This window comes from Phodopus roborovskii, unplaced genomic scaffold (assembly GCF_943737965.1).
Source record: "Phodopus roborovskii unplaced genomic scaffold, PHOROB, whole genome shotgun sequence".
Classification (NCBI taxonomy): Eukaryota; Metazoa; Chordata; class Mammalia; order Rodentia; family Cricetidae; genus Phodopus; species Phodopus roborovskii.
Window position 1 is genome coordinate 41840 of NW_026125078.1, and position 70986 is coordinate 112825.

The window sequence follows — 70986 nt, forward strand, 5'->3', positions numbered from 1 at the left end:
GCAGAGTTTCTTGCATAGCTCTGTCTGTCCTGGAACTCACACTGTAGACCAGGCTGGCCTCAGAGATCGGCCTGCCTCTGCCTCCCAGGTGCTAGGATTAAAGGCTTGCCCAACTACCTTTGTCTCTTACTTGACTAAGGACATATATCACTTTTGCCTGGTTCCCTTTAAAAACAAACAAGAAATCAAACAAAACAAATAAAACTTATACACAGCCAATAGTTAGATCAGTTGTACATTTTGAGACTGCATTGTGTGAATGTCATAGATTTTATTTACAGGTCAAGCACACGCTGTAGTATCCAAAGCAACCAAGAGAGGCAGTAAAGATGAACAAGGTGACTACATTGCAGTTTTCCATGATTAGAAGCAGTATACTTTAAGCTAACAAAAAGTATACCATGGAGCCCGGTGTGGTAGCACACGCCTTTAATCCCAGCACTTGGGAGGCTGATCTCTGTGAGTCTGAAGCCAGCCATGTCTACACAATGAATTCCAGGTCTTCCAGGACTACACTGTAAGGATGTCTTGAAAATGATATGCATAAATAGCTATATGGTGGGTATATATCTTAAAATCCATTCCTGCTATGGCATGGAGACTTTATTCCATTATAGATAACACTCCATTTACAATTTTATATATGTATATATTTAAGAAGCTTCTACAGTTCTCATATGAGTTTTCAAAACCCATTAGTGTTAGTTTTCTCTCTGTGTGTCCTGCCTCTACCCTGCCTCCCCCATCCCGCCCCACATTTAACCCTTCGTGTTCCATTTCTCCCACTTTATCCCTTTATAACACTATACCCCTTCCATGCAAGATCTCCTCCTCCCCAAATGGTCAACGTACAGAGAATAACAGACTTTGGGATATTCTGCCCTAACTGAGATGAGATGTCTGTATCACACGTCTCCCCTCAAGACTCAAGGGCCAGAAAGATTGTAAGAGGCAGAAGTAGTGGAGGACTCCAGGCATTTTCCAGACACAGTGCAGATGCACATATGACTCTCCAGAAACTGACAGAGTGTGCAAGACCTGTGCAAGCTCAGGCCAGACAAAATCCCAGCACAGAAGAGGGGAGGTGAGCATGAAGTTCCACACCTAGCTGAAGAGCTTTGGGCAGGCATGTGATGGCTGCTGAGAGAAGGAAATCCTGACATGAGGTTGTGCTGCTGGGTTCTTCCTCGACAACCAGGTCCTCAAAATCTGAGACTGAGAAAGCTGCTGTGAAGAGACCCTGTCATTGTGCCTCAAGCTTGACTACAGCACTTAGATTCCCCCATTAACTCAGTCTAGCAGGATTTTGCAAAAGGGGAAACCAGCATGCAAGGTCACACGGCAAGTAAGCCACAGCGACACGATGAAAACCAGGTTCCTGCTCTTTCCAGCTCCTAGACCGACATCGTGGGAATCCCAGCAGGAAGAATTTGCAGCTCTTGGAAAAGTTAAGAGGAAGGCTGCTGGTCGGTCAGGGTTCCTGGACCCCTTCTGGCAATCAGAAAGGACAAGGAGGGCCAGAGACCACACCCGCAGACAGTGGCAGCAGGATCTTTGGCTAGCTTTCAAGCTGGGCAGGAGGGCAGGAAGCAATCACCAGGGATGGGCCAACCAGCTCTGACACCTCACCTGTCAACTCTCCAGAATAGCAAATATTTATCGAGTGACAATGGAACAGAAGAAACCTCTTCCTCACCTGTCTGTGGACAAATGTTCATGAGATGTGAAAGGCCGGCTTGGAAGGGAGTGGCTGGGCACCTTGGCCAAGAGATGGATTTCTCAGGCTCCCAAGACCCTTGGATCAGGACTTCTGCTAGCCCACACAATAGTTAATTATTTCACTCTGCTCCTTTGGCAACAATGTGGCACATGTCACCTTGGCTGACATAGAAGGCTAGTTCCCTGGCCACACTGATTAGTGGGGAGATGGACATGTGCTTTACAGAACCCTATCTCAGTCTTTGGGTTTGGAGTTTTTGTTGTTGCTTGCTTGCTTGTTTTGATACTTCCTGTTTGGGTTTGGTTTAGCTTGTGACTTTTTGAAACAGGGTCTCTCTGTGTGCCTAGGCTGTCCTGGAACTCTCTATGCTGACCTGGCTGTCCTAGCACTCACTGGTGAAACACTCTACACCAAGTCATCTCCCTGAGGTTGCAGTTTGCAGCCATGTCTGTCCCCCAGTGGTGTAGATTAAACCTGTCTACAGCAGGTGAGCATGATTATAGCGCCTGAGAGATGCCCTCTTTTGGTCTCCTTTCCTGTACAGGTATGAACACACATGCACTTCCCCCATGCACATGCAATCACACATACACACACAAATAATATATATTTTTTAACTATTATGTATTTATTAAGACAGATTCTTACTGTGCAGCCCTGGCTGACCTATCACTAACTATGTAGACCAGGCTAGCCTCAGAGTCACAGTGATCTTCCTGCTTTTGACTCTGGAGCACTGGGATTAAAGGTGTAAACCACCATGTCCAACTCATCTTTTAAAATTTCTTAGATGTATTATCTTTTATGTGTATGAATGTTTTGCCTACATGTATGTCTACATACCACATATGTGCTTGGTGCCCATGGAAGCCAGAAGGAGGTGTCAGATCTCCTGAAACTGGAGTTACAGGTAGTTGTGGGCCAGCATGGTCCTCTTCAAGAACAGCTCATGCTCTTAACCACGAAGCCATCTCTCCAGCCCTGCTCAGTCTATTTTTATTTTTAATTCTGTGTATATGTGTGTGTTTGTGCAGGTGAGTGAAGTGCTTGAGAAGCCCAAGAGAGGAACTGGGTCCTGGAGCTGGGGTTACAGGTAATTGTAAGCCACAAATGTGGGTGCTGGGAATTGAACTTGGGTCCTATGCAAGAGCCATATGCACTTAACTTCTGAGCTATCTCTCAGCCACCAAGTAAATCTTTTAAAATATATACAAAGATTTTCAACACTGTGGAAGGAAGGGGATGCAAACCTGTGACACTCTAGTCTAAATGCCTCTGTGTGTGTGCTCAGAGGGTCTGTTTCTCTAGCCAGCCTGAATGGAGTTGTTCACGTGGTGCATGGTCCAGAGAACCAGGCACCTCATACAGGTCCATTCCCAAGGCAAGGACTGGATGATAGTCCTTCCACCTTTGTAGCATCAAAGCAGAATTTCTCCATGTACCAGCAGAGAACAGAGGTCCCTGAAATTGCTGTCTGTGACCCCGAAGATGGTCTTGGGGTAGCTTTCAGAGAATCACATGTAGGTCTTGGGAGAGATGCTGGTCCATGCATGATGCCCAGATAATAGAAAGTATGTGGTTCTTGGAAATATAGTACAACCTCCCTGTTACCTGTGTGCCAATGCAGCATGGCCAGTGTTGGGCCCTTAGAGCCCCCTGAAGCCCAGAACCAGCAGAACAAGACTCAGGAACTAGGTCCCTTGCTGCACCGAGGTTTCACCCAATGTCAGACACATTCACAGAGAGTATATGTGTGATTGCATGTGCATGGGGGAAGTGCATGTGTGTTCATACCTGTACAGGAAAGGAGACCAAAAGAGGGCATCTCTCAGGGGCTATAATCATGCTCACCTGCTGTAGACAGGTTTAATCTACACCACTGGGGGACAGACATGGCTGCAAACTGCAACCTCAGGGAGATGACTTGGTGTAGAGTGTTTCACCAGTGAGTGCTAGGACAGCCAGGTCAGCATAGAGAGTTCCAGGACAGCCTAGGCACACAGAGAGACCCTGTTTCAAAAAGTCACAAGCTAAACCAAACCCAAACAGGAAGTATCAAAACAAGCAAGCAAGCAACAACAAAAACTCCAAACCCAAAGACTGAGATAGGGTTCTGTAAAGCACATGTCCATCTCCCCACTAATCAGTGTGGCCAGGGAACTAGCCTTCTATGTCAGCCAAGGTGACATGTGCCACATTGTTGCCAAAGGAGCAGAGTGAAATAATTAACTATTGTGTGGGCTAGCAGAAGTCCTGATCCAAGGGTCTTGGGAGCCTGAGAAATCCATCTCTTGGCCAAGGTGCCCAGCCACTCCCTTCCAAGCCGGCCTTTCACATCTCATGAACATTTGTCCACAGACAGGTGAGGAAGAGGTTTCTTCTGTTCCATTGTCACTCGATAAATATTTGCTATTCTGGAGAGTTGACAGGTGAGGTGTCAGAGCTGGTTGGCCCATCCCTGGTGATTGCTTCCTGCCCTCCTGCCCAGCTTGAAAGCTAGCCAAAGATCCTGCTGCCACTGTCTGCGGGTGTGGTCTCTGGCCCTCCTTGTCCTTTCTGATTGCCAGAAGGGGTCCAGGAACCCTGACCGACCAGCAGCCTTCCTCTTAACTTTTCCAAGAGCTGCAAATTCTTGCTATAGTCAAGCTTGAGGCACAATGACAGGGTCTCTTCAAAGCAGCTTTCTCAGTCCCAGATTTTGAGGACCTGGTCGTCAGCAAGGGAAGAACTTTTAGGTCATATTGAAAACTTTGGTTCTTATTTTTGAGTCAATGGTGATTAAGTAATTCCCTTTGGATTGGTTAATTATAATGGGACAATATTAAACACAGATATGACATGGCCACTTTTGAGTTTTAGAGTTTAGAGAGACCGCTCTGGACCTAAGGGTATAGATAAGTGGTAAAACACATACTCAGCATGTGTGAGGCCAAGATTCAACCCACTGCCTGAGGAGGAGGGAGAGGAGGAGGGAAAGGAGGAGACCGCTGTTCTAGAAGCCAGAGTTGTAAATAGATGAATTGGACCTGGAGGAGAGAAATAAGCTAAATGACAGAGATGATAGGTCCCAGAGGCGGAACTACAAGAAATGTAAAGGAGGTGATAAGTATAAGAGAGGCCCAGTTCCTGTTGGGTGGTGGTGGCGCACCTGTTAGTCCCAGCACTCAGGAGGCAGAGGCAGGCGGATCTCTGTGGGTTTGAGGCTACAAGGCAAGTTCCAAGACAGGTTCCAAAGCTACACAGAGAAACCCTGTCTCAAAATAAGAGAGAGAGAGAGAGAGAGAGAGAGAGAGAGAGAGAGAGAGAGAGAGAGAGAGAGAGAGAGAGAGAGGCCCAATTCCTTGAGTTGAGAAAGACACTCAGGGTAAAGTCCAGCTCTGCCTTGAGTACCAGGATCATGGTGGCACTGTCTCCCTGTAAGTTTGAGCAGTCTGGGTGGGTGGTTTTGGACATATTGAGTAAAGGAGTTGACGGATACCAAGGAGGAAGACATGTTCCCTATGTGAACTGTTGTTTTGGAGGGAAATGGTTTACTGTTTGAAGATTCTCCAAGGCTGGCTGACTGATTAGAACTGTGACTGTGTAGAATTGGAATGTTTGGGATCCAGAGCTAAATTATCGTTAGTTGCCTAAGTAGGTATTTATCTCCTCCCTGTTCCTGGCCTAACTTTCTTGTATCTATCTGGTGAAAACTTCAGGAATATTACTTAACAGACCATTAGTTTTCATCAACCCAAAAGCTAAGAATGTCATCAGATAGTATCTGAGACCATGGCAGAGACTCCTTCCTACCCTTTGCTGTAACCACCTACCTGATGTTCCCGCCAATCTATTTTGAAAGTACCTTGATTTTTTTTTTTTTACTTTCTTTTGTTCTGTAACCATAACAACTCATGGCAACATGTGATTTAGGCCAACGTGAGTTCATGTTCCAGGGTTATAGTCATGTGCATTTGACTCAACAATAAACACTTATTGTCTTTGTGGGGGAGAGCTGTGGTTTGCAAAACCTGTCATTCTGTCACTGTTCTGGCTACAGCTTAACTGTCCCCATCCCAATTGCCCACCACTGAGAGTGCCAGCCCCTTAAGACTGGGCTCTGAGCCTTACTTGTCTCTGTAGTTCAAGAAACTGGCATGTGATCAGTGTGCCACATAGTAGGTGCTCAGTCCTGTCTGCTGTGTGGCAGGATGGGACATGCCTATAGAGAGGTGACTTCAACCATGTTCATGGCCAAATCCTCTTTGGATGACAAAAAGATAAACAGCAGCTAGGTCTGTGGGAATGAGACTGCTAATGTTCCCTAATGGAGAAGGGATGGAGGGCCACAAGACTCCCCACTAAGATTCTAGCCACCTCTCCACTCTGCCCCGTTAGAAATGCTGACGTACATCAGAGGTCCAAACACTAACAGGGGATGGGACTTGGTGGTACTTCTGTAAATAACTCTGACTCACAAATTTGCCAAGCTAGACTTGATAGAATCTTGTTTTTTAAAAATTCCTCTACTGGAGGAGATGGCTGGAGAGATGGCTCAGTGGTTGAGAGTACTGACTGCTCTGCCAGAGGATCCAGGTTCAATTCCCAGCACCCACATGAATGCTCACAACTGTCTGAAACTCCAGTTCCAGAGGACCCAACACCCATGGCAAAACACCAGTGCACATAAAAATTTAAAAGCAAATGAATTAAAAAAAAAAAAAAAAAAAAAAAAAAAAAAACCTCCTTCAGCTGGGAATGTGGTCAGTTAGTGGAGTACTCACTGAGTTTGCTCCAGGTCCTGTGTTCTATTCCAAACTACACATAAATAAGGTGTGGTGCACGGGCTTGCAATCCCTGCTAACAACATAAGAAAAATCCTCCTTGGACTCAAACAAGTGGGTAGCATCCACCTTCCCTAATAGAGGCCCCAGGTAAGGGGCCTGCTAGTGGACGAGGCAGAATAGGAACAATGAGTTTCAGAGTTGGAAGTCTGAGGAGTCTAGGACAGCACAGACTTGAGCTGCTTGGGTTCAGACCCAACCTCTTTAGTTAGAGTGGGTGCTGACACCTAGGCTTCTCACAGCAGGACATGGGCAAGTCAAGGCACTTTAGATTTCTTGAAGGGTGGAGCAGGATATGGGCCAGGGAAAGTGGTCCAGAGACTTGCTGGCCACGTTGCCCATGCCATCTGGCAGGCCCGAAGCTGGCTTGAGTTCAGTTAATCCATCCCAAGCTAAACAAGATCCTGCTCCCTCCACCCATGAACTGGACTTATGACTCAGACCTCATGGATGAGATGCTGCTGGCATTGATGAGTAGCAGTGTTCCCAGGAGAGCTAGCTCTGTCCCAGGCTGAGCAGATAACATGAAGGCTCCTGGGAGGCTAGGAGCGCTGGCCTAGCCAAAACACCGTCCTGGCCTTTACCCCAGTAGGGCAGATGAAGAACTGTCCAGCACCCCTGTTGGTGCCCGGGTTTAGGCATCTCTGTTCTAATTGCACCAATCCCAGCACCTGCATAGGCCTTGCCCCTCTTCTTCCAGGAGTCCCTGCTCAGTTCCCTTTCCTGGTGTCTGATGGCTGCACCAGTCTCATACTCTCCTCTCCAGGGGCCTCACAGCCTTCTGGGAGTTAATCTGCTGGCCGTGTGCATTTTCAGGGCTATTTTTAAAAAGGTTGTTTTATTTTTAGTTGTGCGTATGTGTTAGGGCAGTATTTGCATGTGAGTGTAGGGCTTTTGGAGGCCAGAAGAGGGTGACATGTACCCTGTAGCTAGGGTTACAGGCAGTTCTGCAAGAGCAGGACCCACCCTTCCCCATAGAGCATCTCCCTAGCCCAAACCCATTTCTTAGATGAGGGAACACGTGCAGCCCCAAAGAGGAGCAGGCATGCGCTCAGGTTCACCAAGGAGCTGGTGGCTGGCTGGGACTTGCAGGTTATTTTCTTATTTGTCTCACCCTGGCTATAATGTACTTCCTGGTATTTGCTTTTTGAGACCACTGAACTTGTTCCCACCATCCCTCTGCTTGGAAAGTTCTTCCCTCAGATCTGCAAAGCTTGTTCATTCTCTGCTCATGTGTTCTATCTAAAAGAGCAGCCTTCACCACCACCACCCCTTCACTCGGCCTTGCACCACACAGTTTTCCTCCTCCACCTCTTTGTTGTCTGTTTACCCAATAGACACAAGTGCCTTACAACAGGGACTTTGTCCCCCTTACAGCTGAGTCCCTGTGATTAGAAAACACATAGAACATGAGAGACATTTAGCAAACGTTTGTTGAATAAGTAAACAAACCCAGTCTGCCTCATTCCTGATCCAGAGCTGTCTTCTTGGCCTTTTGTGCATCCCAGAGCAGCCAAAGGACAGCTTTGCCTACATAGTGAGTTTGAGGCTAGCCTGTGCTATAGGAGACCCTGTCTAAAACCAAAAAAAAAAAAAAAAAAAAAAAAAAAAAGAAAAGAAAAAGAAAAAAAGAAATGTCTAGGAGGCAGACATACACACTCAATGGTAAGGCAAACAAGGCTAGAGGTTAGTTTCTGAGATCCCATTCTTGGATGCTACTGGAGCATGGGGTAGGCAGCAGAGATCAAGGAGTATTTGACTCCAGGGACTATCAGAGGGTCATCACACTCTCCTCCCCAGCTAACTGACCTTACCTCCCTGCAGGGCTTTTCTATTCTTTGTTTATAACAAGCCTGCTTCAGGTCTCTCACATCATTCCCTCTGTCTACAGCACCATTCCAGAAAGGTACAGTCTGCCTTACTCCCAGGCTTTCTTGGACCATCCCCACAGACAGATCTATTTTAATTTCTCTCATATGTCTCATTTATAGGATTTACTGTGATGGTGACCATACAGTTCAACTGCTTGGTTAGATGTTGTAGAATATGTGTTTACACTGTAAAGACATGTCTTTGCCAAGGTGCCTTTGACTGATTTAATAAAGAGCTGAGTGGCCAATAACTAGGCAGGAAGATGTTAGGCAGGACTTCGAGGGACAAAGAGGACTCTGGGAAGAAGAAGGGTGGAATCACCACCCAGATGGAGAGGAAACAGAAGGTACAAGATGAAGAGAGGTAATGCCACACCACAAAACACAGATTAATAGAAATGGGTTGGTTTAAGCTATAAGAACTAGTTGAGACAAGCCTAAGCTGAAGACTGATTATAATTACATACATAATTAATGTATGTCTCCCTGTCATTATTTGTGAGCTGGCAGTCCCAATGAGAAAGTACCATTGTAGTTAGAACCTGTCACCCCACTGTACCACAAGCTTCCTAGGAGGGGAGGGAGACCATCGAGTTGTTCCCTAATGCACTGATGCTTTCAGCATTGAGCTTGGCATTTAGCTGCTCCTTAAACACATATTAATGAATGGGTTGTGCATTTATGAATGGGGCTCATGTAAATGGATTTACTGTCATAGGGTATCATGCAATGGCAAGCAGATACAGGAGTGAAGCCCATACTTGGATGGGATGACAGGTTAGGAAATTACTATGAATGAATCTAGAAAGTGTCCAGAGAATGACCTTTGTCAGGGTTGGATGGTGGAGGACTTGGCATGACTTGACTACCCCTTGTACTCTGAAGGATGCACAGTTCCAGATTCCTGCTTCCTTACAGCAAGTAGAGCCATTGGTAGTGTCTTAGTTAGGGTTTCTATTATTATAAAGAAACACTATCACCACAGAAACTTTTATAGAAGAAAGCATTTAATTGAGGTGGCAGATTATAGTTCAGAGGGTCAGTCCATTATCATCATGGCAGACAGCATGGTTGTGTGCAGGCAGACTTGATGCTGGAGAAGTCCTATATCTTGACCAGAAGGCAACCAGAAGTGGACTGTGACAACTGGGCAGTATCTTTTAATTTTCTTTTTCTTATTTTACATATCGATCCTTCCCTCCTTCCCTCTCTCCTACCCTCCCATGTCCCTCAACCACCCTCCCATCCCACCCCACCCCCACTCCACAGGGAGGGTGATACCTTCTAGGAGGGGTCAACAACATCTGTCAAATCATTTTGAGTAGGGCCTAGGCCCTCCCTCCTGCCTCTAGGCTAAGGGAGTATCCCTCCATGGGGAATGTGTTCCCAAAGTCCTTTTGTGCACCAGGGACTGGGCAGTATCTTGAGCATATACAAAACCTTAAAGCCCACCTCCACAGTAACACACTTCTTCCAACAAGACCACTCATACTCCACAAGGCCACACCTCCTAATAGTGCCACTCCCTTTGAGAGCCAGTTTCTTTCAAGCCACCACATTCCACTCCTGGCCCCCAAAGGCTTGTGACCATATCATAATACAAAAATGGCAGTATCTTGCCATATTGATAAGATCTGGAGTTCAAAATGAGGGAGGAGACAAATTCCTATGTCCCTTCTGTCCCTTTCTTACTCTGAGGTGGGACAGGCCAGGAGATCAGCTAGGCAACGAAGAGATTTCCAGAAACCTCACTGTGTGCAGGAGGGGTGGGGAGCAGGCAAGGGGGAGGTCTGTTCACTGGTATTTCTGCAGGCTCAGGAGGCCAGAATCAAACCTGAGACACCCCCCCAAAGAGCTTCAGGGCAGCAGATCTGCCCCTTGGGTCAAGGGCTGTGTTCAAAGTCTTCCAATGATGAAAGTGGTAGGTAGTGAGCCCTCCCCATCACTGCAGGATCAGCGTCTTCCTGGTTGGAGCTGCTGGGGGAAGCCTGAGTGGAAGATGGGTAACCAGACTTTGAGGACCTTGCTTGATGACAGGAAATCATCATTAAGTATTTGCTTAGCTTAGCAGGGGAAGGGCTCTGCCACCTGCCTCGGGCATTCACAGACTATGCAGGTCCCTTCAGAGGGGCAGGATTTTGAACAAGAATCAAAGACCAGGGGGGGACTACAGGCAGGGCTCTACCATAGTCTGGTCTGTAGAAATGCCTGTTCACTGCCTGCTGACATCCAATGAATCTCCCTGCAACTTCTCTGAGGCCTGGAATCTTTCACAATGAAATAACTCTTTCACAATAAGCTCAGAAAAGGCAGTGCTTTGTTTTTATTTGTGTGTGTGTGTGTGTGTGTGTGTGTTTTAGTGGTGAGGGGATCAAACCCAGGGAATCAATCATTCATGCTAGACAGGTACTCTACCAAAAACCCAGCCTTAAAAAAAAAATTCACTAGGTAGTGGTGGCACACAGTTTTGATCCCAGCACTCAGGAGGCAGAGGGAAGCAGATCTCTGTGAGTTCTAGGCCTGGTCTACAGAGTGAGTTCCAGGACAGCCAGGATTATAACACAAAGAAGGCCTGTCTCAAAAAATGAAATAATGACAATAGTAATAATTCTTGTGACAGAGTTTCACCTGGCTGGTGCAGACTCCCTGTGAGGCTCAGGATGATGCTGAACTCCCGATTCTCCTGCCTCTGCCTCCCCAGTGCTGGGACTAAAGGGTGCACCACCACCGCCCGGCTTCAACACTCACTTCTGATCTCCCAGGGCAACAAACATACACATGGTGCACATATACACACACAGGCAAAACACTCATATGTGCAAAATATAAATAAATCTTTTTTAAAAATCTCTTTTAAAAGTTTTGAAAATCAGTTCTATCTACACTTGCTTACTCCATTCCTCACATTCCTGTGTGCTGTCCCCACCACTGTCCTCCGTGCAGCACTAGGATGTAGGTAGAGCCAGAACTATCATCTTTGTCTCGTGTATGGGTAAACTGAGACCCTGTTGGGCAGGCCTGGTGTTACTACTTGGAAGGATGAGGCAGAAAACTCAAGTTCAAGACTTGCCTGGTCTACAGAGCAGGCTCAAGGCCAGACTAAGCAACTAAGTGGGACCCTGTCTCAAAGAGGGAAAAGAGGGCTGGGGATGCATGGGCAGAAAGCATTTGCCCAGCACTCTCGAGACACAAGACCACACAAACACACAACAGAGGTCAAATAAGGAAAGTGGTCTTTCTGAAGTCACAGATTCGCCAGAGGTGGCATTGGCAAAGCCACCGTGACTCTCTTCCCTATCCCTTGCCTCCTGTTGCCTTCTGCTCTGTTCGACGTTTCTCTCTGCTTCCATTCCTCCCCACTTGTTTAATCGATAATTGAGTCAGCTTCGCAAACTGTCCAAACCTTGTTCACTCTGGAAATCTGCCCAGCCCTAGCCCTAGCCCCAGTCCTGGCCCCCGGATGGCCCCAGCACCATACTACCAGAAAGTGGGCATCATGCCTGGAGCAATCCTTTTCCAGGTGCCAGGATAAAGAGATTAACTTGGGGTGACACTCTGGCTGCCAACTGGCTCCAGATAAGATAAGGGTGGATATCAATGCAATAAATAGACCCCAACCTCACTCTTGGCCCAGGCCACCTCACAAGCAGCATGGCTATGCACCTGTGGATGGTCACCCTGACCTTGGCTGCCCTCCTTGCCATGGACAGTGGTGAGTGAGCAGAACCTAGTTTCTTTGAAGCTTGATCTTGGGAGGTGAGCTTGGGAGTGAGGGCTTAGGCAAGGTCTGGAGCTTCCTGTGAGGGCTGGGCTTGCTGTATAGTTCTACCTTCTTCATTCATTGGTATAGTAGGCAAGACAGGGACTAAGAGAAAATAAACGGGTTCAGTCCTGACTCCGGACCAAAACTGCCAAGCCCTTGCCCCTTGGCACTGTGAAGTGGGGTGGACTTCCAGTTCGAAGCTTCCCTGAGCGTTATGGACTGGAGGCTGGGGAAACAAAAGGAGCAGTCAGGCCTCAGGTTGGCTGTGGGGTGGCAGGTGCTAAGAGAGACTTGGCCTGGGCCTCAGGTTCGTGTTCTGCTTTCACAGGGTGTAGTATGCAAGCTAGGACAACCAGTTAAGCAGATGGCGGGGGCCCTTGGGTGGCCAGAGGTGAACTTCCTCAGGCCTGGAGCACCTAAGCAGACTCACAGCTACTTTTCTGGCCCCTTAACATATAAGGGACCAAAACAAGAAAAAGTGTCATCCCAACAGAGCTTAAACCTAGTGGGATCGAGGAGAAGAACAGACAATAAAGAGTATGCAAGAACACAAAAAAGGCTAAGAAAAATATAGGCTGGTTGTTGGGGGTTGGGAGGGAGCTGCAGGTTTGGGTGTGAGGAAAGTTTGAAGAAGGTGAGGGAGCAAAGATATTTTTTGGCAAGAATGTTCTGGTGGAGGGAACAGCCAATGCAAGGGCCCTGATGTAGAAGCATGTCTGGAATGTTTGAGGTACTATGTGGATGGAGGGAGCGAAGAGCATGGTACAGACTGAGCGAGTGTGGGGAGGGGAGGGAAAGAGGGGAAGGAGGGGGGGAGAAGGGAAGAGGAAGGAAGGAGAAGGGAGTGGAGGAGGGGAGAGGGGAGGAAGGGAGGGGAGGAGAGGGGAGGGACAGCTGGTTTAGGCAGTCTTAGTTAATGTGAGAACCTTTTCCTCTGAGTGGAGTGGGAGCCAGTGCCATATTTGGAGTGGTCAGACCTTGAAAGAATGCTCTAGTTTGTATGTTGAGAATAAAAAGAACAGAGAAACAGACAGACCCACTGGGATTCACTGGACAAGAGCCATAACATTATAAAGCAGAAACCTGGCAAAACCTCAGGGCCATTGACTCCATGCCCATTACCTCATGTTAGTCACAGACCTGGCAGCTGAGTTGGTGAGGAAGAGGCCTGCAGGCTCTGGTCAGACAGAGGCGACTTGCTTTCCCACCTCTGTTCTCCAAGCAGCTCCTCCATTGGGAACATTAAGCAGCCTGCTTGAAGGTCCACCAATACATTAGATTCCAGCCTTGATTGAATGAAGAAGGGCTCACCCCGGGAAAGCACAAAGGATGTCTGGGATTAAATGCAACTTTTTCACAACCCCAGGAAGAAATTCTGACCCCAAAAGGGTTCTGTACTCTCCCGCAACACACTTCAGTGCTCAATTCCTGAATAATCCCTGGGCGGGGCACTGATGGGGTGTCACAGGAACCCCAAGAGGCTTGGGCTCACAGGGAGGCAGGGTGACCCAGTGGGACAGCACTTGGCTTTGTGACACAGCTCAAATCCAGGTCTGCTTAGTGAACTGTGGGGTGGGGAGGATAGCGCCTGAGCCTTGGAAGGATGATGTGACTTCAGTGGAGGAGAGTGGGGGTGGGGACATCTCAGGCAGCAGATCCGCATGAGTCAAAGAAGCCCCTGTTCCAGGACCAAGAGCAGTGAGCAATCTCTGGGTCATGGGACATGGACGATAGAAAGCCCAAGGAGCAAGGCTGGGGTCAGTTCAAACATGTGACTGTGGAGTGCTGGTCCAGACACTCAGGGATGGGAGCCAGGGAAGGTCCTTGTGCCTTTGAAATGTTTGAAGTTTTTGTTTTGTTTTATAGTTCACTCTGAGCTTGATTTTTTTTTTTTAATCTTTTTGCTTCAACTTCCAAAATGCTGGGATTATAGGCCTCTCCCATCACATTCACTCAGCCTTTGTAAACGCCTTTCTCTTAATAGTTACAAGGCTGAAACACACCATTTTTACTCAGTAAAGCTTATGCATGAGCTGTAACAATGCACACACCTATGTGTCCCAGACCTCTATCAATCAAGACAGAATTTGATTGGCAGTAGTGACATGTACTTTTAATCCCAGTGCTTGGGAGGCAGAGGCAAGAGGATCTCTGTGAATCTGAGACCAGCCTGATCAGAGCAACTTCCAGGACATCTAGGGCTGTTACATGAGGAAAACCTGTCTCAGCTGGGATTGCACTTCTGTAATCCCAGGATTTGAGGCAGAAGCACATGAATGAGTTTGAGGCCAGCCTGATCTACATAGCAAGTTCCAGGCCAGCCAAGGCCACACAGCAAGACTTTGTCTCCACAAGCAAACAAAGACACAGAAATTTCTCTCCTGCTAGTCCATCCTGGTCCTTCCTTGACTCAGAGGGGGCAATACTGCTCAGTGCTCAGAGGCAACCGCACACACATACCTCCAGGTCACCCTGATCTGCCGCCTCCATTGTATCACACACTAGCAGATCTGCTCTAGATGTGACACGAATGGCATCCCACGATAGAGACTTTTGTGCCTGTTTCCTTTGCTCAGCTAAATATTTTTGCAGTTTAGTCTCAAGTGTGTATATCAGGTACCTTCATTGTTGCTGTTATTGTGTTTTAGCTTTTAAAAGATTTACTTTTTAAAATTATGCATATGTGTGTGTTCCTCGTGGGATATGTAAATGAGTGTGGGTAGCCGGGGAGGCCAGGAAAGGGCATTGGGCACCCTGGAGCTGGAGTTAAGGGCAGCTGTGAGATGTTCAGTATGGGTGCTGGGATCAGAACTCCATTCTTTGCTAGAGTAGTATGTGCTTTGAGCCATCTCTCCAGCCGTTTTCTGATTTTTTTTTTTTGTTTGTTTGTTTGTTTGTTTTCAGACAGGGTCTCTTTTTGTAGTCTAGGCTGCTCTCAAATCCCTGATCCCCATGCCTCGGCCCCTTTGAGTAATGAATGGGATTGCAGGCATTCTCACTAGAGGTTTGGAAGGGAATGTCTTCCACAGGCTCAGGCATCTGAACACTTGTACCCAGTGGGGTGCTGTTTGGGAAGGTGTGGAGCCTTTGTGAGACTAAACCTTGGTGAAGAAACTACTGGGGGTCAGTTCTGCAAGCTTACAGTCTTTGCACCTGTGGTTGAGGATGGGGAGCTCCAGCCGCCATGCCTACAGATGGCTGCCATGCTTCCTTGCCATGATGGACTCTTAGCCCACTAGAACCACAAGATAAAAATAAATTTCTCCTTTCAGAAGTTGCTTTTGGTCATGATGTTTTATCACAGCAACATAAAGTAATTAATACACACGCCACGGCCATTAGTTGCTTTTTTTTGCTGTTTATTTGTGTGTTAAGACAGGCTTAACTCTGCAGCCAGGATGCCCGGAACTCACTCTGTAGTCCTGGCTGGCCTCAGACTTGTCTAACTCCTCATGACCTGCTTCTTGGCTGTGATTGTTTCCTTGCCAAGTAGTACTTCCACTGTATACAAGTTTCACACTTTCACTGTTCTCCTGTAGGAGGACATTTAGGTCATCCTTAGTTATGGCAGGCATGACAGAGAAGACTCTGAGCAGTGTGGTGGCAAGGTTAGATTTACAATTCGATCCTCCATTGCCAGACTGACAAAGGACACTAGAGATGACTTAGCTTTAGTTCCTTTTTCTCTGTGCCTGGGAATTCATCAAGAAAAGGTCAAATCGGCTAACCGTGCAGTAGATGTGGAACTCTGGTGCTGGAGACAGCTTCCTTTATGATAACACAGTTTTTCTGTGCCATACCGAATCATAGTCCACCTCCCTGAAGCTTCCTGCACTGATGGATTCCCTTGTGTAAGGGTGAGAAGAGCCCATCTCTCCATTGGACCCTAGACAGCCCTTCAGAGGCATCTGGAACCATCCATCCCTTCTCCAACTCTCAGAGCCACTCTTCCTCCTACCTGGGCCTTAAACGTGGCTCAAGTTCTCTTGCCCATTGGCCATGCCCATGGTCACACCACTTTGCTCATGACCTCAGTCAAACCTTGAGGGCTATGACTGTTTGTGTAGGGAATCTGTCTTATCCAACCATGTCATTTGCGTTCTCTGAGCCTTTCATAGGTCAGTCAAGTGTTCCAGCAGACTTCATGCATTTGCTGGGAAGTGTGGGAACAAGAAAGTTGGCTGAGTGTAACCTATGTGTCAGGTGGCCCTGCAGGAAGCTTTGGAGCAGGGTGACTTTGGAGCAGTCACACTATTGTTGAGGGATGCCCATGACATAGGAGGCAAGGTTGGGTGAAGCAGCTTCATCCCATGAGGCTAATTCCCAAGGGACTGGTTGTGAACAGCTAGCACTCCTGGCAGCTGGGGCTGGTACCTCAGTCCTGTACTGGACTCTGGGCAGCAGATACAGCATTTACTACCTCCACTCTTTCTTCTGTTACAGAGTGATGAGAGCTATGAAGATTACCAAAACACATGTATTCTCAATGTCCAGCACAGCTAACTGCTGATTTTTTATTATTATTTGAAAGGACCCAAAAATTCCAGTGGGATCTGAATAATTAGAAGCAGGTTGGGCCCCTAATTCTAGACTTCCATGTCTAGAACATGCCAGCTTCCTGGCAGCCCCACCATCTTCGTCTCACTACCTTTCCTCAAGAAATCCAGGCCGATGGTGCCAGGGCCAGGTGCCCCAGGCCAGGAGAAGTCCTCAGACCCTGGCCTGGCAGCCGGAGCTGACAGCATCTTGTTCTGCTCTTTTTGTCTTTCAGGGGGGCAGGTGTCAGCAGGAAAACTTGTTTTCTCGAGAATGGTAAGACCATCCCTCTGCAGGATTCTGCTCATCCACTCTACACAGCCACCCTTCCCCTGACACTCTCAAAGGTCCCAAGGCAGCCAAAGTGGCCTCTGGACTGAGCAGGTCCAAGCTCCTAGCCTGACCTCAGCTCTCAGGATTGGCCCCAAACCTGTCTCCAAGGTCCCTTCCTCGGTGGGCACTCCCCACCCAGCACAGTACGACACCCAGCTGCTGTGCTTTGTGTAGCACAAGACAGGCCACAGGTTCCAGGGCAAAGAGGTGACCCCATCACATTAAACGGCTCTGTGGAGCATGGCGGCCTTTCCGAAGCATATCTCTTCACTCACCCCTTCCCTCTAAGTGGGGAAACACCAAGTCTCCCTTCCTGACTCCACCTTAGTCTCAGACCCTCAGTGACAGGGCATCTGTAGGGTTCTCAGAGCCACCTGCCCAAGCATCCTCTTCCCTGGTCCTTAGTCCCTAGAATCGAGCTCCACTTATTTGGCTCCAAAGAGCCAAATCCTTTATATACATGACTTCAGCTAATCCCATGTTGAGATTTTCTCCCATTTTCGCTGAGGAGGAAACTGGGGCCCTGAGAATGGAACTAGCCCACCTAAGTTTACAAAGCCAGTCAGTGGCTGAACTGGGGTCTCCAGGGTGTAGACTTCAGTTGTCTTGTTCCGTTCTTTGAAACAGGGCCTTGGGTAGCACAGGCTGATTTTCACCTGGTTGCGCTGATAAGCTCAAACTTCTGATCCTCCTGCCTCCATCTTCCAACAGCTGGGATTATAGGTGTGTGCCACCATGCCCAGCTGTAGAGCATGGCCTTTCTATTGCTACCCTGCCCTGCCTCCCTCACCTCCTTCTTCCAGGCTCCAACCCAGATCTTGACTATGTTCTCTCTCAACCTGGGAACCTTTAAGTCTGACACTAATTAATCTTTCAGGCCTGAACCATTTCTTCAGCCTTCCCACAAGGGCCTAGAAGACCATGCAGGGGGGCGGGGGGGGGGGGGCCCATTCACTAACTGCTTGCCTTGCAAATTTTTGATATCCAGCATCGATATAATCCTAGGGCTTGTGGAGATAGAGATGTCCCTAGGGCTTGATAGCCTAGTCTCCCTGGTGAGTTTCAGGCCATGAGAGAACCTGTCCCAAATAAAATAAGGTGAATGGTTCCTAAGGAACAATATCCAATATTCAATGGCCTCTGCATACATGTAGCCCCCCCCCCCACACACACACAAAGACCATATTGGCCTTGGTAAGTACTGGAGACCCTAGAGTGTGAGACATTCCCTAGGAATGACAGATGGCTGTTTACTGGACTCACAATTAGAGCAGCAGCAGAATTCCTAGTTATATTTTTACTGAAGAGTGTGTGAACCAATCCCCAGGAGCTTGAGGGCACAAACTTGCTACACACACACACACACACACACACACACACACACACACACACACACACGGGGGGGGGGGGGTGAGAGAGAGAAAGTAGGTAGGATGTCACACACACCAGGCATCAAAACAGGCTCCAACTTACATGCATAACCAGAAACATGCACACACACAAGCAAACATCCCATAGTTGATTTCAGGTTCCAAGCAGAACCCCTGGGCCCTGGGCCACTGCCTCTAAATTTCCCTACTACTTCTGTTTCCCATAGCCCATCTGTGAGCACATGGCAGCATCTCCAAAGTGTCCCCAAACACCTAAACTGATCTGTGGCACAGATGGGGTGACATACAAAAATGAATGCTATCTCTGCGTGACCCGGATGTAAGTCCCCCCTCCCCATCTTGCTTGAGTGGCCCCTCTCTGGAACATGCATGTCTGAAAGGAACAGGGCTTGAGCTCACCTTCTGTCAAACACATGGACTTGGCCAGAAGAATCCTCAAACATTTGTCTAACAGAACGAGTTAAATGTAACTCACAGGAGGCACAGGGCCCAGGTCAAAAGCCAGAAACTGACAGATGCAGAGGGAGCGGCAGAAACCCTGAGATTGCCTGAGTGACTAGACAATTTCATCTGATCTGTCATCCAACTAGCCAACTGTTTTTGAGCACTTACTACGGCTAGTTCCTGAGAGCCTCTCTAGTCTCTTGGAGTCAAGCCAAGTAAGTGAGAGAAGCCACAGTCAGTCAACAGCAGCATAGCTCAGACTGAGATGGAGCACACAGGAAATGAAAAGGAGCAGGGCCAGGGAAGACTAGAGGGGGAAAACCCAAGCCCATCCTGCAACGTAAGAAGAAATCAGCTAGAAAAAAGGAAAGATAATTCCAAGTAGAAGGGGAATTTAGAAAGACCTATAAAGGAAAATTAGTTTATGCTTAAGGAAATAAAAGAAATGGGACATTCTAGAATGTGAAATGGGGGAGTAGGGATACATGAGATGAATGGGGGCTACATTACATCATGTACTTGGACTCAGTTTTCTCACCAGTAAAATTATCAATTAGACTGACGGCCCAGTGAGATCATGGAGGAGAAACTTTCGGCAATGCAAAGCTGTCTAGGCAGATGTAAAACTCTGTATTGGAAGAAATGTACAACACAGTCCTGGCTTTGAAAAAGGTCTTAATCAAGATTCATGGGTAGGAGATACACTGGGGTAAAACTGACAGGCTTAGTCTACAATTGGATTTAAAGGGTGAGGGAAAGAAGGCCGGTAAGAGCAACTGCCTTTCCTTCCTTTCCTCTTTCTGAAACAGGGTCTTGCTATGTTGCCCTGCTTGCTCTTGAACTCATGAGTTCAAGGAATCCATGGTTTTGTTGTTTCAACATTAGGAATTAGCGCTACAGTTAGCACCTTCATTCTTATCTTCTTTAATTCTAGAAAAACCAAAAAGGACATCCAGATCATGAAGGATGGCAAGTGCTGAGCTCAAAGGTGCACTCAAGCCATGAAGCTTCAAGCTGGAGAGCAGTGATACTCCAGAAGCTATGATGTGAAATAAAAGATGCAGCCCAAGCCATTGAAGTGGACCAGTCTTTGGGAACTCTAGGGAGTGGGTAGCAGCGAGGGGTGGGATCAGCCTTGACAGCCTCCCAGCTGAATCTGTTATCCTGCTACCCTTGTGGTCCTCAACCTTGTTACATGTCCCAGTTAGAGGTCCCAGTTACCTTCTGTCTGCTTGAGGTCAGACTATGAGCTCAGGGTACTGTCTGCCTCTGCTTCCTGAGTGCTAGAATTAAAGGCGTGCATTATGAAGCTCAGTGAAATTTGATTATAATATATGTATGGATGTTTTGCTTGCCCATATATATGTCTGTGTACCAGGAGGCCAGCAGAGGGCAGCAGATTCCCCTACCTGACAACTGGAGTTCCAGATGTGACCTCTGGAAAGCAGTCAATGCTTTTAACCACTGATACACTCTTCAGCTAGAAGCCTCTTGATATGATATCAGGGTAGTGGAGTGTAGGGGGCCTGGTCAGGCAATAACAATTTACTCAGATTCAGACTCCTGCTATACAGGGTGTAAAACGGACAGAAATGCTCTGAAATGATACATCTGGGGAAAGCTGGTCAAGAAAGGCAAACAATAACATCCCCTGGACTAGTGCAATGAGAAAAACCCAACAGTGAATGCTGATTTACAAATAGCAGGGGGCTTAGGTCCTTTACCAACAGGCCTTCCCACTGCTATTGATCTACTGGTTTCCCACCTGCAGGTAAACAGCATAGGATTAAATATTGGTTGTAAAACACAAACCCAAAATAGTAGCAGGCTTAAATACATACAAATTAATCTTCCTCACACAAATCTACACAGACTGACAGTCCCGTGCTCCTTTTGTATTGTTGCTCTATCACCTTCACTTCAGCCTGTCTCAAAGTATAAGGCAGCTGCTCTGACTGCAAATCATCTACATTCTAGGTCACAGACAAGGAAAGTGGTACAAAGTGTACCACTTACCTCCAAAGACACCTCATGCAACACAGGCTTATCCCAATGTCTAAAATAGCATCTCTTGATCAGGTAAGGGCAAGCAGACTGAGAAATCTAATCCTAGTCTCTGTTAAACTAAAATTTAGGAGTTAGAGTGGGAGGGGAAAGTGGGTACTGGTGGCATCTGGAAGTTTGCATTTCAAGTGGCAAGTCTCTCTTACATAACTCACATAAACCAGACAAGCCTCGCATTTCCTCAATGACACTTCCATCTCAGGATTCTATTTACCCCAGGGAATCACCAATATTAAAACTTGAACAATCTACCTGATACCCCACTGGAAGAAATGCATAATTCCCCACTTACACTTGTGGTCTGAAATGTTAAGTGTGAGCCTCTGAAGGCAATACAGTGGGGTTTTGTTTTTAGGGAAAAGGTGTTGGTGTGGGGGTGTTACTGAAGGCAGGAACTACCACTGAGCTACACCTCCACCCTTCCTAAAGACTCTGCCTATGGCACATGACCATGTTGGCCATTGCCAACCAGTCAAAAGATTCTTCTTCAGGCCTTAGAAATAGATAGAAGCAAGTTCCTCCAAGGCTATGTGGGGCACGAAGGCTAACAGCCAGCTTTCCTATCTTGGGGGAAGAACGATGCAGGGGAATGAAGAGGACACAAACTCAAGGAGTAAGGACTGAGTGTGTGCATTGTGAGTTCCTGAAGCCTAGCTGCCTTTGACCTTCCCAAAGTTGCATGCCATAACTTGGCTGGTATCTTGTTCAGTTGTTTATTTAAATTTTTTTTTTCATTTTACCAACACCAGTTCCCCCTCCCTCCCCTTCTCCCATCCTTCTCCCTTCTCCCTCTTGTCCAGTTTTTAAAAATTACTTTTATTTAATTAGATTTTGGTTTTTCAAGCAGAGTTTCCCTGTATAGGCCTGGCTTGTCCTGGAACTTAACTCTGTAGACCAGACTGGGTTGGAACTCACAGATTCACCTGCCTCTACCTCCGGGGTGCTGGCATTAAAGAAGTATACCACACTGCCTGGCTTAATACTTTTATTTTTTGAGGCAGGCTGGCTTTGAACTCAGGATCCTCCTGTCTCTGGAGAGCTGAGTCTACAAGTAGATATTTGCCTATAAAAAGATTGTGGGCTCTGCTCATTTTTCTCTTTCACTTTATCTCTTTGGAATTAAGTTCCTGGTATTGTCAAATAAAAAGTCCTGATCACCACATGGAGAAAGCCTTCTCAGAAGAGGGGGTGGGCAGTGATGGTGCTGGCTGTGACTCTAGCACAGGGAAGCCAACACAGAAGAGTTACTATTTGAAACTAGTCTGGGCCACACTGCAAAACCTTACCTTCAAAGATAAACCCAGAGAGGGGAAAGGAGGAGAATGAAGTAACATTGAAGCTGCTGTGATGGGCAAGGAGAAAACATGCCAGGAAGTGATGGGAGATGTCATTCTGTATATGTTTCTCATACTGGTTAATAATAAAGCACTGTTGGCCAATAGGAAAGGAAGATAGGAGGGACTAGGAGACAAGGAGGAAATAGGAAGTAGGAAGGAGGAGTCAAGATGGAGAGTCTGAAGAAAGCAGTATGCCACCGGCTCCCCGGTAAGAGAAATACATAGATCAGCAGAAATGGGTTAATAATTAAGGCAGAGCTAGCCGATAAGTAACAAGTAACCGGGCCAACAGTATTGTATCAAATACAGAGTCTCTGTGTGTTATTTGGGGCTGGCGGCGTGGCGGCGGGTCAAGACCAGCGGCGGCAGGCAGAAAAACCGTACCCCTTACAAATGGCGCCCAACGTGGGGCATAAGGACTTCCACTTAAAATTTAACAAAAGCTTAAAAAAGGGTTTTAGAAACAAAAGAACAGAGACAAGCAAGGTTTCTTGGTAACAGCATTTTTCCCGGTTGGACTCTGACTTGCTAGAGACAAGCAGATATTCGCGCGGCTCCTTTAAGGGAAGGTTCCTGACTCAGCTTGAATGGCAAAAAAACGCACAGCTTTCAAACAACTCTGCTAACAATTCATTGGCGTGTATGAGAGATGGCAATGGCAGTGACCACATCTCCAAGCCGGCAGCATGCTTTCTGGGTGGCAGCGCAGACCAAGGTGGTGAGCACAGCTCTCAGTGCTGGCGGTAAAAGTACCCGCCACCATCTTTGGTAAACCGCGGCAGAAACAAAGACTTTAATTTTAACAATGTTGTTGTTTAACAGATAAAGACTCATGGCCAGAAAAAAGATATAGATTTACAGTAGAGACAGATTCACATTAAAAAAAGGTGCTAAAAGTTTACAGTGTGTTAAAAAAAAAAAATACATAGGCTTGGGAGAAAAAAAATAAAATGGTTTTAAATAGACAAAGAGGAACTGGGTGTTGTAACACACGCCTTTAATCCCAGCACTCAGGAGACAGAGGCAAGCAAATCTCTGTGATTTGCAAAGTAAACCTGGTATACAGAGTAAATTCCAGGACAGATAAGAGTTACACAGTGAAACCCTATGTCAAAAAATAAAAAATAAAAGTAAAATAAAAAATATAATAATAAAGCCACGTAAAGATGAAAAGCTCAGAGAGAATCTGGTTACTGTATGCTATTGTGTTGTCTCTGCATTGTTTGACTGCTGAGAAAATAACAACTGATAAAGGAAATGCTGCTGCATTAATTCAATTTATGTATTTTAAAAATGCTTTGACTCAAAAATTTAAGTTCAAGGACAAGTTACTGGGGAAAAGGATTTCTATTTTTGTTTCCACAGAAATTGAAAAGCTGTGGATTCCTTCCAGACTAATGTGGTTTGATCAAGCCAGGCCCCCTGAAACAGAGTTCCTGATGATCCAACATTCAAAACAGCTTGGACAAAGCAGCCATGCAGACTACAGCCATCTTCTCAGGATCCCCCCATGACAGCGCCCCCTGTCAGCAGGAAGTAGTTTGGAAAGAACGACGCCCAAATTCCCAAATATTTATAAATGTTTGTTTTCATTTAAATGGACTTGGGTATAAATGGTTAATGATCACAACCAATATCTTTTTAAAGGTAAAAAGGGAATTATGGTATAGATATGAATACTTTGTATTGGAATGGATTTTCATTTATTGATACAATTTAAGGTCAATTTTGTGATGTATATATTTCTCCTTTTGTTTAGGTATTGTGTTTATATAGTTCATTCAGAAACATATTGTATAATGTAGTACAGATTATAGATAATTACCTATGATAGTCCAAGCTTAGAGTTAAGTTAGTTAGGTTTTTCAAGATACACAGAGATGTATTTGAGATAGATAGGAATTCTTCAAACCTTTCAAAGACCTACAGAATATGGCATTTAAAGTGGTTTAGGGTTTTTGTGACAGTGAGACATAATTGCTCTTGGCAATACCACCCGCACCAGAAAGGAAGATGAACATCGAAGAAATGCATTATGAAGTTTGCTTCCAATATGGCAAGACTAGCCATTTGGACAAGATACTGCTCTTGTCTGGACTGTTTGACTTTATGCTGTATAAACTGGACATGCAGGACCCACAGGAAAGTGACTCCTGATTCAAGATGGACATTGCTACAGAGATCCTGCTTCGTGGAAGAGTCTTCGAGACAGTATGCAGGACACGGAGAAAAGTGACTGACAAACTGCCAATAAAGAAGACAGTTTAAAGTTTTCTGCTTTACTGGAGAGTCTGTCAGACATACTATGGCCTATGGGCTGAAGATGGAAGATTACAGAAGAACTTCGGGTGACTGAAAAGGCAAGATGTCTCTGTCATTTCTAGAGCTTATATATTATCCTTCTGTGGTCTTTGAAGGAGTTGAAGACAGATAGTTATAGTTATAGTTTTCCTTAGTATTAAAGATAAGTTACTTTAGACACACAAAGATAGGATAGATGATGGAATAATTTCTTCAAATCTTGCTAAATGTTAATGGACTAAATAGTGTTAACTGTGATTATTTGATAACTGTTATGTGATATATTTTGCTATGTTAAGGTTAAAACCCTTCATGTTATTTTAGACAGAAAAGAGGAGATGATGGGAGATGTCATTCTGTATATGTTTCTCATACTGGTTAATAATAAAGCACTGTTGGCCAATAGGAAAGGAAGATAGGAGGGACTAGGAGACAAGGAGGAAATAGGAAGTAGGAAGGAGGAGTCAAGATGGAGAGTCTGAAGAAAGCAGTATGCCACCGGCTCCCCGGTAAGAGAAATACATAGATCAGCAGAAATGGGTTAATAATTAAGGCAGAGCTAGCCGATAAGTAACAAGTAACCGGGCCAACAGTATTGTATCAAATACAGAGTCTCTGTGTGTTATTTGGGGCTGGCGGCGTGGCGGCGGGTCAAGACCAGCGGCGGCAGGCAGAAAAACCGTACCCCTTACAAGGAAGTCCTCCAGCTCTGAGTCGGAAGGACTGGTTTGTAGAATTACATTCCTTGTTCACCCTCCCTATGTAGGACTAATTAAGTCCTAGGCAAGTGGACAAATGACAGGGCTGTCCTCTCCCTTGTGCTGAGGCAGAGCCACCTTGTGAGTGAACAGGTCTATGAGGGTAGGGCCTGTGCCCATGTGCTATATTTCTTTCTGCACTCAAGTCTTAGGGCCTTGTTTCTCAACCTTTAAATGAGACATCTGCCAATGCTATAAATCCCAATGCTGACAAGAGCACTTCTGTGGCCAATACACACCCGCTATGGATGTATACACTCAGCATTCGTTTGAAAACCTACTAACACTATGTAACATGCTTGACCTGCTGTCAACTGCAGTGCGGGGTTAGAAGCAAAAGGTAATCAAATGACCCCACAAATAAGTCACAGCCTGTGGTAAGTGCTGTGAGGGAAAAGCTACTGGGAACACAGAAGAATACCAGCTGGGCCTGAATAGTCTCAAGTAGGGGGGGATTTCCCCATTGAAGAGACACTTAATGATGTCCTGGAAGATGAGCAGGAGTCACCTAACAAAGGGGTGGTAGTAGAGGAGGCTGGTGAGAGGCTGTCCATGCAGAGAGAGCAGCAGGTGCAAAGTCCCCAGAGCAGTAAACAACACTATGGGTGGCTGACAAGTTGGAGGAGAGTGGGCTGAGATGAGCTGAGAGAAGACATACAGGAAAGGACTCTTGTTCGGACAGGGTCTCACAGGCTGGCAATCCTCCTGCATCAGCTTCTCCGGTGCTAGGAGTGTTAAGTGCAAGTTACCATGCCTGGCGAGGACTGTAGGGTCTTTATCCCTAGAGGCACTGGAGTCTTCTAAATAGAATTCTCACAGATTTTAGCATCACTTAGGCCACTCTGAGAAAAAACAGGATACATGATTTTGTATCCTGTTGCTATAATAAATATCCTGACAAATGCAACTTAAGGGGAAGGGGTTATTTGGCTCATAATTCCAGGTTAGTCCATCATGGCAGAAAGTTACAGGAACTTGAGGAAATTGGTCACACTGAATCCACAGGAAAGAAACAGAAGGAAGGATGAACGCATGCATGCTAGTGCTCGGCTCGCTGCTTCTACTTATACAGTTCAGAACCCTCCCTAGGGTACTGTGTCACCCACAGTGGACATGTCTTCCCACCTCAGTTAATATATTCAAAATATCCCCTCAAATACATGTTTACAGGCCAACCTAATCCTTCAATTAAAACTCCCTTCCCCGGTATTTCCAGATTGGGTCAGGCTGACAAACTAACCTGCAAGGGGTTGGACCTGGGTTCAATTCCCAGCAACTACATGGCAGCTCACAACTGTCCGTAACTCCAGTCCCAGGGGATCTGACACCCTCTTTCTGTTCTGGACTCTGCAGCCATCAGGCACACGCATGGTGCACAGACATGCATGCAGTCAAAACATCCACCATATACTATAAATGACATTTTTTAAAAAAGCACACAGCTTTAACAGAAAGTGTCCAGCTTTGTGTCACAGCTCTCCCATCCTTTCCCATTTCCTCCACCTCTTTACTATGTGAGGATTAGATCACTAATATATATAAAGAACAGTGCCTAGTGCTAAGTAACTTTGTGTGTTCAGATGTGTACAGGGGCTAGAAGACAACCTCAGGCTTTGTTCCTCAAGAGCCATCCACCTTGATTATTATTATTTTTTTTTTTAAACAGCGCCTCCCAGTAGCTAGACTGGCTGGCCAGTGAGCCTGCCTTTATCTCCTAGTGCTAGGATTATAAATATGTGCCACTACTCTCAGCTTTAAAAACAAACAAACGGCAACAAAAACAAGCAAACATGGGTTTTGAGCATCGAACTCAGGCCTCCTGCTTGTGTGACAAACACTTCCCCAACTGAACTCTTGTTAACTGTGACCCAGGGCCAAACAGCTGCCACAGAAAATGGACAGTGGACTGTTCCAGTAACACTGGGAATGGGCTGGGTTGGGCCCTGAGTCCTATCTATCTGTTTACCTCTACTACCACCAGGTCAGATGTCTTACCTACTGAGTCCTAAGTCCCTGGGACTTGAGTGAAGCCCTCTTGATAGATAAGCCTCAGGGGGCCTGTTGAAAGCCTGTCTCCTGAGTACAATGCTTAAAAAAAAAAAAAAAAAAAAAAAAAAAAAAAAAAAAAAGTGAGCTGACAGCAACTAACTAGCTTAAAGGGATTCTAACACATAGAATCACTCTTAGCTTCATCAAACATAAATGCTGACAAGTCACATGTATTTTATATAGTCATATATACCTATAATTCAAGAACCCAGGAGGCAAAGGATGACAAGTTCAAGACCAGCCTAGGCTATATAACAAGACTGTGTCTAAAGAAGGGACACACACAGGCGGACAGACACAAAGGAGAGAGAAAGAACATTCCAAATATTCTTGGGCTTGATGACAACATACAAACTGGTTTTGAAAGCAATGGAGGAGCCAGAGAGATGGCTTAACATGTAAAAGCATTGATTGCCCTTCTAGAGAAGCCAGCACCCACATGACAGCTGATCACTATATCTCATTCCAGTTCCAAGGGTATGCAAGTCCTCCTTGGGCCTCCATGGGCAGAGCATGCACACAGCACACAGACATACATGCAGGCAAAACACTCATATACACACACAAGATAAAAATAAATAACATAAAGCTATTAAAAAGCAACAACAAAAAAACAATGGAAGTAGAAGTCCACAGAATCAATAGGAACAGCTCAAAGGAAACCTAGAGCTCAGAGGGTATGGTTTTGAACTGGTTTCAGGCAGAGACTCAGTTGCCACTGGGTTCTTAACAGTTTGGAGACTTGTTTGGAGGCAAGATCATCCACATACTAATCAGAGGGCCCATCTCAGAATAGCACCTTGATGCCAGGTAGTGGTGGCACACACTTTTAATCCCAGCACTCGGGAGGCAGAGGCAGGCAGATCTCTGGGAGTTCAAAGCCAGCCTGGTCTACAGAGCTAGTTCCAAGACAATTAGGACTACACAGAGAAACCCAGTCTCAAAAAACAAACAAAAGAATAGCACCTTGAAGTCAGGCATGGTGGCACTTGCCCTTAACCCCAGCAATGGGAGGCAGAGGCAGGCACATCTCAGGTGTACATAGTGAATTTCAGGACAGCCAGAACTACACAGTGAGGCCCAAAAAAGGAATGTCACCTCGAAACCAAGGCCTGTGGCTGGGGAGCAGTGGGGGATGAGGACAAGGTCTTTAAACCAACAATCCAGTCAGATGTTCTGAAATTAAGTCACAGCAAGGCACTCTGTGGATTGTCCATGTGCCAAACTTCTATCCAACATTCCTACCTGGATGATTCTGGTTTTACATTTACAAACTGAGATCACAAGATCATGAATCTGAAGATCAGGGTGTTCTACAAACCAGGAACTAATGAAATGAATGCCTTTTTCCCAGCCCAGAGAATACCTGAATGTCAAGAGCTAGTAACCATTGGGCAGGAAGGCCTTTCTCCTAAAAAGGCAGCTGCTGCACAGCACGACCATACAGACCCAGAATGAGAAAGCAGGAACTCTACTTCAGGTTGCAAAGACAGTACTTTTTCATTGAGAACCGATGGAGGAGTAGGGAAATTGACATTTGGCCAGCTGCCTCTGGCAGCCCTGGAAAACAAGCCGCTTCTGTTCCAGAGAGGGCAGAGTTGTGAAGCTGCTCTTCAGAACAGCCCAGCCACTCTCTTCGGCACTTCATTCAGCAAGGGCAAAGTTTGTAGACTGCAACCGCTCTGTCTCTTGGCAGATGTATTGCTCCACCGTGTCACATTCAGCTAGGAACACCTACAAGACAGACACAGGCAGTGAAATGCAAGGCCCTCCTAGGACAAGCCAACCACTGCCCATACAAGGTTCTTTATTCAGCCATTCTGGGGAACCTGTAGATTAGACTCTGAACAGGTTGTGAAGGATGGACATGGACTCCCAGCTTGAGGAGGGCAGGGATAGTGAAACATTAAGCCATGGTTTCTGACTATGCCCTAAGCCAATGACCTCTGAAAGGGAGCACTGAACACACCATTGGTCCTTACTGGAACTTTGCCAGCCCTATCTCCTCTCTGGTGAACTTGCCCAAACTGAATATATCAATAATCAGGGACAAGAATCCCCTTCTTGGGTCCATGCTAATAAATAAACAATAACAACAGACCATGCCTTTTAGCACAGTATCTGTTTTGAGCAGATACACACACACACCAACACACTAAATACATTACAGCCTATCATGTACTACCATATACCTCACTCACCTGAACCTTTTTTACCAAATTCTTCCTTTTTAGCCTGCTGTCTTTAAAATTTTCTGGTAGGACCTATGGAAGAAACAGTTTACACCAAACAATTGACATCTGTAGTGACAATGACAAGAGACATTAAAAGTCTACACAATACATCCACAGGTCACCAGTATAAGTAAGATGTGCACTTTCAGGCATCATTTCTCCTTGTCTGCATCCTATGTGGCTCCTTTCATGGCTCCTATTTCTATGAATGCTGCCTCCCTTGGCTGCAATGTCTGAATTGTAACCTGATCAGAAACACAGATTTTGCTTTTTCGCTGTGTCCTACATATGGATACTAATATGCCAGGAAAAGTACCTTCTGTTGTTTTTTTTTTTTTTTTTTTTGGGGGGGGGGGGGGGTGTTTGTTTAATTGGTTTTGAGACAGGTTTCTCTGTATATCCCTGGTTATCCTGGAACTCACGCTGTAGACTAGGCTGGCCTCGAACTCAAAGATGCACCTGCCTGACTCCCAAGTGCTGGGATTAAAGGCCTGTGCCACTATCACCTGGCTGTTTTGTTCTTTTTTTTTAACCCCTCAGTCACAACAGAATTCCAAGCCAGAGAAATTCACTCTCAAGAATGAAGCATCAAGTACCCTTACATTAATCTGTTAAAAAAAAAAAAAAAAAAAAAAAAAAAAAACCTGGGCCAGCAATTCAACAGCCTTCCAAGATCTGGCTGTGGTTGAAGAAATGTGGTGTAGAGGAAATGAGCTTCCTTAACCACGAGATCATAAACTTCTTGGGTTCCAGGTCCATTAGTGTGCGTGCGCACGCATGCACGCACGCGACACACACACACACACACACACACACACACACACACACACACACTCACCCACCATATATATTACAAAAGCCCCTGTGTTGGTAGGCTGTGAATGCCTACAGGTCAGAAACTCCACATATGTACCCATAACTTGCATACTATCCTAGTTTCCTCTCTATTACTATGAGAAAACACCCTGATCAGTTGGGGTAGAAACTTGAAGCAAAACACAGGGATGAATGCTACTTGCTGGCTTACACTTAGCTTTCTTTTTAAGGTTTATTTATTTAAATTTTATGGGTGTTTTGCCTACAGGTATATCTATATCATATGCATGCCTGATACCTGAAGAGGCCAGAAGAGGACACTAGATCCCCTGGAACTAGAGTTAAAGATGGTCGTGAGCCGGGTGTTGGTGGCACACACCTTTAATCCCAGCACTTGAGAGGCAGAGGCAGGTGGATCTCTGTGAGTTCGAGGCCAGCCTGGTCTACAGAGCTAGTTCAAGGACAGGCTCCAAAACAATACAGAGAAACCCTGCCTCAAAAATAAATAAATCAATCAATAAATAAAAATGGTTGTGAGCCACTATGTAGGTTCTGGGAATCAAATCCAGACTGTCTAGAAGAGCAACCAGTACTTTTAACCAATGAACCATCTCTCCAGCTCAAAGCTAGCTAGCTTTCTTACACAGCGCAGAACCACCTGTCGAGAGATGATGCAACCCATAATGGGCTATATCAATTACCAAAACAGCCTCACCCCCAATATGTGCCATAGACCACCCTAATCTTGGTAATCCCTCAGCTGAGAGGCACTTCTTAGGTTTCTCCAGGCTGTGTTGACAGTTAAAGCTAACTAGAACATATAGTACCTGGCACACAATAACAATAGTAGATACTTAACATCCCCAAGTAACAGATTTTCCCAGGCAATAGAAGCATAATACTGATAGACTGAAATGCTGTCATTAAAAACTAGTATCTCTAAGCTGAATATTTACTTACCATTGTGTCGATCTCCTCCAAGATCTTCATGAACTGTTCAATTGTGGCCTTTACTTTCCTATCAAGTTTGCAAAGAGCTTCTGCTTGAAATTCCTTAGCCAGAAAACCCTGTAAAGGAATAGGCACTGTTACAAGTGTTTCTTTTTAAAGATTTATTTATTTATCATGTATATAGTGTACTGCCTGAATGTATGCCTGCAGGCCAGAAGAGGGCACCAGATTTCATTACAGATGGCTGTGAGCCACCATGTGGTTGCTGGGAATTCAATTCAGGACCTCTGAAAGAGCAGCCAGTGCTCTTAACCTCTGAGACATCTCTCCAGCCATGCAAGTGTTTCTTGAGACTCGTGGAAAACCATGCCACTATACTGATGGAAGTGACCCAGAGTTTACCATTGCTGTAATAAGCCAGGCTGAATCTCAGACCTTCATACCTTGGGAAAATTAGAAATGCTGGCCTTTGCCAGTCTAAAGAATCCAGGCTGCAGACTGCTCTTTGTCTTATGGTCCACTGGGGCTCTGAATACCTCTCAAACCTAACTATAATGTAACCTTCAGTTACAAGTGTACACATGCACATAAAAGACAGACAGACATTAAGAGCATAGACTTAAATGCTGGGCATCATGTCTTAATATTTGGATATCAAAGGTTGACATGAGTTGCATTTGTCAAACACTTCCTGTTTGGTGGTTTGAATAGGAATAGCCCCCATCAGCTCTTATACTTGGATACACAGTTGTTAGGGAGTGGCACTACTTGACAGGGGTTAGGAGGTGTGGCCTTGTGGGAAGAAGTGTATTACTTAGCTTTGGGTTTTCAAATGCTCAAGCCAGGCCCAATTTCTCTCTCTCTTCCTGCTGCCTACAGATCCAGAAGTAGAACTCTCAGCTATTTCTCCAGCACTACATCTGTCTGCATGCTGCCATGCTTCCTGCCATGATAACAATGGACTAACCCTCTTAACTGCAAACCAGCCCCCAATTAAATGCTTTTCTTTTTATGAGTTGCCATGGTCATGGTGTCTCTTCACAACAATAGAACAGTGACTAAGGTACTCTGCCTTAGCTGGGCGGTGGTGGTGCATGCCTTTGATCCCAGCATTTGGGATGCAGAGACAGGCAGATCTCTGTGAGTTCAAGGTCAGCCTGTTCTACAGAGCTAGTTCCAGGATAGCTTGGGCTGTTACACAGAAAAATCCTGTCTCCAAAAATGATAAATAAATAAATAGATAGATATTCTGTGTTATTTTTATTTTTTGAGACAGAATGTCTTACTGAATCTAGAGTCACCCAATTTGGTTAGACTGCTTGGCAAAGACAGGAGGCTCCCTGCCTCCGAGCACAGGAGTTACTGAATGTGCCATCATGTCTACCTGGATGCTGGACCCCGGTCCTGGTGCTGTTGGCATGCATTACTGAGCTATATCCCCAACTCTGGCTTAAGATCTAAAACAAGTACTTAAACTTTCCATGTCTCACTGCTCTGAGATTATGGGATGCTGATGGGAAAATATATAGATGCTGACATAATTCACAGCACAAGTAGATCCATATCGTAACAGAGGGTGACTGTGTTCATTCTAGTTTTCTTTTGAGACAGGGTTTTATGAAGTATAAGCTGCTCTCTAACTCACTGCTTAGTCAATGCTGTCCTTGAACTCCTGATCTCCCACCTCCCTCCACCTCAGAGGAGCTGGGATTACAGGTGTGCAAAACAACACCTGGCTCAAGCAGCACTTGTTTTTATTAAACCACCTCTAAGCCTAATGATCAATTATCTGGTGGCTGATTTGAAAAGCAGGCATTTCTGAGGATGACTATCAAAACAGAGTGACAAATGCACATTTTACAACACATAGCAAGAAGTTCAAAAGTTATTCAGAAATTCAAACTCAGTCCTATCAAAACCAATCACAACTGTTCCAAAATGATTCATGTCTAAGGGCATTCAAAGAACATAATATGTAACAAAAAAATTATTAGGTAAAACAGAGAATAGAAACTAGATTAGGTAAACCATGATATGCAATAAACACAACCATTTTCAATGATACAAGAAAATGTTAAATTTTTCATCAATAGAAGAACAATTTACCAAATGTACATCATATTAAAATTTTTGATAATAAGATTAACATATTTTTCAGAGTAATAGTATCTCTGGATCACAAGTACACACTTGCACATCAAAAGCAGCAGTAAGAGCGGAGTTTAGGATGTGTCAGTTCTTGCTCTGAACTGAATCTTTATCTGAATGTACATTTAAAACTCTTGTATAAACACTACAAGTTATTGTCATTTCTTTTCTTCTTCTGTTGAGTTGTTAATTATTGCGGTAAATAAGGATCAGGATAAACAAATAAGCCGAATAGATGTTTATTCAGGGAGAAATAACTTACAACCTAGACAGATGAACACCAGGAAATTCAACCCGATCCTCTCCTGTCCGAGTCACGCCAGAAAGAGAGCGCCTTCCTGGCCCCCTCCGACCTCCTTCCTCAGGTCACCTCCGCCCATAGCTCCACCCCCCAATGGGCGTGGTCAGTGCTACAGAAGGACTACCTCACTACATTCTTCCTTTTATTTTGTTTGTGTTTGGAGACAGGGTTTCTCTGTATAGCTCTGGCTGTCCTGGAACTCACTCTGTAGACCAGGCTAGCCTCCAATTCAGAAATCTGCCTGCCTCTGCCTCTCAAGTGCTGGGATAAAAGATGTGGCCACCACTGCCCAGCATAAATCAATTTTATACATAAAGCACAAAACAGGACTAGAGAGATGGCTTAATGATTAAGAGCATATATTGGTCTTCTAGAACCCTGAGTTGTGTTCCCAGCATCTACATAGAGGCTCACAACTTCATGTAACTCCAGCTCTGGGAGAATTAGAAACCTCTGGCCTCTCTGGCCACCAGCACTCACATGCATGTACTCCCACACAGACACATACACATAATACATAATTTTAAAATGAAATAAATCTTTTTTTAAAAATCCAACCAGGTAACAATACCATACCAGTAAATTCATGGAATTCTTATAGATAAGTCACCTGCTGAATTCCAGAAAGCTCTTTATTCAACTCTTGCAGGCAGTTAGCTGTCTTCTCTACAGATACTTCCAAATCTTTCAGCTTCTTTAACTCTACCTCTTCCTCTGGATTGCTCTAAGAATCAAAGAGAGGTCAGTAACCACAAATGCCAGCTGCCTATGTCAGAAGAAACCCTGACAGCACTGGGCTAAGCCACTCACTGAGGAGGGCTCACCCAACTACTGATGCTTCTTGGAAAGCATGTCAAAGGGTTAGACAACACATTTCCTGTCTGTAAAGCTGAGTCCAGAGAACAGGAAGGTGTGTGCACCCTGATGGCCTGTATTCAGAGAACAGAGTCAGTCCAAGTGTCAGGTTCAGCCTCTGCCTTGGGCTGATCCCAACAGCTAGACTAGAGTGTAATCAAGGACTAGAGAGCACTCACTATTTCAGAGGGTCTGGGTTCAGTCCTCAGCATCCACAGGGTGATTTACAATCTTTTCTAACTCTAGTTCCAGAGAAGCCAGGCATGCACATAGTACACACACATACAAATGCATGCAAAAACACTCATATACATTAAATAGGTTAAACAAATCTTTAGAAAAGAAATAAAGTGTAAGAAAATTCAAGTGGATGCCACTAAGGAGTCCAGAATGTAAAGACAGGCAGAATTCAACTAGTCCTTGGTTTTGTTTTGAGACAAGATCTCCCTATCTAGTCTTGAATTCCTTCCTCCCACCTCAGTTTCCTAAATGTTGGGATTAGATGATATACTAGCATGCCCCCTCCCCATACCCTAGGCAGTGTCTCACTTTAGCCTAGGGTGGCCTCAAACTTACTAGGTAATGAGAGGATGATCTTGAACTCCCGATCCAGCTGTCTCTATCTTCCCCATGCTAGAACTACAGGCATGTACCACCATGTTTGGTTTATGCCTACTTAACTCTACTATTAAATATGATGGCAACAATGATAATACTTTTATTAAACATTACTTATATGTCAGCTTCTATGCTTAGCATGTTACCAGTGCTATTATGGTTTTTGGTTTTTGGGTTTTATTTTTTTGAAGCCCTACCACAATCTTAAGGAACTGTAACTACAGATAACCGAAACTGGGACTTAATGTAGGAAAAGCGACCTAAGATCCCAATGCCCAAAGGGCAACGTACTAGGATCCAGATGCGGCTCCCCGCTCTTAACCAGCTCCAACAGAAACTACGAGTGCTGCCTGGTGCCCACACTATTCTCCCCCAAACCTTCAGCAAGACTTTTAGAACATTCTTTCTCTCACCCACAGCTGGCAGCCGGGGCCAGCAGCTGCCTGCTTTGGTACATTCCCCTAAACTGTTCATTCTTCTCTGTGGCCACATCTCAAACCCAGTCCTCTGGAGGCTCCGGATTGAGATTCGACTCTCATTGCTTCCACTTAGCTCATCCCTGCCTTCAGTCTACTCAGCCCTCTCACTCTAAGAAAGAAACCTTCTGAAGTGCTGTAATGCTACTGTGTCACAATGCAGGGTTGGGCACAGTATCCATCACAGCAGGAGCCACAGACAGTCCTCACCTATCACCAACTCTTTTTTTTTTTTTTTTTGGCCCCTCAGTAGTTTTCTTATAGAATAAGGGTTTTCTTATAGAATTCAGTAAGGAGGGCAGTTAAAGGAAGGTAGATTCCTAAAACCTGAACAGGAGTTCTTGCATGTAGTGTCTATAGCTCTAACAAAAGCTCTCCTGAAAAACTACTTAAAGCCTGTTGCTGGCACATTTTAACTACACTGAAGATTCACCAAAGACAAAAGCCCTGCCACTGAGGCAGCACCATGGTTCCTAACGCCTAGAGTGAAAAGGCTGATCAACAGGATAGGAATGCACAAATAAAGCTACAACCAAACTGGTAATCTTATCAGACTAAGTTTAAGGAAGCATGTCACCAATGCTGAATCTGCGTAAACAATTTGGTCTTTTTTTTTTCCCCCTCAAGACAGGGTTTTTCTGTGTAACCCTGGCTGTCCTGAAACTCAGTATGTAGACCAGGCTGGCCTCAAATGCTGAGATCCACCTGCCTCTGCCTCCCAAGTGCTGGAATTAAAGGTGTGCACCAGTACCGACCAGCCAATTTGGTCTTCTATACAGAACCATGTATGAAAGACTTTGTCATTCAATTCTGAAGAATTTTGATGGAAAAAGCAATTTACCTTTTCCCCAATTAACATGACTCGGCAACCATTTTGTATTCCAAGTGCTGACAATGGTGTCTCCATTTCCTTCAGAGATTTTCCTGGAGAGAAAAAAAAAGGCATGCAGATTGTAACATCTGAAAATAGGCTTTGGCAAATGCACATGAAAAAGAGGTGGGAGTAAAGCCCCACCACTAGCTGTGAAGCCACTGGCATTTAATGGCTGTGGGAAAGAGACAATTTTCTTTAAGTGTGTGACCCCTGATAGGTCCACCTTCCTCTAGGGCAGGCCCCTATCCAAGAGTATTTGGGCAACACAAACTGGACTCAAAAGGGGGCAAGGGATGCAAGCAAGGAAATGAATGTGATCAAACACATTGTCTGAAAATTTCATGAAACTAGTTGGGCAGTGGTGGTGCACGCCTTTAATCCCAGCACTTGGGAGGCAGAGGCAAGTGGAACTCTGTGAGTTTGAGGCCAGCCTAGTCTACAGAGTGAGTTCCAAGACAGCCAAGGTTACAAAGAGAAACCCTGTCTCGAAAAACCCAAAAAAAGAAAAAAAGAAAAGAAAAAAAAAAAAATAGAAGAAAATTTCATATAAAACGAGTAAGATATTATTTAAAAGCAGAAGCACAAATCTAATCTAAAAGGGGGTCCTGAGAGATGGTTCAATGATTAAGAGCAGTGGCTACTCTTCTAGAGAACCCAGAAAACTGGGCTTTGAGGTGCACACCTACGCTGAGCAATCAGGGGGCAAAGGCAAGCAGATTTCTGTGAGTTCAAGTCTAGAATGGGCTGTAGACCAAGATCCAGGCCAGCACAAACTATATAATGAAACTTTGTCTCAAGAATAACTAAAACCAATCAAACAAAAAGTTTTATATTTGCTAACAAAAGGATGAATTGGAAAATTTTTTGAAAATGTCTTCATCTGATAGTGTCATTTCTAGATATTTATCCTAAACAAATAACTGGAAATATGCCTATATAATACTTATTAAAATTAACATTCAGGAACAAAGGATTAATATAATTCATATAGTAGATATACTGCTTTAAATTTTATTAGTTTTATATGTATAGCTATTCTGCCTGAATGTATGCTTGTGCATCATATGTGTGACTGGTGCCAGTGGAGGTGAGATCCCCTGGAACTGGAGTTATTGACTAGTTTAGAGCCTCTATGTGGATGCTGGGAATTGAACCTAGGTCCTTTGGAAGAAGAGACAATGCTCTTAACTGCAAAGCCATCTCTCCAGCCCCTAAAGGTTTTGTTTTAAGATTTATTTATTCTTAATTTATTTGTTTATTTTTTTTAAGGATTGATTTACTTATTTATTATGTATACAGTCTTCTGTCTGCATGTGCTCTTGCAGGCCAGCAGAGGGCACCAAATCTCATTAAAGGTGGTTGTGAGCAACCATGTGGTTTCTGGAAATTGAACTCAGGACCTCTGGAAGAGCAGCCAGTACTCTTAACCAAGGAGCCATCTCTCCAGCCCCCTTGTTTGTTTGTTTGTTTTAGATACAGTTTCTCTATATAACAGCTCTGGCTGTTCTGGAACTCATAGAGATCTAACTGTCTCTGTCTTCCGAGTGCTAGGATTAAAGCCATGCACCACCATGGCCTGGAGATTTAATTTTAATTTTATTTTGATTATGTGGATTTGTGTGAGTGTGCAGGTATGTGCATGTGACTGCAGATGGCATTTCTTTAGCCCTAACAGATAATTTCTGTGTAATAAAAGGTTTTGTAGTCATGAAAGCTCTCTTCTTCTCAGGATACTTCAATGGATGCTGGTAAACTCAATGTTATAACAAAGTAAATGTGGAGAGAGCGGGGAAAGGGGAGAAGGGGGAACTGTAGTTAGTGTGTAAAATAAAAAAAAAAAACCTTTTAAATAAATAAAACATATAAAAGAAAATGTAAACTACATGGATAGGGCTTAGTGGTAAGTTTCTACTGTCTTTATAATTCAGAAATTAAGTTATTTAAGGAGAAAAAGATATGGGGCATGGTTGTACATATCATATGGCCAGTTCCAAGATGGCTTGGGTTAGAAGAAACTATCACTCTCCTATGAAGAAAAAGGCAAAGTTTTATACTATGAAATATAAATAAAAATGCTTCCTTTTACTATAGCCAAAAATTATACTCCTGCCATAATGTTCATTATTAAATTCTTTACAATGACTGAAACCTAATGAGATAAATCTAGCCCTATCATGTTCCAAAATAACGGGTTCCTATGAGAGTGGGAAGGCAGAGGATAGGGGAGGGGTGGAGAAGAGCTTGTGCCTCAGAAATCAGCATCATCCGACACACTCTGCCCAGCGTGATGTCAAGTACTGGCAATAGCAGTACCTCTGCTGTCATACTAACAGAAACTGGACATTAGGCAACTAAGGTAACATTTACTTAATAGTAACTTCAATACCATCATGTAGAACATGTATTGGGGAAAGGATCTAGCATAGCCACAGAAGACTGTCCATATATTTCCTCAAAAAAAAAAAAAAAAAAAAAAAAAAAAAGTTGACATTTCTGTCATGTTACTCCAAACCTGACACTCATCCAGATGTTTGTGAAGTCTAGTATAGAGCAAGACCTTAATCAACATCTGTTGAATGAATGAAAGAAAACAGTTCTGGTTTGAAAACTGAAAGATGGGGGTTGGAGAGATTGCTCAGTGGTCAGGAGTATTTGTTACTCTTACAGAGCTCTGGTCAGGTCCCAGCACCCACATGGTGGCTCACAACCATCTGTAACTCCAGCTCCAAAGAAGCTGACATCCTCTGTTGCCCTTCATAAGCACTGCACAAACATGGTAGACATGTGTGCAGGCAAAATACCCATGCACACATACACACACAGAAAGCTGAAAGTCACCATTAGGTAGGACTAAGCAATTTAAAATCTGACCTTACCGGTGGTTGTGGCGCATGCCTTTAATCCCAGCACTCAGGAGGCCAGCCAGGACTACAGAGAGAGTTCCAGGCCAGCCAGGACTACATAAAGAAACCCTGTCTAAGAAATCCAAAATAAACGAACCAATAAATGAAATAAAATCTGTCCTTTGGCCATAACTACTCAAAAAATGAATGAGAAATACCAACCCTTAAATATGAGCTTCTGAAAAGGTAGTGGAACCCCTGTGGCCTCTTCGACAAGCTGAGCTAGGTCTTGGACAATTGGTTCGCTATGACCCTGCTGTGGGGTAACAAGAAGTTCATACCGCTCATTGCCTGGAGAGAAAGAACAGTATTTAATGAAGACAACTCTTTCACATAAACCTATAAATAAGCTGATGTTTTCATATGGAGCTGAGGATTGAATTTAGTGCCTTGGTCTTGCTGGGAAGCATTTTTTACTACTGAGCTGTGTTATGTCCCCACCTAGAGTCACACTTGCATTCAAGACACAGCTCTTATTCTACCTATTACAAAGCTTTCCTCTGGTGACCTTCTCAAAGACCTATTTCCTCTAACATTAAAAAAAAAAAAAACTATTTTAATGATAGCTGACATTTCATGCAAGCATATGTGATGAGTTGTGCAAGACTTGTTCCACACAGCATCTTAAAACCCCAGGACAACTCCATAAAGCAGGTATCAATTCAATTAAGACATGCTTCGGGAAACCTTCAACTGGCAGTCAGAATCTGCCCTTAAATCCAGCTGACTTCAAAGTGCATTTTCCATCACAAGCTGCCTGTATTCTGTGGTCTGACTGCCCTATTGTCTTTATGGCATCGGTCTCTCCCCTGATTCACCAGCAAGGGACTGTTTTCCTCATCTTTCTTACTTGGCACACCTAAGTGTGCTTAGTAAAGACAAATGAATTAACCCGTTTTTCAAAAGACAGGTGGCCAATTCTTTCTAAGTAGGTGGAGTGTAGGTCCAGCTTATTAGACCGCTCTCCCAATTGACCCAGCCATCTGTGCTTTACAGATCAGAAATCAGAGGCCTTAAAAAAGAGACAGCCATCACAAGGTCACTTAAATCATGGTTTCCAGATAGCAAAGTATATGGGTCTTTTCTAATTAATTGGTACTAAGGAAATCTCACGGATTCAACTTTCTTCTGTACTTTCCAGTGTTTGGGTCTGTGTTAATTTCACCAAATATCCAGAAAGCAACTCTTGGACACCCCCACCCACTGAACATGCGATTCTGTGACATCCAATACAGAAAGAACTCAGAAAGTGATGATCAGCCCAAACCATATACCAAGTTCAAACTCGCTATACAAGTTCTACACACAAAATGTCCAAATACAAGACTGACACAAAGTCCTATATTTATTGGCGGCACACACTCAACTACGCTTCCAAAATAGAGGATCTAACAAATACCTAGGGACAAAACACACTGGCCACACGGAAAGATGTCCTGACACCAGGCCAAAAACCATCCCCATGGACATGACCAAGAACCCATGCCTAACCTACAGATGCCAACCCGACCCCTGGAGCCCACTCTGGTGCTCACTGTGGGTGACGGTCACAGTGAGCCCGGGGGTTTCCATATCCTCCGTCTGAACCATCTCCTCAGTCTGGGCCATGCTTTCGGTCTGGGTCACCTCTTCGGCCACGGTCACCTCCTCGGTCTGGGTCGCCTCCTCGATCTTGGTCACCTCCTCCAACTGGGTCACCTCCTTGGTTCCGGCCACTTTCTTGCTGCGGGTCACTTTCTTACCCCTGGTCAACTCTCTGCTGTGAGCCACCTTCTCGCTCTGAGTAGAGCGGGGACGGACTTTCTTCTTCACCCGCGGCCTGCAAGCGCCGGCGGCGGCGCCCCTGGTGGATCGGTCATACCCGCTGGCTGCACTGCGGACAGATGAACGCTGAGAGGGAGGCGAGCCGCGCTCGGCCCGGGACTCCGACTGGCGCGGCTCCCAGCCTGGCCGAGAGGCGCGCAGCCGGGGTCCCAGCGGCTCCTGGTTCCCTCGCGGTCTCCGAGGGCCGCTGTGATCCGCCAGGCCCGCGTTTGTTCACCGCCCAGCGGTGGCTGACGAGCTCGCAGACTTGCAACCCCGCCCTACTACTCACCGTCTCCGCCCCATCTGCTCGCCACGCCCTCGGAACTGACCCCGCTCCAGGCCCCGCCCTATCCGCCCAGACGCGTCTAGACCCCACCCACTCCGCGGAGGCACCGCCCCTTCCCTCCCTAAGCCCCGCCTCCAGAAGTCTTTCTGCCTCTCCCAGAGCTCCGCGCTCCTTCTCCGGAAGGAGGAGCTGAAAACCCGGAAAAAGGATCGGGAAACTCCAACGAGCACTTTGCGCTTGCGCATGGGGGGGCCGGAAACTGAAACCGGAGCGACTACGCTTCCGTTTCTGGTTTTCCCTCCAGTGTTTGGGTTTCTTCGCCGCCGGTCAAGATGAACCGATTCTTCGGAAAAGCGAAACCCAAGGCTCCGCCGCCTAGCTTGACTGACTGCATTGGGACGGTGGGCATTTGACTTTGTATACCTAGACTCAACTCCGACTGGACATCCCGAATCCTACTCCACCCCGTTCCTGGTTCGGGCCCATCAAACCTCAGTCTTGTCCATCCCCACCCCTTTCATCCCTGTTTTCCATGCCATTCCTGACCCCACCCACAAGCCAGAGACACTCTAACCCTTACTGCACTTAAAACCCTTCCTGACGCCCACTGCGCCCCATCCTCTCTTTTCTTGCTTTGGTCCTCACATTCCACACCCTTCCCTACCTTGGTTCATACACCCCACTCCGTCTAACCTGGTCTTTTACCAATTAATTTTTCATTCCTTTTCCCTCGCCCACGTCAGGTTTATCATGTTTGTACCTTAGTCCTGGATCTGAGTAGCACAAAAATCTGAATCTTGATCCCTCCAAATTAAGCCAGATTTCGGAAATGGCATTAGATCTCATCGTAGTCTGTGTCCACTGGCTCATTCCATATACTTTTATGTTGAGTTCCCAAACTGACTAGTCTCCCACTTGGGAAATCTCAACCAACCCAGTGATTCCCAAATTGTTTTTCTCAAGGCAGAGCTGCTAATGAGAATCTGGGACATGGGAGAGAGTTTAGGAAAGCCTTTCAATGATTCTGGCTGGTATCCCCACCCTTGAGTAAACCACTGTTTTCCACTCTTTGCTATATCCTTTTGTTTTCTTCATCTGCATTCCTTGCTTCTCCTGTCCCTTTCTGTATAAATATATTTTGATAATTACCACTACATTTGACTTTTTCCTCCAAGGTGGATAGCAGGGCAGAATCCATTGACAAAAAAATTTCCCGGTTGGATGCTGAGCTAGTGAAATATAAGGATCAAATCAAGAAGATGAGAGAGGGCCCTGCCAAGGTAAGATTGGTGTCAACTGTTGTAGGATGAACTGTGTAGGAATGGAAAAAAATACACAATCTGGTAAGGATAAAATACGTGTGAGGATGTATTCTTCGGGGAAGAGAGAGTGCATGCAGCCAGATACAAGAGGGAAGCTGGGGTTAATGTGGTAGATGGAAGGTGCTGACCCCATGTCCTGAAGCAAAATGGGAATTAATTAGTATGCTCTACTGAAAAGCCCCCATTCTGGAGAGGAGGTTTTTGTTGTGCTCAGAATCTGGTTGTGGTCAGGCTGGGATAGATAGAATACAATGGTAGGCTGGGGAAAAGTACAGAATTCGCATGTAAGACCAGTGTTCTAATACTATCACTGAGTAGACTATGGATATATAGCTATCTTTTCCCCCCAACTCCATAACATATTAACAGTGGGAACTAGTGCATTACTCAGCCTCAATTTTTCTCATGTGTTAAGTGAAAATAATGTGTACATTGTAGTGTGAGGATTAAATAACAAGTCACCTAAATGGCACTATGTCTACAATATAGTGGTGTTTGATAAATTTACATGAAGAACCAACAGAGAAGGGAAACAAGGGTTCATGTAGAGCTTCTCAGCTTCTAAAATGGAGAGATTGGTGGGGTTGTTGTAAACTGTTTCTAACATGAGGACATGATAGAGGTTGAACATGTTGTGTTTATATTGAAGGCAACTGGGTGTAACACTGTGGGCATCATTGGGGCTGGAAAGTGGAAATAAAATACATCAGGAAAAGGGGGAGTGGTTCAGGATCCTGAGATGTGGGTTGCAAAGGGTGCCGAGGCTTACCAACTGACAGAGTTACCTGTGCTTGGAGGTGAAGCATAGACTCAAGAAGCCTCTGTGTCTACCTTTTAAAAGAAGCACATAGGTATATGAGTTTTAGCATATGGAAGACTTCTTTTTGCCATATGTGTTCCCCCTTTTTTATTAAGTCTGTTTTTCTCCTCAGAACATGGTCAAACAGAAAGCCCTGAGGGTTTTAAAGCAAAAGCGAATGTAAGTCATGTGGGTCATCTCCTTTCTAAGAACAGTTTAAGCCAAAAGCAAAAACATCCTCATTCTTTCTGGGTTTCCATATCATTTTCTAAGTACTCTTGATATTATTGCAAATTTCCATAAACTTCTGTTACTTAATGTTACCAACTTAAGTTTAGGTAGCCATGTGGTGTTAGTGACTATTATTGTGGCTGGCCAGATCTGTATGGTTTGGTTTTTTTCCCATTGTTTAGTATGATCTTGTTTGGTTTTGTTTATAAAGTTAGGGGTGCTGAGTATTTGTTCTCTCTCACCACAATAGTTTGTTTTCAGTTTCTGTGTCCCAGTGTTGTGCAAAAACCCAGTTACTATCTGGTGCTCACCCCCTGTGGACTGCTGAGCCTGTGAGATCATCCATGGAGTTGTAGAAGCTAGGTATAATCAGCTTGTAGGAAAATTGTTGACAGCTTTGTTCTTTTTTTTGTTTTGTTTTGTTTTTTTGTTTTTTGTTTTTCAAGACAGGGTTTCTCTGTATTTCTAGCTCTGTAGACCAGGCTGGCCTCCAACTCACAAAGATCCACCTGCCTCTGCCTTCCAAGTGCACCACCAATGCCCAGCTTGCTTTGTTCCAATTTTAAAATTACTTTGTAATATATCAGATGCTGTCTTTCCTTTTTTTTTTTATTTTATTTTATTAAATCACATTGGAAAAATTAACAATACCTACAACAACCAAGATGTATTACAACTATTGCTTTCTCAGTGGCAATTGGTTTTATTTATTTTTAAAAATTATTTATTTTTACTTGCATTGGTATTTTTCAGGTATGTATGTCTGTGTGAGGGTGTCAGACTGGTAGTTACAGACAGTTGTTAACTGTCTTGTGGATGCTGGGAATTGAACCCCAGGTCCTCTGAAAGAGCAGTCAGTGCTCTTAACCACTGAGCCATCTCTCTGGATCAGCAATTGGTTATAAAGTATTATGTTTTTCTTATAGAAGAAAAACAATTTTGGCTTCAATGGCCTAGGCCTATATTCCTATCACTTGGGAGGTAGGGGAAGAAGGACCAGGAGCCTACACACCTTGGCTACATAGAGAAATCAAGGCTAGCCTTGGCTACATACAACCCAATTTCAAATTAAGTCAATAAATAGCTAAGCATAGTGGCACACACCTATAAACCTTGTACTTGGTGTATGAAGTCAAGAATAGCAGGGGTTCAAAGCTACCCTTGGCTAGTAAATTCTAGGCCCTTGTGGGCTGTATGAGTCCCTGCTTCAAAAATGAAAAATAAATATTTTTTTTAAAAACTATAAATTTATTGCACAAACTTGGAAAATAAGCAAACAGAAGAAAATTTATCTAGATTCTTAGGAAACTGAAATTATAATGTATCTTTCATATAAGCTATTCTTTTCTACTTAAAACTATACCTTTTCTTTCCTGTTTCTGTTTTTAGAGACAGGGTCTTGCTATATATCAAGATTGGCCTCCAGTTCCAATCCCCTGACTCAGCCTCCCAAGTACTGAGATTATAACCATGTGCCACTGTGCCTAACTTAATAGACTCATCTGCCACTGCCTGGATCATGAACTACATATTTTTCTTCTGCTAGTTAGATGGTTTCCAACTGTTATGTGAAAATGTGGTGACATAAAAGTTTTTAACATAATATTATAATTTGATAGAAAACTTTAAAAGAGTATCAGACATTTCAAGTATCAGTATTTCTAGTATCAGACATCTGACTTTAAGTCAGATATATAACTTAATTATGAATACTGGGTTACTAAAATGTCCTTAAGTACACTTTTGAGTCTACCTAAAAAATGAATATATGTATGAAGAACCTTTAAAAAAATAGTTTTAGCTTTTAACCCAAGAGTTCCACTTCTTGGGAAATAGTTAGAAAAATATAAATAAGATATAATAAGATACAGCATAGGCCAGGAGTGGTGGCACACATTTACATTACTAACATTTGGGAAGCTGAAACAAGAAGGTCACTACAAGTTTGAGGCTAGCCTAGACTACAAGACCTTTTTCAAGAAATAGAAAAAAGAAGCAGATACACTATGTTTTTAAGTGGAAATAGTTAAAACTCAAATACATGCAAGGGAAAATGATTTGGAGGGATTTTGTAAGAGTGGGTATTTTTTTTGTGTTTTGTTTTGTTAGAGACTGTTTCTCTGTGTAGCCTTGGCTGTCCTGGAACTCACTCTGCAGACTAGGCTGGCCTCAAACTCAGAGATTCACCTGCCTCTGCCTCCCGAGTGCTGGGATTAAAGGCATGAGCCACCACGGCTCAGCTAAGAGTGGGTAGTTTTTAAATGGTTTGGTTTGGTTTCTTTGTTTGGAGAAAATCTTATTTAATGTTAATGCTACATCCTTCCTTCTTTCTGTCTCACATTTCTAATTCTCACTTGACTCCAAAAAGGTATGAGCAGCAACGAGACAACCTTGCCCAGCAGTCCTTTAACATGGAGCAGGCTAATTACACCATTCAGTCACTGAAGGACACCAAGACCACGGTATGCCCACAGCATCCTGATTTGTTTGTTGTTTGTTTTGTTTTTTGAGATAGGGTTTCTTGTGTAGTCCTTGCTGTCCTGAACTCATTCTTTGTATCGGGCTGGCCTCAAACTCAAAAGATTTGCCTGTTTCTGCTTCCCAAGTGCTAGGATTAAAGACCTATGCTACCACATCTCTGATCTCCATTTTAATTTTCAAATTTGATATGCTTTCCTATGGTTTTTTAAAAGATGGTTAGCAAATATAACTTTATGTGTTTGTATGTTTTGCCTGCATGTTTGTCAGAGTACCTTGTGTGCCTAGTATCAGAGGAAATCAGAAGGGAGCTTCAGATCCCCTGAATCTGTAGTTACAGATGGTTGTGAGCGTGGCTGCTGGGAATCAAACCCAGGTCCTCTGCAAGAGCAACCAATGCTCGGTCATCACTGAGCCACCTGTCTAGCACAAACATGACTTCTAATGTAGAATGGTGGCTTAGCATATGTGAGGGTCTGAGTTCAAATCCTCAGCACTTCAAAATAAAACAAGTATGGTATTCTTCTACCTCCTTTTAGGGTTGATGCCATGAAATTGGGAGTGAAGGAAATGAAGAGGGCGTACAAGCAAGTAAAAATTGACCAGATTGAGGTGAGCTGTCTCTCTGCTACAAGACATGACTTGTTACTGCAAGGTTGAGAATAAATGCGTGTTGAGAAATGCACAGAAAAGTGATGAAATCCTGGTACTGTTGTGTGCTAATGTAGTGACTTCAGGAAAGGGAAGGATGTCAAAGGCCTCATTTTCCTCGTTCCTAATACAGAGATCCCAGTATCATACCTAGTTATTATGCAGGTGGAATACGTGAGCTGTCTTCAAGTATTGTACACACACACATGAAAGCATACACATATGCACAAAAGATCTTGGGACAAAGCCCAGGCTGACTTTGAACCTGTGGCCTCTTGCTTTAGCCTTGAATGCTAAAAATAGAGCACATACAACAGGTCTTAAATGAGGACATATAGGTAATTGGTTTATACAGTTTCTGGCTGACTTAGTCCTCTTCTAGTATTTCTAGTAGTTTTCTTTACATTTTGGTAATAAATTGCTGTCTTTTTGAATTTAGCATTTCCATTAGGGTCTAGGATTTGGTCAGGAAGGCAAGGCCTGTGGGCCTGACTGCTCAGTCTGCTGTCAGGTGAGCATCCCGCATGGCAGGCAGAGGTAGTGGAAGTGAGGAGTGGCCTACCAGTGGAAAAAGACCCCTTCCTATATGTAAGAAGAATCTCTATGAGTTTGAGGCCAGCCTGGTCTACACAGGGAGTTCCAGGACAGCTGGGGCTACATAGAGAGGCTCTGTCTCAAAACAAAAACGTATTTTTGTTCTATTTATTTATTTATTTATTTATTTATTTATTTTGGTTTTCTGAGACTGTTTCTCTGTGGCTTTGGAGGCTGTCCTGGGACTAGCTCTTGAAGACCAGACTGGTCTCAACTCACAGAGATCTTCCTACCTCTGCCTCCCCAGTGCTGGGGGGATCCAAGGAGGAGGCCATCACCAGCTGGCTGTACTTTTTAAGGGGTGTGGGTGGATGGGTAGTTTTTGTGCACATGGGTGCAATTCCTATGGAGGCCAGAAGAGGGCAACAGATCCCAGGAGCTGGAGGTATAGCTGCCATCTGTGTCTCTCCTACCTACCCCAGCTCCCTTAAGTCTTTTTGTCTTTTTGTTTCCCAGAACATTGGGCACCTTTGCTTTTTAGATTAGTGCTTCTGTTTATGTTACTTTTGTTTATGCAGTATTGAATTTAAAGGTAGATTAATCTATTTGTGGTGACTTTTCTTTTTTCTTTCTGTGTCTATCCTAGACTGTATAAATAGAAACCCTGTCCATAGACTCTATAGTGGTTGCAGGCCTGTAGTTTGACGACTACATCAAAACACTTGTGAAAATACAAGTGGCATCTTCCATATAGATAGGTTCTCTAGATTAACTAAGGAAGCCACCTCAAGGTAAACAAGCCCGTGATAAGGGTCAAGGAGGATAGTTCTGTGTGTTGACTGAGATAAACAAGCTCAAGATAGGAGTCTAGGAGAGCCTTGTGGTCCGGCCTGTGGTAGTGCAGAGGTCAACAGGCTATTACCCACCTCTGCCCCCAGCCTTCTGGGCTGAAAACATGTTATACAGCTCTCCTTATGAAGAGACAACCCTGCACGTTTAACACTCCTGGTTTCCCTAGTGCCTATCTGAGAGTACAAGGACCTAAGTGCCTCCTACAGGAAATTCTGGTGCTGGAGTGGATACCTGCTAAACAGTGGCCTCTGTCCCCTCTGCATATGAAGATATACTGATATTTGGCCTCCTTTTTTCCCCTTTTTTGGTGGTGGTGTTATTGCAGATTAAACATGGAGCCATGTGCATACTTTACCTCTTTTTTCCACTTCCTAAAATTTATTTAGTTTTTAGACGGAGTGTCACTAGTTGCCCAGGCTGGCCTTATCTAAGTACTAAGTGTTTTACATACATCATTGCAATAAATCTTACAGTGGCCATAAAAATATGGTTCTTACTGGATCCCATTTTTTTTTTTTAAAAAAAGATTTACTTTTATTTACTGTGTTATGAATGTTTTGTCTGCATGTTTGTATGTTCCCTGTGTGCATGCCTGGTACCTTTGCAGGCCAGAAGAGGCATCAGATCTGGAACTAGAGTTACAGATGGTTGTGAGCTGTCAGGCGGGTTGTGGGAGTGGGGACCCAGGTCCTCTGGAAGAGTAGCAAGTGCTCTTAACTGCTGAAACATTTCTCCAGCTTTCCTTCTTTTTATAAAGACTTAAATTATGTGTATGCATATGTGTCTGAGGAGGGGTTTATGCAAGTAAGTGCAGTTGTCCTTAGAGGCCAGAAGAAGACATCATGATCCCTGGAGTTAAGAGTTATTGCCTCCCCACTTGGGTGCTGGGAACCAAGCCTCAGGTCCTTGGAAGAACAGTATGTAGTCTTAACCGTGAGTCATCTCTGTAGCCCAATAACCCATTTTTAAATGAGGAAAACAGGGCTGAGGGTAGAGCTAAGTAGTAGAAAGCACTTGCCAATCATGATCAAGACTCTGGGTTCCATCCCCCAGTATTGGGGAGGGTGAAGGAAAACTTAATTTTTTTTTTTTTTTTAAGATTTTTAAAAATTTTTATTTTATGTGCACTAATGTTTGCCTGCATGTATCTCTGTTTACCATCTGCCCACAGGGGCCAGAAGAGGACTTCAGATCCCTTGGTACTGGAATTACAAACTGTTATGAGCCATGATGTGTGTACTGGGAATCAAATGCTGGTCATTTAGGAAAGCAACCCACTAGTGCTGTTAACCACTGAGCTGTCTCCAGCCCCAGAAAGGCTTAGATATTCTCACCAAGCAGTACAAGATTTGTGTTAGAGTGTTTGCTCAGGGTACACAGGTCCCGTTCACTCCAGTACCACCATCATCAAATAAAATCCATTTCTAAGTACTAGGAAAAAAAGAAAAGTGAAAGCCAGAAGTTGGGCTGGGTAGCATATACCTAACCACAGAACTGGGGAAGTAGATAGGGTCCGGAGAATGAGGAATTTAAGGTCATCCTTAGTTACAAAGTGTATTTAAGGTCAAACTGGGCCACATGAGATTCTGTCTCAAAAAGAAAAAGAAATAAAAAAGACCTTCAGGAGTCCTTTGGAGCATCTGCTCGGTTGACTGAAGCCAGTTTCTAGTTATGGAGAACTGATTATATAGTCAGCATTTTTTAAATTTCTCATTTTGGGCCAGCGAGATGGCTCAGCAGGTGAGATGGCCTGAGTTCAACCTTGAGACCCACATGATGAAAGGAGAGAACCAACTCCCACAAGTTGCCCTGACTTCTACTTGCGCACTAATGATACATGTGCCAATATACATGCATATACACACAAACACACATGTATATGAATAAGTAGATATAAGTTAAAAATTAAATTTTAGTTCTCACGTCTAAGTAAAAACCTTGTCACAGAAACCCATTTGGGGGCATTACCTGATCTGCTGCAGAGATCTATTGTTTACTTCTCAATAAAACTTGCTTCCTTGAACTTAAAAAAAAAAAAAAAAAAAAAAAAAATGGGGATTAGCAGAAAGAAGAGTCTAGAAATGGGGCCACAGGTGTCATGTCAGCTGAGAAGGTTAAACAAAAGCCCCTAAAACAGCCAAGAACCAGGCCAAGGAGATGGGCAAGGAAGGCTTTCAGGCAGAAACAAAAAGAAGGGCAGAAGAAACTCAGGAGAGAGAAGCCAAGGCCAAGAGGAATTCAGAAATCTGGCAAAAAGTGGGCTGTTCCTTGTATCTAAGATGATGGTGACCCTTCTCCAGTCCTTCCTGTTTAAACACCTGGTTTCCCTGCTGTGACGTCTTTGCCACCTATACCTAGAATGAAATGAAAACAAAATCATACAGTGGCTCATTATCTCTAGCTGTCATTCAGCTATACCCAGCCATTAAAGGGAACCGAGTCTGAAGTCCCACCAGAGCCTGCTGTCCCACCTTTGTTGTATTCTGAATTCTATGTCACCTTGAATTAAACCAACCAATTTAAAAGGCTAAAAGAAGAAAGAAAACCCGTCATATGTATTTCTATAGGATTTACAAGACCAGCTGGAAGATATGATGGAAGATGCAAATGAAATCCAGGAAGCACTGAGTCGAAGCTACGGCACTCCAGAGTTAGATGAGGATGACCTGGAGGCAGGTGAGTGCTGTGTGATGCTCAGTGACTGCACAGTCAGTCTGTGACCTGGAGGCAGGTGAGTGCTGTGTAATGCTCAAATGACTGCACAGTCTGTAAGGAGCAGCTACCTGGACCTTTAGCCAAGTGCTAGTTAAAATTCTATCAGGATGCAGACCACATAGTGGCACACACCTTAATCCCAGCACCACAGAGGCATTTACAAGAAGATCCCTGTGAGTTTGAAGACAACCTGGTTTACAGAGTGAGTTCCAGGACAGCCAGAGCTGTTACACAAAGAAACCCTGTCTCACAAAACCAAAAAAAGAGAGACAGAGTTCCAGGACACTCTGGGCTATGGAGAGAGCCCTTGCCTCAAACAAACAACAAAAAATAAACAGTTCCTATCAGGATGCCCTGGGAGTTGGCTTATGGCACAGTCTTCTGTCAGCCTGTGAGGCAGCAGTGGAGTAACTGCTAAGGAGAGGCTGAGCAAAGGCTCAGTGTGCTCAGTCTGTGTATAGATTCAGCATTAAGAAAACAAATGTGAGTCCTGCATCTTTTTTTTTTTTTTTTAATTTTATTACATTATTTATTGAGAGAGTACACATAGGTGTCCTGGCTGTGCTTATGACCTGTAGGAGTCAGGTTTTCTACCATGTGGGTCCCAGGGATTAAAGTCAGGTCATTGGACTACACAGCAGGTTCCTTTATCCATTCAGCTCTTTCACCAGCCTGGTTCCTGCATTTATAAAACCCCACCGCCAGTGAGAGAAATATAAACTGCCTGCTTGGATTCTTTTGTTTTGTTTTTTTGGTTTTTGAGAAAGGGTTTCTCTGTATACCCTTGGCTGTCCTGGAACTCGCTCTGTAGACCAGTCTGGCCTTGAACTCACAGAGATCCGCCTGCCTCTGCCTCCCTAATGAATGCTGGGATTAAAGGTGTGTGCTACCACTGCTAGGATCCTTAATTGTAAGCACACACATGATTGGGAAGAAGTGTGAGATGCCATTGAAAGCACAGACAGAGCAGAGACTAACCTAATAATGGTAGAGGACAATCAGGAGACCTGTAGGGTGAGGAGGGGACTGCCATGAGAAAATGCAAAGGTCAGTGAGTGGGCTTGGAGACAAAAATAAAACCCATTGCTCTAGTCACATAAGTGATGAGGGCTGCTAGCAGATCCAGAGTGAAATGGACCATTTATGGGATGTGGAAGAAGAGGGGCCTGTCAAGATGGTTGTCAGTTCCTAGCATGGTCGAACCAACCCATGCTGGATTTTCTGTGCCACTCTGGAGCACTTTGCCTTTCTCCTTCCTTCCCTCCTTGTTCATTTCTAGTTCTTGATCTTTATTTTTTCCCCTCCTTTCCCTTTGCATAGTAGTTGCTCATTACAAATCACTGAGCTAACTTTTTGACGAAAGGCCAGTTTTCTCTTCACATTTGTTGTTTTGGTTTTTTGTTGTTGTTGTTGTTTTTCAAGTCATGGTTTGTCTGTGTAACAGCTCTGGATGTCCTGGTACCTTAGACAAGACTAGCCTCGAATTTACTGAGATCTGCCTGCCTTTGCCGCCCAGAGAATGTAATTAAAGGTGTGCACCACCATGTCTGGCTTCTCTTCACGTTTTTCTATAATGTAGCCTGTTTAATTTCAGAGTTGGATGCACTGGGCGATGAGCTTCTGGCTGATGAAGATAGTTCCTACTTAGACGAAGCAGCATCTGCACCTGCAATTCCAGAAGGTGTTCCCACTGACACAAAAAACAAGGTATTGTTTTCCCTTAAGGTGTATGTTTAGGTTACTGCCTATATTTTAAACAATCCCACCAATAACTATTGTGTCCACAGAGTAGGACTCTCTTTTAAGATTTACTTATTTTCTGAGTTTTGCCTGCATGTATGAATATATACTTTGTATTTCCAAGCAACATATTAAAGGTATTCTTTATATTCACCAATCTGGAAATCTAAAATATAGTCTTAAGTTTAACAGCCCTGATCATTATTTTAATAACGTTTAAAGGTCTGGTTTTCCCACATTCGGTAACTAATAAGCTGCATAAATAATGTCAATGAGGAGCTAGGTGGTAGTGATGTACTCCTTTAATACCAGCACTCAGGTAGAAGCAAGCAGATTTCTGAATTTGAGGCCAGCCTGATCTACAAAGTGAGTTCTAGGACAGCCTGTAGGCATGAATAAGGGAGTCCACGAAATCACAAATAAAAGAATATCAAATATTTATTGGGAACACTCACAAGGAGAGCAGATGAGGTCTTCTGCCCTGGGGGTGCAGGAAGCTGCAATCAGATCTCCCACCACCACCCAAAAACAGAGCATGTCTCTTCTCTCCCTTATCAGTTCATAGGTAGCACCTGAGATCATGCCTTAATGGGCTGGTACCCCAAAGGCTATTGGCAGTTTCCACAAGAGCCGGGGCTACACAGAGAAACCCTGTCTTGAAAAAACAAACAAAAAGGCACTGCGGCTGACCAGTGATTTGGTTTGGTTTGGTTTTCCTGTAATTGGGGGTCTTATACCTGCTGAATAAACACTCTTCTACTAGAGCTATATCTTCTTTTGAGACAGGGTCTCATTAGCTTGTACAGGCTGGCATTGAACTGTCAGGCCCCTGCCATTAGGCCAACAGTCTTTATACAGTGTCATTTTATATAATAAATGTAATCACCCTATAAAACTAGCATTAGGTGCTATTTACAGGGTTACCACTTACTTAGAATGCATTGTTGATGAAGGCATGAGCCTTGCTTAGTGGAAGTATTGGTGTGTGTATGTGTGTTTCTGTGAATTTGTCTTAGGGCCTCACACATGTTAGGCAAGGACATTATACGGAGTCATATTCCTGGCCGCTGTTGTGTTTTTGTTTTGTTTAAATTAGAGAGCCCATAATGGGCTGGCCCTTCCCAGCTGGGTTCAATTCCCAGCATCTTCGTGGTGACTCACAACCATTTATAACTTCAGTTCCAGGTCATCCAGTGCCCTCTTCTGACCTTTACAGACACAAGACATTGTGCATAGATATACATATGGGCAAAACTCATACACATCAAATAAATAAATATTGAGGAGGGGGGGAAAGAGTCCCACTTCAGACACACTAGTTAATTATTGGGTTATTTAAACCATGAAGTAAAATTAAGTATAAACTTTATTAATAAATAAGGCTAGGAATGTAGTTCAATTGACAGAGTGCTTACCTAGCATGTACAAAGCCCTGGATATGATCCCCAGGTATGCAGCCACAGGCCTGTAACCCAGCACTGGGGAGATAGAGAAGGAATATTAGAAGTTCAAGGCCACCATTGGCTACAGAGTGAGTTGGAAGCCAACCTGAGATATATGATGACCGTGTTTTGGGGTGGGAGGAAAACCTTAATATTAGAAAGATCCTAGTCCAACAAAGGAAGAGAATCAGGATTTCTGACACTGTGATAGATCACTTAGCTATTTTGAGTTTTTCTATTCTTTGCATATGTGGAGTATCTTATGTGATAATGATTGTTGTTTAGAGCAATCTTGGTCTTTTACGTGATAAAACCCTATCTTAACATATAATTGTCATTGTAAACAGAGTACTTCACTGTTTGTAAAATTTCACTCCCTCTTAGGTGATGTTCTAGGGTAATGTGCTATTTGCCATGGATATTTATAGCCCTGGTTTTATCTGATCTCCCCTAAACATACTGAGTACTCACAGTACAGATGACTGAATGTTTGAGTGGGGTCCAGTTCTAATCTGCCTCTATTCATTATGTAATTCTGAGCAAATTAGAAATTAATTTATTCTCCCTTGTCTTAAGGTTACTATTGCAATAATGAAACACCATGACCAAAAGCAAGGTGGGGAAGAAAGTGTTATTTGACTTCACTGAAGGAAGTTAGGGCAAGAATTCTTAACGGGGTAGGAACCTGAAGGGAAGAGCTGACACACAGTGCTGCTTACTGGCTTGCACCCCATGGTTTGCTCAACCTGCTTTCTTGTGGCACCCAGGACCCCCAGCCCAGGGATGACACTGCCCATAATGGGCTGGCCCCTCCCAGCTCAATCACTAATAAGAAATGCCCAACATACTTGCCTACAGCCCCATTTTATGGAGGGATTCTTTTCTTAATTGAGGTTCATCATGTCAAGTTGACCAACTAGCCAGCACAGCTCTGAACATTCCTTCCCTGGCTGTAAAATGTGAGGGGCAACAGATGGGGGCAGATAATTTTGTAGGTCCTTGTGAATGTGCTTCTCCTTGTACCCTGCCTCCCTTCCTGGAGTTCAGAGTGCCTCTCTGGCTTCTTCAAAGTCCCAGGTGCACAAGTTGCTTTAAATAATTATTTAAGTATCTGCTATTTAGTAATTATGCTGAAGCTATTTTTGTGAGCACTAGTATAGCTTGCCTTTTCCGTTTCCTGGTAACAAGTCCCTGAAGCATCTGTGGTATTTGAACACAGGCCCTCACACAGTGGGGGCGCACATTCTTCCACTGTGCTTTGTCTCCAGCTCTTCCCATTTGTAGACACTGTGAAGAGGAAACCCTTAACTGACATGGGCTGATGAGTAGCAATGCATGGCATAGGAGCTACTGTCCACCTGAGATACTCCCCTCAAGGATTCGCCAGTCTGTAAAGATACTGACCCATTGAAAGATGAGAGTGCAAATAATGTATTTAGAGGCAAGAGCTCCTTCACTCTCCCCCTTGGCCCTCTTCTATGTTCTCTCCCTCTGTTTCCACCCTGCAGAGAACCGCCTCCATTAACCCTTTTACTTCTCTGCCTGACTCATCAAGCCCCTTTGCCTTTCATGAAAACGCTCCTTTTCACCTTCTGAGTGGGATTTTCATTCTGATTGGTTAAACACTTGGACATGACTTCTGGTTACTAAGAGCAGCACTGACCCTCACTTTCTTCTCACAGGATGGAGTGCTGGTGGATGAATTTGGACTCCCACAGATTCCAGCTTCCTAGACTTTCAGCATTCCAGCATACACAGTGTAAAAAAAAAAAAAAAAAAAAAAAAAAAAAAAAAGATATGTATTCTGGGACTAGAAAATAGTTCCCCAATTTGCCAAACAGATTTAGGTTTCTTTCCTTTCTTTGAAGGAAAAGCTAATTACACTGCTCCTGTATTTTAATTTTATCCGTTAAGAAATTCATTGCTTGGGGAAAGCTTTCTATTACTAAACTTTTTTTTTTTCCCTCTTCAGAAAGACTAACTGAAAAGTCTCTTTGACTTTGTATGACTTGTTTTCACTCGTTAACAATAATTTGAAATAAAACCAAGCAGATGAGACTCTAAATTTTATGTAGTAGAAGTGCAGTCTCAGTGTGATAAGATAGAAATTAATAATGAGATTGAGACTGTTGATAGTATGCTTCAAAACCATTGTCTATTGTGGTGTAATAGGTGGGTTTAAGTGGTGTTTCTTTGATAGGTTTTGCTGTGTCATGTGAGCAAATCATTACTCTGTCTAATGTTGGAATGAACTGTCACTGCTGTATCATGAGTTGTTATTCCAGGTTCCCTCGGTATTATAGCCTGACTTGTAATGAATAATGGATATTTCTTGATATTTAATGTATAGGACATTTATTTATACTCAATAAATATTTTTCAAAAGGATATAATTGTAACATCACTTTAGCCTAAAATCCTCCACTACAGAAACCAAGCTTCACCAGTTAGCATTGACTTAGAAAGGAAAGGGGCAGAGAGCAGTCTCAGCTCGGGTTGGGGTGTATCTTTTATGAACTACCATTTCTTATATTTTTGGTTGTGAGCCTAGCCTTTAATGGCTAAGCCATCTCTCCAGGCCTAACTACCATTTCTTAATTGTACAATTGTACTTGCCTCAAGGCTGTCCTTTAGAGTAAGTGAGGAACTAGTCCTAAGTACTCGGTTAACTTTGATGTGCTATTCTCCCAAAAAAGGACTAACAATAAAAAAGAAAACATCATCCTTTCCTTGTGAGTTGCCTAAACTGCTGATACATACAGTAAGTTCAGCTGCTGCCTGATTTCAGTCTCTTTACTTAATTATTTTTAAATTTCTGTTTATGGGTGTTCTGCCTGCATGTATGTCTGTTCATCATGTGTGTGCAGTGCCTCACAGAGTTACAGACAGTTGTGAGCTGCCTGATATGGGTGCTGGGAATTGAACCTGGGTCCTCTGCAAGAGCAGTCAGTGCTCTTAACTCTGAGCCATTTCTCCATCCCCTAATTTCAGGGTCTTTACTATCTCTCTATGTGGTTAATCTTGTCAGCCTGATGGGATTTAGACTCACCTAGGAGACAAGCCTCTGTATGCCTGTGAGAGATTATCTAGATTAGGCTAGTTGAGGTGGCCTGCCAGTTGGTGGCATAATTCTACGGGATAGAGCGCTGGGCTGTTAAAAGAAAAAGGAGAAAGCAGCTGAGCACAAGGCTTCACCACTCTGCTTCCTGAACCCTGATGCAGTGTGACCAGCTGCCCCAAGCTAATGCCACTGTGACTGCCCACCATGATGGACTGTACCCCAAACTGTGAGCCAAAATAAACCCTTTTTTTTTTTTTTAGTAGGTTGTCAAGTATTTTGTTCAACAACTAGCAAGTAGCTAATATATTTTCATTCTTTTCTCATTCACTTTTAATCAATCTACTCCTCCCCAACCTAGCTTGGCAACTCATGTTGTCATGTACACTAGCTTTTCATGTTTCTGCAGATGAGACCAATAAACATATTTGCTGTAATTTTTTTTAAAAAGCAGCACAAGAGAAAAAGATGACATGTGACAGACCTGATGTGGAGGGGTTTTTATATTAGGAGAATGGGGGGAGACCGGTCTCTGGGGACAGGAGCAGCAGAAGAGAAGGCAGGGGAGCAGAGAGAGAGAAAGGGACAGGCAGAAAAAGATGGGAGGTGGGCAGGGCCCTTTTAAAAGGGAATGTATTGAATATGTACACACGGTGCTCTTAGTGGCTGCAGCTGAGGACCTATCCTGTCAGAACCCCCAAGGACAAGCCAGTACAGATACCTGAATAGTAACAATACTGAATCCTAGTTGTTTTAACTCTGTAACAGCCCAGGGACTATTAAGAGCAATAGCCCCCCCCTTCAAAAGTTCACTATCTAGTTACAAGTGGGATAAGGCATACCAAATAAACCCTCTCCTGTGCCCACAAGCCTCACTTTCTCAAAAAGTCTTCCATGAGCAAACCTTCAATGCTATAACTTCCTTGAAGCCTCTCCTGATTTTCCTGCCTTGTCTGAATTTTTCTACTTATCTGGTCACTTGGTCTCTTCCATGGACCCTTCTTCACTCAGCCCCTGAAATGTTTTTTCTATTGTAGTTACAAGGCATACTTTTTTTTGTTTGGTTTTGATTTTTTTTTTTTTTTTTTTTTTTTTTTTCCTAGACAGTATCTCATTATGTAGCTCTGGCTGTCCTGGAACTCTCTATGTAGACAAGGCTGGCCCCGAAACAATATGTACTCCTTTTGGGGGGGGGGGGCAGACTGTGTTTCTCTGTGTAGCTGTGGCTGTCCTAAAACTTGCTCTGTAGACCAGGTGCCCTCAAACCCACAGAGATCTGCCTGCCTCTGCTTCCTGAATGCTGGGATTAAAGGCATGCACTACTGACACCTGACTCAGTTTCTTAGTTTTACTATATGGGCCTCATAATGCTGGAAAGAAAAGGTCCTGATATCTTACTCTTCCCATTACACCGAACCATTGAGTTCTCTATTTATTAACTGAACTCTTGACCTTAATAGCCTCAGGCTATGGATCTGAATTGTAGGCATTTCATCCTGGGTATTCAGGGTTTGAGAGTATTCAGGGTTGGAGAGATGGCTCAGCAGTTGAGAGCACTGGCTGCTCTTCTAGAGGTCCTGAGTTCAATTCCCAGCAACCACATGGTGACTCACAATCATCTGTAATGAGATCTGGTGCCTTCTTCTGGCCTATCAGCATACATACAAGCAGAACAGTATACGTAATAAATAATTCTTTTAAATCTCTAATATTCCTGTTCTTGGTGTAATTAGGAGTATACATTGGAATTCCTGGTTCCACAGTGACAGGAACTTTTCTCCAAAGAATTATTTTGTTTAGTGAAGTTACCATTATACATACCAAAGCCCATACAAAATTTCCCAAAGGGAAAGGCATTGAGAATGAAAGTAAAAAGGTGTTGGGGAATTGTGGTCTGCAGTGGTGAAATGCTGAACTTTGGCAAGCAGCAGCGGTCACCATGCAGTCCACACAGATATTCATTGTTATTTTTTGGCATCACTGGTTGTCTTGGTGTGTTTTCTGAAGGTATAACAAAATACCACAGACTGGGTAGATTAGAAGCAGTATGTTTATTTGACTCATAGTTCTGGAAGCTGGGAAGTCCAAGACCAAGGGGTTGTATTTGGTGACAGACCTTTTGGCTACATCATAACACCAAGGAAAGCATCACATGGAGTCACCATGAGAGACAGTTTGAAAACAAAAATCTCCACCCCTGTTAGTCATAATCAACCCACTCCTAGCATAATGGCCTTAATCTATTCTTGTTGAGCCCCTGTGACCTGATCACTTCTTGAAAGGTCCTACCTTTTAATACTGTTAAAATGGCAAATTAAATTTCAACATTGAGTTGGAGGTATATTTGTATCTATGTATTGCCAGTTATAATGTTTTATTTAATAACATCTTTAATAAACACTCCATTTTTAGCCTTAAACACTTTTGTTCTTTAGTAAAAAGCAAATTTCTGACCTGCAGTAGTCTGACCTGAGGCTTCTCAGTGGATTCTCATGGAGACATTGTCACTGAGGAAGCAATGACACAGTACAAAGTGCACCCGTCCCCCAAAGCTCCTGCATGACTTAGATGATTTTGAAGTAGCATATGCTTCATCTTGAATGCTGTTTTCTGCTTCATTTTGGTTTTCGCCACCAATCAGATGCAGTGTTCTTCCTAAAAGAAACTGCCCCCTTTTGGGAACATGTTCTTCTGTTCCAGCTGGAGTCTCACGAGAAAGCTCCCCAGGCTGTAGCTGTGGGTAAGCCTGGGCTTTAAAGGCATATAGCCTTTACAGCCTCTATGTCTGCAGAAGACAAAGGCTGCTTTAAAAGTGCCTCTGCTAGCCTGGCCATGGTGGTGCACACCTTTAATCCCAGCACTCAGGAGGCAGAGGCAGGCGGATCTTGAGTTTGAGGCCAGCCCCTGAATCTACTGAGTGAGTTCTAGGACAGCCTCCAAAGCCACAAGAGAAACCCTACCTCAAAAAACAAAAACAAACAAACAAAAAACCTTTTTCTGTGTATTGATCTCCATGTATTCTTTAACCTTTGTGATACTATTTCATTTCTTTTAGAAAGGTGAGTTTTTTTTTTTTTCTTCTTCTCTGTATTGTTCCAATTTTAGTATATGTGCTGCCGAAGCAAGCACGAAAGGTGAGTTTCTTAAGTGAACAGGAAGTTGCCTTTTATCAAAGCTGGGCTACAAACTTTCTGGCTTTCCCTGAAACAGCTTTCTCTTTACCAGCCCACAGTAGCCATACTGCACTCACCTCCAAGGTCTTTAATTTTTAATCTTTGATGAGTCACAATTGGCTAATCACATATACCATGTTAGTCCACTAAGCAGCAAGCATTTTACTTAACTCTTCACTGTTGGCTGTGTCATAGTCTTCATTTCTCCTGTTCCCTCTACAGCCCCACGAAACTCCCCTCTCTGTACCCCTGGCGTGTTAGTGTTCCTCAGGGTTCCAGTTTTCATCCTCCATACTCCCTTCGCTCAATTGTTATTTAGTGAAGCCTCAGCTATCATTGTGGCTACTACTGACCTTCAAACCTATGCTTCTAGCTCTAGTCTTCCTCCTGAATTTCCTACATGTTTTTAAACTTTTTGAGAATTTTATAGATGATACACCCCCAGCTCCCTGCTTCAGCTCCTCCCATATTCCCCACTCTCTTGAACTCATGACATCTTCTGCAAGATTACCTGCATAAATATGTAGAACTTACTGAGTCTACTTGGTGTTGCTCACATGTACATGTGTTTAGGGCTGAACACTTGAAACTGGATATTTTTCAGGGGCTCATCCTTGGAGACAACTGATTCTCCCTTCCTCAGTAGCCACTGACTGTCTAGAAACTTCCTCCATTCACATTGGTATATCAACTGGAGTTGACATTATGCAGGTCTTGTTTAGGTAACCACAGGAAGATTTCATGAGCACAACATCTAAAAGACACTAACTCATAGCAAACATCCATCCTGGTCCTCTGACTTAAAATCTTTATGCTCCCTCAACAGAGTGTTCCTGAGCTGAAGTTGTAGAGATTGTGTTATGTAGATATACCCACTGGGACTGGGCACCCCATGTCCACTTATTCTTTACATTTTAACCAGTTGTGATCACTGGTGGTATAGTTCAGGGGAAATTAGGTTTTACAAAATTGGATTTTTGCCTTGTATTTGCTTCCTAAACTACCTTATCTCTGAAAGTTATTCATTCTCCAAGATTTGTATATGTTGAGCCATAAGCATTTTCTCAAAGATTAGAATGCTGAATGACAGAAGAGGGCATATACAGCCTGATCTGAGATTTACGACCTATAAAATATCAACTGGACAGAAATTGATATAGTACTTCATGAACTAATTTTGAATATCCCACTCTTGGGAATAGCATGTAGATTACTGATTATTTTGTTTAAGTCATCATCTATATTGTGGATGGAATTGGATGCTCCTTACCAGTCATTTCAGGGAAGTAGGAAAGAATTTCTTCTAGTCTGTAGGTTGTTGAGTCCAAAACACAGCTTTTGCCTGTAGGTGTAAATTATATTCTATATTCAGGACCAATTATGAGTGACCATGATCTGAGAACATGGATTAAGATTACCCTGACATATTCTATAGAAGAAAGGCTATGGGAACTGCTATAGATGTAGAATGGAAGAAGTCATAAGTGAATGCTTTGGTCAAGTATAATGGTGAGGATATCAGGTAAGTGGGATAGTCATCACAGCATCAGGGTGACCCATCTCCTTCCTTTTGGACACCAGAGCCACCTACTCGGTCTTGACAGTTTTAGGGACCTACCTCTCCTTGTTCACCTATTGTTGGGGTAAGGGGACAGCCTTACTATCCTCCACCAAACCACACCACTTAGTTGTATCTTTAGGGGTATTCACCTTAGCCATTCCTTTCTAGTGGTGCCAACCCTCTTGCTGAGAAGGGATCTCTTAGCCAAAGTGGGACCCTCTATTTTCATCTGCCCCCAATCCACTTGACCCCAGGCTTACCGACCCTTCCTCTCTCTCCTCTAAATCACACAATGTAAGGAGTTGGGTTTTCCTCCCCACTGCCTGGCCTCGTCCCACCGCTCGCGCCAGCCCCAAATAATGTACAGAGACTCTGTATTTGATATTATGTTGTTGGCCAGTTACTTGTTTCTTATAGGCTAGCTCTGTCGTAAGTATTAACCCATTTCTATGTATTTCCACATGGTCTTACTCAGCGAGAGGCGGCTGGCGGTTCTATTCTCTCCAGACTCTCCATCTTGCTCTCCTCCTTCCTACTTCCTCTTTCCTCCTTGTCTCCTAGTCCCACCTATCTTGCTTTCCTATTGGCCAACAGTGCTTTATTCATTAACCAGTATGAGAAACATATATACATAATGACATCTCCCATCATCTCCTCTATTCTGTCTAAATAAAATGAAGGGTTTTAACCTTAACAGCAAAATATATATCACAACAGTTATCAAGTAAAAATAACAGTTAGCAATATTTAGTTCATTGACATTTAGTAAGGTTAAAAGAAACTATTTTATCATCTAGCCTACATTTTTTGAGTCTAAAGTCCTATATGGAACTTATCTTTAATCCTAACTAAGGAAAACTATAACCATAACTGTCTTCAACTCCATCAAAGACCACAGAAGGGTAATAAACTCTAGAAATGACAGAGACATCTTGTCTTTTCAGTCACCTTTTCCCTTGCCAACCTCCCAGGTACATCCCTGACTATGGGACACCCAAAAGCCTTCTATAGCCAAACATAATCCTTCTTTCATCACCCAACTACAAAACCCTCTCACTCCCATCCAGGGCAAAAGCAGATGTCGCTAGCCCACCTGGTCCTGGTGGTTTGGAAAGTTTAGCTGTCTGTCTATATGCACAGATGGATCTGTGTTTTCTGTTGTGTCCATAAGTCTTGTGGCAAACATGGGAACAGAGATAGAAATGGGCCAGGCTCAGCTGAATGTATGGTGACCACATGTTTTGTTTCTAACTGGTCTACTTTGAGTATGTTTCTGCTTTCTCTGCTTGGCCAGCCACCACTGCTAGTGCTGCTTGCCATGGCTGTTTTGATTGTCAGGGCTCAGAATTTACCTCTGAGCTTTCTAGTCACTGGATTCAGTTTCAAAGGGATTCAAATGTCTTTTAAAATATGGATAATATTAAAGTTGTCCTACTTTATTGGAAAACTGGCTCTCTTCCTCTAGACCCAAGCATGTTTGTGTAAAGGTTTCCTCCCAAATCTTTGTCCTGTGTCAGGTGGACCACCTGACTGTGACAGAGAAAGAGGAACCGAAAGGATCTAAAGGAACTTGCTTTGCAATGACTGCTCTCAGCAATAACTACTTATGTCTCTGGTAAAAGTAAGTTCTGAGGGTTCAAGGAAGTGTTATAAAGGTCTGAGCATATGAAAGCTAAAGTTCTGAGGGTCTAAGTGATTTAAGGTAATGAAAAGTGTTTCAGATTTCTCCACCCCCTCCCCCATGTTATTGTTACATTAGGATTTCAAAACTATTCTCAGCAGTTCAGCCAGAACACTCGAGGGGTGAGGGCTGGAGACGACTCACCAGCAGGTTGCCAAAAGGAGACACTTGTCCCTGTAATGCCTAAATAGACTTCAAAAACACCTGTCTCCCATGCTTGCTTTCTCTATGATCAGACTAGATATTACCGTTGAAGTTGGCCAGAAGCTAATGGAGGACACCTTTAACAGTACTGTAGGAGACATGGCATTCTACCTTTTGTGCAGAATGGGGCATCTTTTATATACTAATGAAGGAGTCATGGCATCCCATCAGGCATGATCACAATACAGAGAGTACACCCCACTCTCTCTCAATTCCTAGGTATAGACAGGATAAAATGTGCCAATGCTCCCCAAAAGACCTCTCTTAGACAACACTGATCACATCTCCTTGTCACACCATCTCATGTTTCCAGACCACAACCTCTACATATCAGCCAGACATCTTTGGAGAATGTGAGTTTTGTGTCCATCCTGGGTGAAGCTCACACCACCATTTGTGGCCTTGCCTACTGGACTGAGACTGTTTCACCTTATGTTTAACTGTTACAGCTCTGAGGGGAAAGGTGTCCTGGCAGTCAGAAGCCAAGGAATATCACAAAGCCACGCCCAACAACAAGCCTCACACGGGATTTATTGAGAAAGACACAGGAGCAGGGATGGCTGCCTCTGCTTGGGCAAGAAGCACAAGGAACTGAGCAACAGGCAGGTTTTAGAGTTTTTTGGTAGCTATCCAGGGTGGCCTGACCTCAGGGCAAGCTCAAGGACCGGTTGGATTTTGTGGCCACATGTTGAGCTTTTTTCTGGAAATGACTATTAGAGAAGTCTGGGGGCAGGGGCCTAGCCATTAGTACCTCAAGGGGTTTACAGCCTTTCATTTGCTGTAAGCTACACAGAACTACCACCCCTTATCTCCCCCACACTCTCTCTCTTCAATATCACAGACTGCTTTTATTCCTCAGGGATACACTTTGTGGGCACCCTGGATCCCACAAATTGTAATTAATACCTTGATCCTTAGTACTCCCACCCAGCCCCATGCCCATTCACAATGCCTCAACTCTCTTCAACACTCAAGTTTACAGCTGCCTACCTGCTTGGTGGTTTGGGAGTTGTGCCCTGGTGTTCCTTTTTCCAAAACTAGGGATGGTACCTGGTAAAGAATCCTTGCCAGTTCCCATCACAAGGTTTATAGTGGCATGGCATGACAAAGGGGCAGTTCAGGTCACACCCTCTCTAACAGTCTGGGCATGATCACTACTGGGGTGGCTGGACTACTTCCCAGCTATTTTCCACTGGTTTTCCTCTCAGTTCATCCAGGATCTCCAATGGGTGCTTCAGACCATCCTCATCTTCCAGGGCCTAATAGACTCAGTGATCACCATAGGGCTACAAAATTGGTGAGGACTGGATTACTAACAAAACCCCTTCAATCCCAGGCCACCTGGGAACACCATCCCCAAGAAACCCTATCAAAGCCTGTCTTCTGCCTGCTCCTTGCTGCTTTTCACAGGAACAGAGGCAGCCACCCTCCCTCCTGTGTCTTTCCTAATATCTCTTGTGTGAGGTTTGTTGTTCAGTGTGACTTTGTGACATTCCTTCACCTCTCACTATAGGGATAGATATCTTGCCCTTCAGAGCTGCAACACTTGCACTGTGGGAAGCCTTTCCCTTGGAGCTGCAACACTTAAAGACAGATAAACAACATCATAACCTAAAGGATTCCCAGATTTACAGGGCTCTGGACAGGCTAAGCTACCCAGTAGAAAGGGTTTCTTAGTCTATAGGAGTTAGTCTACAGAAGTGCAAAGTCCTGTGGCCAGAGTGGTCACAGACATCGTGGAAAATGTTTGAGACGGGGTCTTACTGTCACCCTGGCTAGCCTGGAACTCACTTTGTAACCAAGCTGGCATGTGCCCCCAGAGTACTAGGATTAGAGACCTGGCTCACCACACCTTGCCTTGAGAAATAGAACCCAAAGGAAACTAAAACTTTATAAATTTGTATTTCTAGCTAGGAGTGCTGATGCTAGGAGGCTGATGTCTCAGCCTATAAAGGAGGCTGAGACAAGAAAGATCCTACTTCAAGGCCAACCTGGGGCTCCATCGTGACACCCCGCCCCCATCACACCCTCACATTACACACACACACACACACACACACACACACACACACACACACTGCCTTTTGATTACTACAGTACCACACACACACACACACACACACACACACACACACACACACACACACACTGCCTTTTGATTACTACAGTACCCCACCTGGGTTACTCGCCGCCTGGGTTAGTCACTCCAGGCAAACTGTATCCGAAGGCCATTTAAAGTTGGGCGGACGGCAGGGCATGACAAAAGGCTCTGCAGCCTGAGAACATAGCACGTCTGAAAACGAAAAACAACGATTACGCGAGTCCTGCCCATCTCCGACGATTTGGGTCCCCTTCTGCAACCCGTGCCCGCGCTTCCGCCCAGGCCCGACGCATCTGTCTGACGTCCCAAATGCGCCATTCCACTGTATTCGAGCGGCACCACCCCGAGACCATCTACGCGCGCGCAAGAGAGACTACTCGGCGCCGGAAATCCGGGGCACGTGACCAGGTGACAGCCCTCTCTCGGTGGCGGGGCCCGCTTGAGGTGCTGCGGCACAGCACGGGATGGCGGAGGCGCCTCCGGTCTCAGGTACCGTCTGTTTCCCCGCGCGGGACCTCTAGGGTGCGGCGGTTTCGTCAGCAACGGGATCGGAAGGGTTCGGGCCACTGAGGTGCCGCGAGGGGCGCGTGCTGCGCGGGGACAGTGGCTCGCGAGGGCCAAGCCACGCGCGCTGCCCATACGGAGCCCCTCCACCATCTTCCACAGGGTGGTGAAGCTCGGCCCTTGGGTTTCAGCGGTGAACGAAAGGGTGCCGGTGCCCCCCCGAGCGGACATGGGCGTCCCGCGCCCCCGCGGGGCTCCTTCCGGCCCTCCCGAGGCAGCGCGGCACGGAGTCCGGCGGGCGGGCGGGCGTAGGCGAGGCTCCGTAGTGGGCCCTGGAGTCCGGCTAGTTTGCGCGCAGTGCTAGGGGTGTGTTAGCCACCTCTGGAGCGGCGGTGGCGTCCCGCGCGGTTGCGAGCAGGTCCAGCCTCAAGTGGTGTGAAATCCCATTTTGCCGTGACGTGTGTGATCCTGTCTCAGTTTCCTCATCTGTCAGTTTGGAGCCCGTAAGCTAATTCCCGGGCCCTACCAGTTTTGTCCCTAATTGTTGGCTCACTTTCCTTCCTGGAGCCTCTCTGTAGTAGAGACAACCTCATTTGACTGTTCATGCAAGTTATTTCCATTTTCTTCATGGTGTATTTATAGATCGGGGTTTCAAATTGTGGACAGCAATCAAAAAGAAACATTTTTGCACTAGGATGTTAGTACACACTTAACCAAAACGTAAAAGTGAACCACGAAACAGGATAGTTGATATCATATTTAAGAACTCTTAACTCCATCCTCAAGAATCACGTTGGGTTTGCACATCCTCCTGTCACTTCATCTCTAGGAGATCTGACGCCCTCTGCTGGCCACCGAGGGTATCAGCATACACGTGGCATATATCCCGTTCCCTTTCCCTGCTAACAGACACACACACACTTAAAAAAAAAAAAAAAAAAAAAAAAATGTTTTTTAAGTGAACCAAATGTTTCATTGTTATCAGGCATAGTGGCACACAGCTTTATTCCCAGCACTAGGGAGGCTGAAGCAGGAGAATCTTTGAGTTCAAAACCAGCCTAGTCTACATAGCCAGTTCCAGGTCAGCCTAGGTTATATAGTGAGCCCTTATATATCTTGGAAGGGTGGGATGAGGGTCGAGGGGGGGAGAAGCAGTAGTTTATTTTACTATCAACAACTCATGTTAAGATTTAAAAGACTACTTGTCACAACCCACTCTGTAGATTTGTCTTCATGGCCTGCTCTTCCTGAAAATCAGCACAGCAGTGTCCAATTATAGCTGTGCTTCTGACAAATTGACAGGCACTACTAAGGCTGTGCATGTATTTGTTGTGTACTGAGCGACAGGCAAGATGTACATTCCTGTCTCGGCTTAAAGGGTGGAAAACTTTAGGCAGATATGTTATTATTCTCTCTCTCTAGGTCTTCACTGGCCCTCTAAACTGAATCTGTTCATCATCTCAGCCTCACATTCACTTCTGACTTAGATATTTGAAGCAGAGCTCAGTGAGGGCTAGTTGTGACTCATGACTTTAGCCTTTAGGACTGTGCTCTAGGTTACTACTTCCACTCCTAAAGCATCTGCCGAGCCCCTTGTTCAGGAAATTCCTACTTCTTTCTTTCTTCCTTTCTTTTTTTGTTTTTTGAGACAGGGTTTCTCTGTATTGTTTTTGGAGCCTGTCCTGGAACTAGCTCTTGTAGACCAGGCTAGTCTCAAACTCCCAGAGATCTGCCTGCCTCTGCCTCCCGAGTGCTGGGATCAAAGGCATGCGCCACTAACGCCCAGCTACTTCCTTATTTCTTTAGCCTTTGTCCTTTCTTACTGTCACATCCTCTGTAGTTCACACACTCCCTAAGGCAGTGGTTCTCAACCTTCCTGGATACTGTGATCATTTACTATATTCCTCATGTAGTTCCCCAGCCATAATTATTTTTGTTGCTACTTTGTAACTAATTTCACTCCTGTTACGAATGGATATAAATACTTGTTTTCAGATGGCACTGGGTGGCCCATGTGAAAGAGTCATTGATTTCAAAGGGGTCAAGGCCCACAGGTTGAGAACTGCTACAGACTAATACAGAACTGAAGAATCTTTCTTTCCCATGATCAGATTTTCCTTCTTTCTCCTCCTACACTCCCCTGAAATAGAGCTTCTCTGTGTAACAGCCCTGGAACCTGCTTTGTAGACCAAGCTGGCCTCGAACTCAGAGATCCACCTGCCTCTGCTTCCCCAGTGCTGACCAGCCTATGATCAGACTTTCTAACACCAACTTTGTGAACAACTCTACATATTGCTGTGTGTTGTTGGATCTCTGGTGTCCCTTACTTGTGTTATAATGATGCCTTGGTGAGAAGACAGCTCAGCTCCCCTTACAGAAGATCTTCCACTTAAAATAGTGAAACAAGTATCTGACCTGAGCTCTGGTACAATTTCCTGATTCATGTGCCCCTTTTCCCCTTCCTTGTGTCTGTCTTTCTGAGGGCTTCAGCTTAGGGCTAGTGAAAGCACAACTATATATGGCTAGGTCCAGCATTGTCTGGATCTGTTCACTTTACCTTTACCAGGCTATTGGACAGCTTTACTGACCTTTTTTTTTTTTTTTTTTCAAGCCCCTCCATCCTTGCTTCTTCAAAGAAGGAAAGAAATGTATAACACTTCTTGGTATAGTTTACTCATTCCTGGTTTAAATTTATCACGTTTCCAGATTACCTCTGCCACTCTCTGAGTTTGTCTAAACCTTCCTGATACTGCCATTTTGTGAGGTCCTCCATCCTCAGGACACTATCTGTGTGGAAGTGTTTGGGACAGATCCTGGATTGAATGAGAGGTTTCTCTATGGCCTTTATGATCTCGCCAATTCTTCACTATGTTTCTGTGGTATCTGCTGCCTTGACCCTGTCAATGTGCAGTGTAAGAATAAGCACAAAGTCATGAATGCTACGTGTCCTAAGTCAGAATTCTGAGCTGCCTTGGAGTGCCTGTGGCCTTGGGCAAGTTACTGTGCTCTAGTTTTCTCATCTGGAATGTGAAGATTAAACAAGTTAATGGGGCTGGAGAGATGTCTCAGCTGGTAAGAGCACTTTATGCTCCTCCAGAAGACCAAGTTTGTTTCTTAGCTCCTACACATCAGGTGACTCAGAACTGCCTGTACCTGCAGCTCCAGGGAATCTGATGGCTTATCTTGCCTCAGGACACCCACATGTTCAGTGGTGTACACACACACACACACAGATACCTACACGTACACAATTAAAATGGAATAAAGAAGTTAACACATGGTAAGTGCTTAGAAGCCCAGTGGTGACGCACAAATTTAGTCCCAAAGACAGGCAAATTGCTGTGAGTTCCAGGCCAGCCTGATCTACAGAGTGAGTTCCAGGACAGGCTCCAAAGCAATACAGAGAAACCCTGTCTCCAAAAAAAAAAAAAAAAAAGTGCTTAAAAGAATGTGTAGCACATACTAAGTACCTAATAAGTACCAGGCCATATTATTAAACTTGAAATTTGTAAGTTCTGCATTATAGCCATTGGAGTCTGTGTTTAGTTAGCAATAATAAAGTATTGATTTAACCACTGTAGGCATGTTATTGCTTTACTAACTTACTTAGAATCCCTGGCAACTCTGATATAGGGATTATGATTTCCATTACATATAAGAAAACTGGGGCTAAGTAACACATTAAAGCATGATAAAGCAGGGCACGATAGTGCATGCCTGTAATTGCATTACTTAGAAGGTTGAGGCAAGAGGATTGGAAGTTTTAAGCCAGCCTGAGCTGTGTAGTGAATGTGAAGGTAGCCTGGACTACATAGTGAGGCCTTTTCTCAAATGACAGAAGACAGATGATTTCAAACAACAATAAATGGTAGGCCGAGACTTAAATTCATGCTTTACAGACTGTTGATTGCTACTGTAACTGACTGTCACTGACTGGTTTTGTGTCACTGAGCAGATAGTCTCTCTTTTTCTCTCCCTCCCTCCCTCCCTCTGTCCCCTCTCCCCCCATCTTGACAGGGTCTTACTATGTAGCTCTGGCTGACCCAAACTTACTATGTAGGTCAGGCTGGCTCAAGCTTACAGGCATCTGACTGCCTCCACCTCCTGAGTGCTGGGATTAAAAGTGTGCACCACCACGCCCTGCCCTGGCAGATGATTTCTTTAGGCTGCAGGAACTGAGCTGACTGTATTCAGAATCACCTTGTGGGGGGAATGAGTAGGCTGAAGTTAAAGTAAGGTTAAATCTTAAGGCTTGGAAATTTTAGAACATATTGTAGGAGTT

General features: G+C 44.3%; 3 protein-coding genes and 1 pseudogene across 3 annotated transcripts; 3 read left to right on the forward strand and 1 right to left on the reverse strand.

The window, feature by feature from the left end:
- The first annotated feature begins 12053 nt into the window (after window positions 1-12053).
- LOC127225817 (serine protease inhibitor Kazal-type 4-like) lies at window positions 12054-19950 on the forward strand. The gene is made up of 4 exons (XM_051189419.1): window positions 12054-12126; window positions 16949-16989; window positions 18644-18756; window positions 19816-19950. The coding sequence occupies exons 1-4, from the start codon at window positions 12066-12068 to the stop codon at window positions 19859-19861; spliced, it is 261 nt and encodes an 86-aa protein (XP_051045376.1). The 5' UTR covers window positions 12054-12065; the 3' UTR covers window positions 19862-19950.
- Window positions 19951-28865: 8915 nt separating this feature from the next.
- Window positions 28866-41903, reverse strand: LOC127225808 (BAG family molecular chaperone regulator 1). The gene is made up of 8 exons (XM_051189407.1): window positions 41662-41903; window positions 41102-41604; window positions 39729-39857; window positions 36631-36713; window positions 34451-34564; window positions 31401-31508; window positions 29592-29654; window positions 28866-29124 (listed from the first exon to the last, which is right to left on the reverse strand). Exons 1-8 carry the CDS (start codon window positions 41901-41903, stop codon window positions 29035-29037), a joined length of 1332 nt encoding a protein of 443 aa, XP_051045364.1. The 3' UTR covers window positions 28866-29034.
- On the forward strand, window positions 41891-56186 carry LOC127225800 (charged multivesicular body protein 5-like). Its single transcript, XM_051189394.1, has 8 exons — window positions 41891-42059; window positions 42834-42938; window positions 43913-43959; window positions 46379-46495; window positions 47028-47100; window positions 51093-51201; window positions 52835-52947; window positions 56105-56186. Exons 1-8 carry the CDS (start codon window positions 41991-41993, stop codon window positions 56153-56155), a joined length of 684 nt encoding a protein of 227 aa, XP_051045351.1. The 5' UTR covers window positions 41891-41990; the 3' UTR covers window positions 56156-56186.
- A 10436-nt stretch (window positions 56187-66622) lies between these two features.
- The window catches only part of LOC127225792 (transcriptional repressor NF-X1-like), a 16249-nt pseudogene continuing 11885 nt past the window's right edge, over window positions 66623-70986 (forward strand).

What these genes read in the sequence shown, in the direction of transcription:
- LOC127225817 (XM_051189419.1), top strand. Translation starts at nt 12,066, where the DNA reads ATGGCTATGCACCTGTGGATGGTCACCCTGACCTTGGCTGCCCTCCTT. An exon ending in CCTCCTTGCCATGGACAGTG is followed by an intron (nt 12,127 to 16,948) that starts GTGAGTGAGCAG and finishes TTTGTCTTTCAG; the next exon opens with GGGGGCAGGTGTCAGCAGGA. An exon ending in AACTTGTTTTCTCGAGAATG is followed by an intron (nt 16,990 to 18,643) that starts GTAAGACCATCC and finishes TGTTTCCCATAG; the next exon opens with CCCATCTGTGAGCACATGGC.
- LOC127225808 (XM_051189407.1), bottom strand. Translation starts at nt 41,903, where the DNA reads ATGCGCAAGCGCAAAGTGCTCGTTGGAGTTTCCCGATCCTTTTTCCGG. An exon ending in TCATGTTAATTGGGGAAAAG is followed by an intron (nt 34,565 to 36,630) that starts GTAAATTGCTTT and finishes TTTGATTCTTAG; the next exon opens with AGCAATCCAGAGGAAGAGGT. An exon ending in AGCTTTCTGGAATTCAGCAG is followed by an intron (nt 31,509 to 34,450) that starts GTGACTTATCTA and finishes ATTCCTTTACAG; the next exon opens with GGTTTTCTGGCTAAGGAATT.
- LOC127225800 (XM_051189394.1), top strand. Translation starts at nt 41,991, where the DNA reads ATGAACCGATTCTTCGGAAAAGCGAAACCCAAGGCTCCGCCGCCTAGC. An exon ending in TGAGGATGACCTGGAGGCAG is followed by an intron (nt 51,202 to 52,834) that starts GTGAGTGCTGTG and finishes GTTTAATTTCAG; the next exon opens with AGTTGGATGCACTGGGCGAT. An exon ending in CCACTGACACAAAAAACAAG is followed by an intron (nt 52,948 to 56,104) that starts GTATTGTTTTCC and finishes TTCTTCTCACAG; the next exon opens with GATGGAGTGCTGGTGGATGA.